At 38.2% G+C, this 62875-nt stretch overlaps 1 protein-coding gene across 9 annotated transcripts; it reads right to left on the reverse strand.

The window, feature by feature from the left end:
• Nucleotides 1-5292: 5292 nt before the first annotated feature.
• Nucleotides 5293-37444, reverse strand: BCLAF1 (BCL2 associated transcription factor 1). 9 transcript variants are annotated; one of them, XM_019029556.4, is made up of 13 exons: nt 36510-37444; nt 29272-29365; nt 26467-26580; nt 24570-25481; nt 22548-23213; nt 22237-22406; nt 19800-19905; nt 18717-18801; nt 16156-16331; nt 14883-15060; nt 13751-13897; nt 7992-8204; nt 5293-7834 (listed from the first exon to the last, which is right to left on the reverse strand). In XM_019029556.4, exons 3-13 carry the CDS (start codon nt 26568-26570, stop codon nt 7829-7831), a joined length of 2763 nt encoding a protein of 920 aa, XP_018885101.1. In that variant the 5' UTR covers nt 26571-26580; nt 29272-29365; nt 36510-37444; the 3' UTR covers nt 5293-7828. The 9 variants fall into 9 exon arrangements, with proteins under 9 accessions (XP_018885101.1, XP_055247735.1, XP_055247732.1 ...); XM_055391760.2 differs by having other exon boundaries at nt 22548-22694; nt 24570-25475; nt 36510-37246; XM_055391757.2 differs by having other exon boundaries at nt 24570-25475; nt 36510-37246.
• Nucleotides 37445-62875: the final 25431 nt, after the last annotated feature.

The following is a 62875-nucleotide window of genomic DNA, read 5'->3' on the forward strand; positions in this document are numbered from 1 at the left end:
CCCCCTTTGTAAACTTAGCCAGAGACAGTAGCTGTGAAATGCTGGATTTGAAGTGCTAGAACATGTTTCACACTAACCTGAAATATGACAGCACCATGAAAACTCTTTATGGCTGTTCCAATGACTTTCAGGGCTTCATCTGAAATCTGTATTGCCTTTCTACTTCCTTTTAAACAATAGGTTATCTTTTATCCTTTGGAATATCTGGAATATTCAAATGGTTTAAAATGGCAAGAGAACTTTGTATAATGGTAAGCTTGGAAATTTTGAATAAAAGTGGTATTTAAAATAATGTGAGGAAAGTTCGACATTGAAAATGAATAATTAGGCCGGGCGCAGTGGCTCACGCCTGTAATCCCAGCACTTAGGAAGGCTGAGGCGGGTGGATCATGAGGTCAAGAGATCAAGACCATCCTAGCCAACATGGTGAAACCCTGTCTCTACTGAAAATGTAAAATTTGCCTGGCGTGGTGGCCAGCGCCTGTAGTCCCAGTTATTTGGGAGGCTGAGGCAGGAGAATCACTTGAACCCGGGAGGTAGAGGTTGCAGTGAGCCAAGATTGTGCCACTGCACTCCAGCCTGGCGACAGAGCAAGACTCTGTCGCGAAAAAAAAAAAAAAAAAAGAAAATAATTAGCACTGAGAGGTTTAGTTTGATCACTTACACTTTTCTCCTACACCTTATCCTACTATACTTAATACCTTATGCCAGAAACTCTATTAGCTCAGGAGATGATCCATTTTTGTCTAAAATCCCTCTTATGTAAGGCAGTCATATTCCTTGATGAGCTTTAAACAATTTAGCACTGGGTTGGCATTATCAGGGGATTCTGAGGTATTACATTTTCTCAGATGGATATTTAACCCTTTAGACAGCTGTCACACCTTAAAGCTTCTTCATCAAAATTTTTATTAAATATAACCACACATTTCCAACTAATCTTTTATGACTTAGGATTAACACTATGTTACTGTGTTGTTCTGTTATGCAGTGATACTCCTAAACATTACTTAGCCAGGTGGGACTTACCTTGACTTTTCAACCCACTATGGTATTTTAACTTTAGTTTTGCTGTCCTTTTCCTTAATGGCGACTGAGACTATCATAGGGCTTCTGCAAACAGTACATTCAAAACAGACTGTTGCTGTTATATATATGAAATTTATTACTGGGCAGTGTTGTTTGAGAACTATTTTTGAAACTTCTCCATAAAGGATCTGCTCCTTACCTTTGTTGTATCAATACATCTCATTTTCAACTTATTCCCTCAGTGTAACACAGTGCAGGACTCACATTTGTCCAGGATACCAAAAAATTATGTTAAAAAAAATGTCAACATACCATGTGTCTAAAATTTTTAGGCTTCCCAATGTTTAGGAAAGAGGCAAGTCTAAATAGATGAACTCTGAATGAGAGACAGAGAACTTGATCCTCAAAAGTATCAAAGAGTTACTACAAGAATCCTGATTTGCATTATTAATACCCCATTACTTGGAGCTAGCTCATTCAAAAACCTATGAATATATTATATAATGCAAGAAAATATTTTCACATATTATAGTGCAAGAATAAAAATGAGAAAAGGACAGAGCCTTATCTTGTTGCTGCTCTAGTGCCTAGCTCATACTTAACTAGTGAAACACAGAACTTTAAAACTGCAAGTTATATCCATGTGAACAGTTGCTTTAAGAATATACATCCTAATCCAATTACTCTGCTAGATATTCCTAATACGTGGAGCACTACCATATTCAGATAAGATGGTTTAGGGCCTCTTATTACTACTGTTACACTCTGGCATCATGCCCTCAGCCACCAGAAAAAAATGTTGCAAGAAACACTCATTTGAAAACCTGTTCCTATTCTAGGAAGACTTATTCTAGGAACAGCAACATCTAAATGAAAACCTAAGGACAAGTATCTCAATATTTGGTAGCAGGAATAGTTATGCTTCCCAGAAGTGGTTTCATTTGACACTGAAAATTGCATACCTTATTTCCCTTTTTCATATAGCTACTATTGGCCAATTCAAGCTCTGAATCTTTCTCCTTTAGTGACAGACTAGCCAAATACTTATTTCCTAAAGTGTTGCCCAAGTTGAGAATACAGAACAAAATCAAGATGTAATATTGTCCTGAGTGGGCTAGACAGCTAAATCTGTACCATAAGAAGCCATATGCTTTTTTTGCCCCAATCCTCTGACCTCCCCACACCTCAACTAGAGCTTTACGTACTAAAAGCTAAGATTCCAGAATCATTTTATATAACTCAGTTCTGTTAACTGAACCTTATCTTTTGTAAAGGACAAATATTCATGTTTATATAAATATGGAAGATTATCTTAAGGTTATATCAAGGGAAAAAAGTATACTTTGAAATCTAGAAAGGACTCCAAAAACAATGTGTTTTAGTTTTCCAGTAAGTCATGAATGGAACTGTTAATTTTTTCCTTTTAAATAAGCAGCCATCGATTTTTCACTCCAAGTTCTATCAAAGACTTTCATGACTTTTACATCCCATTTTCCAATTAAAAGTACAAATTAAGTTTTAAAAGTCATTTCTCCCAGCTGACAAATCCCCTTACTGCAGTATCTGAACACGATTACTCAGAAATCTGATTCCTCAGTTATATGCTGAGGTGGTATTACTCCACAAGTCTGTATCTTCAAGCCATTTGAATAGTATGCTGACATTAATCAGTTAATTACTGTAATCTTTTTTTTTTTGAGACAGAGCCTAGCTCTGTCACCCAGGCTGGAGTGCAGTGGCATTATCTCCGCTCACTGCAGCCTCCACCTCCCAGGTTCAAGTGATTGTGGTGCCTAAACCTCCCGAGTAGCTGGGATTACAGGCAAGCGCCATCAGCCCAGCTAATTTTTGTATTTTTAGTAGAGGCGGGGTTTCGCCATGTTAGCCAGGCTGGTCTCGAACTCCTGACCTCGGGTGATCTGTCCATCTCAGCCTCCCAAAGTGCTGGAATTACAGGCGTGAGCCACCACACACAGGCCTATCTTTTTTTAAAGTACATTTGGTAATGATATTCAACTTCTTCCAAAAACAATTCTGGAGTGGGGAAATCTTTTGGTAAGGTAAAAAAATAAAAAATAAATTAATCCTGCAGGCTGGATATGTGAGAAGTAAATTAAAATTTAAAAATTCTGGCCAGGCACAGTGGCTCACGCCTATCTAATCTCAGCACTTTGGGACGCCGAGAATTAGACTAGCCTGGCCAACATAGTGAAACCCCGTCTCTACTAAAAAAACAAAAATTAGCTGGGTGTGGTGGTGCACACCTGTAATACCAGCTACTCAGTAAGCTGAGGTAGGAGAATCGCTTGCACCTGGGAGGTGGAGGTTGCAGTGAGCCGAGCTCGAGCCACTGCACTCTAGTCTGGGTAAGACTCCATCTCAATAAATAAATAAATAAATAATTCAAAGTGCATTTAACATTCTTTTTCACGGCCACCTTACAGGTATCCTGAGAACTCAACAGAAAGTTTAGTTTTCCCTTCTAGTACAAATGAGACTGAAAAATTATTTTCCATAGTGAAGGACTCACTCATAAGGTAGCAAATAATCCACTATTCTGGAGGGTGAGTGGTATTTTTTATTTATTGTTGCTCTTCGCATTCCATGAAATTTGTAATCACTATGACAGTACCAAGCAAACACAGTTCATGCTGTGATTATAAATCATTTCACACCACCTAAACATACGGTGTAGCTATGATCATGTACTTTTATTAAAGGCAGAGCTCATTATTAATGAAATCTGGAAGCTGGCCAACCCCAAAAGATTAAGAAAAATTCAATGTGTATTCTTGGGGGAAAGGCATTAAAGCCTGCTCACCCAACCTTTTTCTATTTTCAAGAATACTACCTTCTGCACTTTACAAGTGCTATAAATCAGTTCACTGTGGTAAAACACCAAAAATATCCATAGGAAAAATTTTCCTATATACAGATTACAATTAAGACACATTATTTGAATGTTTCTAGTTGTGGTGGAATGCTGTCCTAATAATGCCTGTTCTCTTTAATCAGTGAGATTCATTTTTAAAGGCCAAGGTATAGTCTAGTAACATAAAAAGAACTGGTACCCTTAATTAAATGTACAAGTTTGGTCTCATTACCATCATTGACACGTTAATCATTACTGCATGTTTCTAAAACAATAGGAGTCCAGCTCATAAATCAACACAATCTCTGTGGCTCTCAAGTCAATTAAATACAACTAGATTCCATATATTCCTGAATCCTAAGAAATGTAAAACTTGTTCATTTAAACTTCATTAGGACAGTGTACTAATTTTTAGTATCTACCCCAATAAAATTTGAAACATTTAATAATAGTATCAACTATTTGAGAACTCTAAACATATAACGGATATTACTTTCTCATTTTAAGGCTCAAGAGATTGAGTCTAACCAAATTAATCCCAATGACAATGAAGTTTATTCCTCCATTTGCCTTCCCTCTTCAACTCTGTAAATTGAGAAAGGCCTCTGAACTTCTCTTTCTGGATGTGAAAGTCTATTATTCCACAAGGAAACTTAAGGTACATCCCCACCAAAGGGATTCCAGTTGAAACCCAGAAAAAGAAAAGTAAGAAAAGTTAAACAAATGTTAATAATGCAGCATACTTTTATATAAGAAATTTGTATATAACATTACAATTATCCAGTATAATTAAGCTACCAATGATCTTACACAACACTTTACATGCATATATATGTACACACAGAGTTATTTCTCTCACAGAATTTTTAAGGACTAATTTGCCATTTGTATGAGTCAAAATGTGTCAGTTTGTCTTAGCACACAAATTTCTGTGAAAATGCTTTGTTAAAACTGACAGGATGGCACATGGTAAGTATTATACCACATCTTACTCAAAGTGAATGAAAAGACAATTCTTTTTAGTTATTTACTAGCTACTATGTTTTTAGAAAGAGAAGTAATCACCATATTATTATGGGTGATAAGGTCCCAGATTAACGTAAGAAAACGAGGACTAAACTAGAAATCCAGAATTCCTATATTTCAAAATAATGGCTTAGATTTACCAACTGTAAAATTTCCCATTTTCCTAGGGGAGATGGGAAAAAAAAAAACAAGAACAAAAACAAAACAAAACAAAAAAAAACAGTAAAGAAAGGTTTGAGGGAGTTTATAAAGCATTTATCAAGCCTTACCACACCAGTAATCTTCCTAACAGATGCGCTGATATTCTAAAATAGGCCATAGAAATAAGATGTGTGAAATAGACACAGGTAAACAAACAACAGCAGTTATTATTTGTGACATTTTATTGGCGTATGACAATTTACAAGGGTCCCTGTTGCATCATTATACATCACACTGAGTAAGAATCGTTTAGCCATCTACATTCAATGTTACTGGGTAATATTTTTCTCAAATTATAATTCCCAACACTGATTTTACCTGTGACAAAAGGAACAATAGTAATTCCTTGAAGAAGACTGTAACTGGAAAAAACATTTTGCTTTTAGTATAAAAATTCCTAGGATACTGAAAGGTACACATACACACCTAAAGAGTCATGGCCTTCTTAAACAGCTTTCTTAATCCTTTCTGGAAATATCCTTTGGTTCATTTTTATTGCCCCTCTCTAGGCAAAACAAAGTATGTTAACACAGGTATCAATGAGTTATTTCCTAGCACTTGTAAGCAAATATCCTTACCAAGAGGAACCATTCAATTTTTATAATATCGTAAAGCGTGGAGTTAAGATGTGTTCTAAAAAAATATACAGGCTACTTTTTATATGCTTGGATCTGAAAAGGGTAACATCCACAATGACATTCTATTACAGAGTTCTTACAATCACCCCAGCCTACTACACTCTGGTATAATACTCTTTCCTCAATTTTGTTTAACAGAATAAAAGTAACCAAAGGTTAAAGCAATGCATTTGAACTTAAAATATAACCTGCCCACAGGAATTAAGTAGCTTTATTCCCACTCCCTACTACATAATTTCTCAGATCCCCTTTTACCTATTGTCTTAAGTGGATAAGCACATAGTCATGCACACAGATTTGATGTCTAACCAAGTAACTGTTATGGTATTTATTTGTATACAATAAAAGGGTCATGAAAATTCTGTGTTGGGAATCACATCCATGTTGCTTTCACACGTAAATAAGTATTATTCTGAACAGGAGAATATTAGTTATGTCCTGATTAATGCAATACATACTTCCTTTGGCAGGTATTTCCTCTGCTTTAATAGACAATTTCAGAAAGACATGTTAACGGGGGAAAATCACACAATACTAAGGATCTGAGGGCCATAAACATCACATATGATGAGTTTGCTTTTAGTTTTGTTTCCAACAGTTCTTAACCAATGTTCCTGGCTGTAATCTAGGTGCTAGACGCATTGCAAATCCTCGAAAGTGTTTAAGATGAAAGAGCAATACACTTAAGATCTTCAAAAGTTTACATTAACAGAATAAGCATTAGCTCCTTTTAACACACACACAACTAAATTAACAAATGAAACGTGTCTACTTTTATATATGCCCATAAAGCAGACAGACTTAACATTGAAATTTACTATTTTAGATTTTCACTCCTTTAAGAGCTATCAATATAGACACAAAAGATAATTCACATTTGAAAAATTATCTACCTGAAGAATAGAACTCTTAAGAGGAAAAAGAAAAAGCCATTCTACAAACTGCAACTGAAATGGGGGGGGGGGGGGGGAGTTAGATCAATGCGGCAACAAGCTTCCTGCCAAAACTTTTATTGGTGACATTTGAAAAACAATTTTTTTAAAATACTATTAATGAACAGTATGCTGTGTTTCTCTATTTTACTAATAGTTACACTACAAACTAATGTTCAGCTCAAATAAATATGTAAGATACGAAATCAGGTACTAATGTATCAACTTATTCTGCAGGATAAACCTCCTACATACCAACCCCAGGATTAGTTTTTCTTCTGTTTAAAACTAGGATGTTCAGTAGAAATGGGGTTTCTATTTGCAGTATTGTTACAAACCAGTTTCCTCTCACAAATAGCTAATATCTAAGACCATGACTCAAACTATCAAATAGGAATAGAAAGAGAACACTCAGTTTTGAACGCAAATAGAAAAGGCTCCTAAGAATGTTCTTTATAGGCCACTGCTTGCTTTCAGTAAAAATAACATTTTCTCAAAACTTTTCAATCTGATTTTTAATAGCTTGTACTTTTTAGCTATTGGCAAAGCTTTTTTTTTTTTTTTTAATTCCTTCTTAAGCATTTGCTCAAGTGTTAAACTAGCTTAGTTTACCAAAGTAACAACTTTTTGTCTGTGGTATACTTCAAAAATTAGTCACCCTACAATGTAGTGTGTTCAAATTAAACAGATGTATACAGTTAAAATAATTAGTGTAGTCTCTATAAACAATTTCTGTTCCAGGATTTATATGTAGAGCTAACGTTTACTTCAGAATAAAACATTGACAAACAGGGAAGGAAGAGAATCAGAACTTTCACAGAGCTGTACTTGACCATATCTTATAGACAAAGCAGAATTACAATGCATGTAACAAAAACATTAAAAGTTTTAAAAGTTGATAGTTACAAATATGGTACGTAACAATTTTCTACTTTATTTCAGTACAATTTTCAACATACAGTCCACTATTTCTCAAGATATTTGAAGACTTAAAACAAAATTTCTATAGACTACTTGCAAACAGTAAAATTTAAGTAAAATGCTTACATTCTTATTTGAAAACAAAAATCAGGTAAAAAAAAAAATGGTGGGTGCAAGTTCTGCTCTGTTGTAATCTTACTTCGTATTTATTATTCCTAAAAGAGAGAGAAAAAATTAAAGATTAACAAAAGATGCGGAGAGTGAAAAGGAACCATATTAATAATTGTTCCTAAAAATGAAATAATTAACTAATTCACCCACCAAACCTATATCAAAAAAAATCTGTCAGAATCACAAGTTGAAATTTTATACCTTTTCTTCCTTGCGTCTGTCCTTCTTTTCTTCATTATTTTCCATGGTCTCTTCTTCATCTTCAACAATCCCATCCCCTTGGTATTTGTCATGAGTCCATTTAGGACTGCTACCTGATTTTTTGAAGTTAAAGCGCCCTCTGCCACGTTGAAAAGTACCACGACCTCTTCCTCTTTTGGCCCAATAATCCACACCATCATCTCTGTCGTCATGCTACAGAAAGGTTAAAAACAATTGTCAATGAAATGTTTCTTGTAAAGATGATCATTTCTCCAATCATAAATCACAGTATTAATCTTCTGAAGATTGGGTATATGAGATTGGTAATATTCTAAAACACAATAAAACAAAACCAGTAAAACTGCATTTTTCAACAAAAATATATTCCATCATCAAGAGAATAACCACATCTTACTACTTAGCAACCCAAGCACTGAAGGTTACCCAGACAATCATTTGGAAGATCTCAACTGCTAAATTACCACTGATTTTTAGAATCCTGAGTTTTGTTTTTATATTATGTCAATCCAAGTCCACTTATTATTACACCAAATGCAATGAGATAAAATTAAGTTTTTCCCAAAATTACCTTAGTCATAAAGATGCAGCAGAAAGTCATAAAAATATCATTACAATATTATAACGTTCACTGAAATGAAACTGGTGGTATGAATTTTATACTTTACATATAAAAGTAGATTTTAAATCTACTGAGATTGAAATCTAGATCAATGTATAGTACATATCGATGTTCTGGGCTAGAGAATTTCAATGGTAAATCATGACATGGTCCCTAGAATTAACACCTCACTCAGTTCTTCTTCATCAATCTAAAGTACTGCAGTTATCATATTCCAGCTTTAATCATTAATTGTATTCAAATACAGATGATCCCCAAATTATGAAATTGTTCTATTAAGCAAAACAATCTGCAAAACTGAAAAGTACTTGACTTTGTAGATGAGTAGAGATGGGTATTATATTCATACAAAAGGCCAAGGGAGTCCTGTATGTAATTTAATTAACAGCTAACTTATTAACTTTGTCACCCACAAAAATGGGAAATAAAGCAAAATGCCCCTTTATTAGAAAAGGGGTATAATGCAAACAAAATGTTGTGTAATCTATAGAGTACCAGTAGTGAGCAACCATCCAAAAGCCACTAAAACTTTTTTTCACGTAATGTGGCATATGAGTATTTTTTTTTCCAAAACATAAGACTGTGCCTTTGGATATATTCATTTAACTGATTAACCCCCTTCATGACTTGAAAAGTTCAATTATATGGGTAACTAACAGACCATATGAAAGAGAACTTACCAACTGCTAATAATCTATTTTTACCAAACCACTGAAAGATTACTAGGTAGAGGTGTACATGACTCTATAATGAATGAATTTTGGAACTATCAAAAGTGTAAATTTAAATACAGCAGAGTTTATTACAAACCCAAAATAAACTACTTTAAAATAGTCTGCCAATAAAAATAATGCCCACTCCACCACATAATTTCATGCTCCCTTATCACATTAACATACCCAACTCCAGAGGCTGTGTTTTTTTATGATTTTTACACAATACACCATGGATTCTGGGAAGAGGTTTTGGAGTAGAAGCATGGGTTTAAATCTTATCAGAAACTGTGTGACTTTGGGCAACCTCTCTAGAATTCACTTCATTTTAATAATGTGTGCCTTGAGGGAACACAGATCAGTAGGAAGTGCCTGGCCCAGTGTCTGACAAGCAAGCACTCAATAAACGGTGGCAAAAATGATGTTTCTATAGTGTGTAATATGGATCTGGCCCTGTTCTGAACACTTCACATGTATTTATTCATCTAATCCTCACAACAACCCTCTAAGATACTATTACTGCCCTCATTTTAGAAATAAACTGAGGCACAGAGAAATTAAGTAACTTGCCCAAGGTCACAGAGCTAGCCCTTTCTCTTCTACCCCTTGTGACCATCACCCATAAAACACATTTCCCAGATATCTTGGTGGCAGTATATGATTACCACACCAGGTAGCTAAGAGTTAGCAGAAATAGAAAAGCCAAGAGCAAAGCTAGACACTAGGGTTAAACTAGCCATTGCTTTTAATATACAATCATCTGAAACTTGGTAAACACAACAGCACCTAAACAATTAAACTGTGCCTTTCGTAGGGCATCCTGGCAGCTACTTACTTGAGATTTTTGATGCTAAACATATTCTTAATACTCAAGTTTTATATCGAAGATTTCAATCTCATTATTAAAATGTTTAATTTTTAATTATCTCAGATTAAAAAGGGCCAGAAGTTAGATATTTACACACAGCTAAGAACATGTTAACAAAGGAGTCTGTATTAGAACCAAGACCTTCTGAATCATCTTTTCTCCATACAAGCATCACGTTTCAAAGGAATAATAACCAAAACTCCAATCCTGAACCCCCTTCCCCACCAGCGATTTTCTCTTCCTTTGAAGACAGCAACTCAACACTGAGAACCTGCCTACTTCAGTACTTTCCCACTTGCTCCAACTCTTCACACTCACCCCTCCATAGAATTTCAGGTTCTAACTAAAACTAGTATGTTTCCTGGAATTTTTATTATTGAAAACATTACCACACCTTTGCATTAAACAAAGCTTAGAGATAGGAAAATTCAAAAAGAATGCAACAAAGATTACTATAACTCAGTATTGGACAACAAATAGTACAAGACTTTCAGAACCCTGACTCTGGAGCCCAATGCATAAGTCCTGACTCCATTGCTACTAGCCACATAACTCTGGTTAAGCTGCTCCACCTCTGTACCTCAGTTTTTTCCATCCACAAAAATAGAATGGCCCCAACTCAAAAGGCTTGTTTAAGTATTCATACATACAGAACACTCAGAACAGCACCTAGCATAGTACATGATGCTTAATAAATGTTATCTATTATTACTAAGCTTTTTTGTTTGTTTGAGACAGATTCTCACTCTGTCACACAGGCTGGAGTATAATGGTGCAACCTTGGCTCACTGCAACCTCCACCACTTGGGTTCAAGCGATTCTCCTGCCTCAGCCTCCCGAGTAGCTGGGACTACAGGCACGCACCACCACGCTCAGCTAATTTTCGTATTTTTTGTAGAGACAGGGTTTCAACATGTTGACCAGGCTGTTCTTGAACTCCTGACCTCATGATCCGCCTGTCTTGGCCTCCCAAAGTGCTGGGATTACAGGCATGAGCCACCGTGCCTGGCCTGTTAGTTACTAAGTATTAATGTTTCATCAAAATATGCAAACTCTCTTAAACTGGTCACTTGTTCTGAAAGAACCTAAGGGAATGAATGTCTAGTTCTAGACTTTTCTTCTGAATCGTATTTTTCCTTCTTTTCCCTCAACATTCCTTTACATATAAGATACAAAATCTTTTAAATTTAACTATTCATGTGAAAACCAAAGTTGCCATTTCAATGGCTCATAAGTAAAAACCAAAATAATTAACTTTGGGAACTGATTTATAAGGAAAAAGTGTGTAATTCTGCTTGATATTCTAGTGAGCATCATCAGTCTGTGGCAAATCAATGTTTATGTTTTATACAGAGACCGAGATTTTTAAATATAACCCAGAAAAGCAACATGTAAAAATATTACTGCTACTTGTAAGTGGCTAAATTCTTAAAATAAGACAGTTCTTAATGGAACTACTGCCTAAGTAAACGCCAACCCAAAATGAGCATGTACTTGTTAAGGGTTAGCAGACTCAAGAGAATGCCATAGAAAAACGGCCTAAATTTTATATTTGTAAATTGTTAAAAGTGTTAAACAATTACTATCTACTTGTTCACCTCTCATTCCCTCTTAACCTTCTGACCTATCTATCATACCTGGTCTACTTCTCTGGCATTTTTACTCTCTCTCACTTTTCACCCCACCTTTGAAATGTTGGTCTTTATCTCGTCTCTTCTGTGATCTTAACACAGCTTTAATGGTGACCTATAAAATTAGAGCACTTAGATTTTTTTGTTTCTCTAAATTTGAATTACCAACTATCCACTGGACAGCTCCATTTCTCCCAGGCACTTCAAATTCAGCCTGTTCAGAACAGAACTTAATCTTTTGAAAGGAGCTTCTTTCCTACAGATTTAGATTCCTTCCTCTCACTACCAACTCCCTGAATTCAACTCCCCATAAATGTTACTTTCTCAAATCTAGCACCTTAGTTCAGACACTATATTCTCTCAAATTGCTTAACTTTTAACACCCATGATTTTTGTAAACTCTGCTTAAAACTATTTTCTTAAAAGTATTAAGACCTTTCACACTGACTCCTTGTACTCAATTTTCCCACACTTATACCAACCATCTAGCCATCTGAGTACTAGAGTTATCTATACCATGCTGTTTCACTCCTTCTGCTATGTGCAGTACACTTGCCTACCTCTTAACCTCAAGATTAAGGTCAAGTTCCTCTACAAAAGTCTCTCCTAATCACTGTCTCCTTTGCAAAAATCCACCTATTTCTTCTTTGGGAAAAGTGAAAAGCCACCATATATATTTAGAATGTTTGTTTCTCTACTACTAGTAGTCTCTAAGTCAAAAATTAGAATCACATCCTACTTGTCTTTCCATCCTTAGTACCTAGCATAAACATGAGTCTGTTAATACATAAATTCTTGAACCAAGTAGATGGATCTTTCAAATTTTTCTATACATCAAATGCCTTTTACTTTCCAGAATGTCAATTCAAGACACTCAAGAAGCATAAACTGAGAGAACATTATGCATAACGCACTCTATAACTTGTTTTTTTGGTTCTTGGTCATTAACATGCCAAAAAAGAGGCAAATGGAAATATATTTTTGAAACATATATATTGTTTTTCCAGACAAAATAGAGATCCACTTCAAACTATAGCTATAACCTCTAAGTAGGTATGTCATGGACATTCAGGTTTATTCAAATATACTCATAAAAAGCCAACTGAAAAAGTCAACAATTCCTCAAGTCCAATACAATCTTCCTCCATGGAAGCAACTAGTTTTCAGAACTAGTCTCTGAAGCATAAATTCTCTGAACAGCCATGACAAAAAAATGAATACTTCTGGTAATAGTTTCGGTATATTCTTGTCCACCTCTATAATGCAGGAGGGACCCTTTTCCCCATGCCAAACAGCAGAAAATGCCCATCCTTTTCTAGAGATTCCTTCAGGACCTACCACCTCTAGCTTCATCCTTGAAAAACTATTTCAGAGGGAAAAGCACCTCTACCACAGGAAGCACCAAATTAGTGTATCTAGCAGCAACTTTTCTGTAATGTAATTTTTCATCATCTTTTTTCTCCAATGAAAGTTGACAGCCTCCCTAAAATTCTTAATTACACGTACTTTGAAAAAATTCTTCTCCTTTTCATTTAAACAAATAGCTATGATAATGGAAGGTACATCTTAATGTGAAGTTTCTACAACTGTCACTGTCTTATAGACAGATATAAAACAAACATTAAGCTCAACTATGACATAATGTTTTTCTCTGAATGTGGGTAACAAATCAAGTATATTTTTCGCTTACCCTGATCAGCCTATGTTTAATATCAAGAAAGTATGAACAGGACTAAAGGGACCCACATTTTTCAAAATTTCAAATCATCTGGGTAATTATTTTAAAAAAGGTTTCCCACATAACGGTGAATCTTCTTATAGTAGTGGTTATCTGTACTCAAATTTATTCACCTAGTATGCTTCGAAAATTAATGCAAACCAAATAAACACAGATGTCTAACACCCACCAAGAAGTACTTCTTGCTCTTTGGGGTATATTCTGGATCCCATTCCTCTTCCTTCGGTCTCTTTTGAAAAGTAGTATTTGAGTTGTTTGGACCAGTATTTGTCCCAGCAAAAACTCCTCTGGCTCTTCCTCTGCCTCTAATTCGAAACTGATTAACATTAACAAAGTTGTTTAGTGATGCAATCAAAAGGTATTTAGTTACATGCAAATTCTAATTTTACTGCAGTAACAAAAAACATATGCCCTAATTTCCTATCTAAATCTCATGGCCATTGAGGATGAAAAGGATGGCCATTTTATATCACAGGCAAAAAATTTCTGCCAACTAAAAGTTGAGTAGGTTAAGAAATGATCAACCTAAGTGTTGGAATACTGTACTTTCATCAACTGAACTAATATTTTTAAATAATCAAATTGTTTTTCCTTTTTACTAGTCAAAAGTTGTCTAATTTCTTTGAATTATCATAGAAGCCCCAAGTATTCAGCCATACCTATCACCATATAAGCAAAGCTCTTCTCTTTCCCAAATTATCTAATAAATGAACTCCACCAAAACCCAACTAGATACTCGCTCAAGGTAGGAGTGTGAATCTCGAAATTAAAGAGGCAAGAAGATGCACTACCATGAAGTCATTATATTAATAATTATAACGACTTACGGAAACATGGGGATAATGTATATGCTATGTGAAATATTTATATGATTTCTATGATTGATACCCATATAAGCAAGGATTTGAAGAAAGCAGGCAAAATGAATGTAACTGTAATACAGAGATGAACATACAGGGGTTTTATTAAGGCGTTAAGGTACCTTTTCAAAAACTAAGTGATTAAAGAAATGTTATTACCAATCAGTAACTTTCCTTGACTCTTGGTCTTTAAGGACTAGGTACAGTTATTGATCTCGAAGTCAAGAAAAGTACCTAGTTTATACAGATGCTTCTAGATCCCAAAATGGCATTTCTAAATGAAGACAGCACTTCAAACACCACTTCATGTTTCAATACTACCTCTGACTTTAGGAATAATGACACACATAACAATCTCTAAATCATGTATATGACCTTCCTTATGTACAGTACTCTAAGATAAACTCCTACCAAACAATCAAAGATAATTTTTTCACTTACAAAGGTTCCTCGTGGTCGGCTAACTCCTGCAAAGCCTGAGTATTCTTTCATTTCATGGTGAGTTTTAAATTCTTCTTCTCTTTCCTTCTTACTCTCCTTTTCTTCTCGAGAACTGGGAGAAGAAGGTGATGCTGAAGAGGATGAAGATCGAGAATGATCTTGCTCTCTTTTATGTTTACTGCAAAATAAAGAAAACAAAAAATGTGCTACTTTTAAAAAGATAAAGACCCTGCTGAATCTTACAACAGAAGAGATATTTTTCAAGTCAACAACACTATCCCCTAATAAAATTATGTAAATAAAATAACTGGGTGTTAAACTTTGACACAGTCTGTTTCCATTCTCCTTCAATATGTGTTTTACATCAATAATGAAAAACATGCTAGGGCCTGCCAGTTAGAAAATAGTAGTCTGTAAAGGTCAAGAATAAGGTTCAGTTCTTTAGTATTTTTAAATTAACATATCTTTTATTACTTTAATGAAACGAAGAGAAGAGTAGGAAAAAGTAAGGATGTTCTTAAGGCCAAGTTTCAAAATGACTGCAGTTTGTACACCCTGGGTGAAAATAGTTGATATAGTTTGGGCTATAGTACCATTATAGCAAATAAAAAGCATACGACATTACAAATAACAGCCATAAATTTAATAACACAAACAAAATCCACCATTTACCTAATGAATAGCAAGGAAAAAGATTATCTATAATACTTTGTGTTCCTATTTGACTCTATGATGATCAAATTTACATGATTTAATGCAACACCCGAAAAGGTCATACCTGTGGTTAACTCTTACCACTGCTAACAGTTTCCAAGGAAATATTATTTTGAAAGACTAATACACATTGCTATTTCTAGTCCTTCCTCCCCCCCATCTCTCCCATGTTAAACCACTAGATATCAGTTTAAAATTCTTGTACTCTGGGTGTTATGAGTTGAAAAAGTGCGGAATCAAGCATAACGAACCAAAGTTCTTACACAAACTGTTTCTAGAAATGCACTGCATTGAAGTCCAACCTCCTGATGTAGCCTGGATAATAGGACACATTAATTTGTCATTTTTTTTTTCAGTGTTAGCTTGCTATTCCAAAGTTTTTGTCCTCATCCACCATAAGCCGTGTAAAAGACAAATACATTTTTGCTGTAAAACAAATAATTTTAATTGTTTAAATTTAAACATTCGATTACACAGTCAAAATTGAAAGCAATTAAGCTGACAATTATTAAAGGCTAATTAGAAGCTAAAACCTATCTTAGTCAGTTTGAACAATTACCTGTCATCTTTGTAAGATTTGTATTCCTTGTAATCTTTTGGAGTTTTTTCCTGCTTTCTTGATCCACTGGATTCCCTGGAGCCCTTGGAATCTCCCCGTTCTTTACTTCTTTCTTTTCTACGGCGATCAATGTCATGCCGAAGGTCAGCAGAGTCACACCTTAATTTTTTATCTCCCTATAAAAGACAGATATAAAATACAGATTTCAGGGGAGAAATAGAAAAAATATATATACACATATTATAGAGTTAAATTTTATGCCAGCTTCTAAACTGGCATTTTAGTATCAGAAAATAATGAATCATGTAAGATACTATCACTTAGTTTTTGTTAAAAAATGTACTTGACTATTTTTACTAAACATTTGTGTATACAAAGTGCAGTGGGACTGGGGAAATTATTAAAAGCTAATTATCTTGAGAATTTTGCAGGTTTTTATCCAAAACAATCTATAATAAATTTTTGTACAGTAAATGATGCAAATATTTTTTCCACTCAGCACATCCTTATTATTATCCCTCATCCTTCCAAATGCTGTTTTCAACAGTTGAACAATGACAGATGTTATAATCTGTAGTTGTGATGTAGCCTTCTACCTAAATAAAAGAGATCCTAACATAATGGTTCTCATTACTTAAGCCTCATTATGATCAAGCTCTTCCCAAATAATCTGACCAACCCAATAAAAAAAAACAAAACTTCAAAAGTAAGAATTCTATAATTTCCATAACATGCACGTAAAATATTATTAATGAAACCAATTGGTTGAACAAGGGTAGAAACAAAGCCAGAAAGATATTCGCAATCCTGTACTCAGTATCTTGGGCCATATACTGCCCTTTCTCAATTCAGGTATTGCAACGGACATTAGTTTAACTGGGTCACAATTCACCTCCTTCTTGTTCCATTGCTTTTTCAAATACTATATAATTTAGGAAGATGGAAAGAGGCATCTAGGAATGAAGAGAAATTATACATCAGTAAGATGCTAAGCAATGTGGACATCCTTGCTAGTATTCAACAATAAGTAGTATTTACTCTGGGAAGTCTGGCTATAATATTCATAAGCATTCATAAAACTGAAAGTATGTATCTCCAAATGATATTAACTACTCACCTATTTGCTCCCAGAGTCACAAAGAAAAAAATCTAATCAAGAGCAAAAAAACCTTCCTATTCACCTAGGTATTACCAAGTCCACAAGTAACAAGATAATGTAAGTGAAACTACTTTGTAAATTACAAACGATATATACATAATTACATATTAACATGTTATTCATCCAGACAGGAGGATAAAAACCAATGGCATATCCTCTTGTCTATTCATCAATTATCTCTACTTTTTCTTCTCTGGATCAAAATCTGGTCTATGTAATGAGGAGAGAAGATACTCACTGTCAGAGCACGAGGACAGACTAAACTGTTGGGAAAACTAAATTAATGACTTTGAACCCAAGATATTATTTAAGTTAAAAACCAAAAGAAGTATTCACTTCTCAGAATCTGTTCTTTCAAGATCAATATGCCCCATGCAAAACAAAAACAAAAACAAACAAAAAAAAAAAAACCTTGTTTGTAAGCTCTAGATTCCACATCTAGTAAGTTAATAGCATGCCCTATTAAACTTGTATACTACCACTGTCCATAACAGCTTCTAGTAACAAACGTGCCTATTTTCAAAATAACCCAATTATTCAACAACTCTGCAAAACAGATGCATTCTCATTTTTCTAATTAGAAAAGCAAGGTTCAAGAGGTTATTTTCCAAATATCATGTAGATAGTACTTAGTGACAGCCAGAATGGGAACCAAGCAGTACTTTTCCAAGTCCCTAATCTCTTCAAAACAGTTGCTCCCTTTCTGCCTTTCCCCACATTTCTACTACTAGACATTTTATGGCCTGATATAGATTAGTCTACCTGGCAAAGGTCATTTTGAATTGTCAAGAGTATATTGGAGACCCCTTAACCACTGAATTCCATTCTCACCAAGACCCCTCAATATCTTTCACAGGCTCCTCTCTCATGTTTAAAAGATATTCCCCCAATCCCCAAACATTCCAAGAGTGACAAGTCTTTGTTCCAAACGTTCATTTGTAAACCAGTTCTTAGAATGCTTATTTCTTAATCCACATCAAAAATGCTCAGTAGCATGGGGATTACTTCTTGTTATCTGTGAAGAACCTGGAGATATTAATTTAGACACACAAATCGAGAAATATTTACTCTGGCTAATGAATCTCATCTCAAAATTCTAATTTGTATCTTTGATTTTATAATTTCCCTTTGTCTACCCACTGATTCTTTACACTTTTCTTAGGACTATTTTTTTTCCTTTCATTAGTGTTTTGAAAAAACACTCTTGGTTTAAATTTAAGACACTTAGTATAGTGTCACCTTAATTTCTTCCAGGAAGGAACAGTATGTACACTACCATAATATAGTTATGAATTAAAAGTAGAAGATATCTATAGACATTTTGCCTTGAGAAACTATATTTGGTACAATATCATTAACTAAGCTCAACTTAACATGAAAAAAATTACATTCAAAAACATACCTTTTGATTTTCTTCTTTAAAAACTCTCTCTTCCCCTGCTAAACGGGTATGCTTCCTCAGGGTACTTGGTGAGATGTCAATTCTCCTTAATGTAAAATAAAATATATTTTTAGTCATATTATTAACTTTTTGGTTAAAAACATCCACACGATTATCCATTTTCCTAAGACAGTTATTTCTCTCCCAATCAACTAATTTAGCCTATCAAGACTATTAATTTAGTTTATAATACACAATTAAGGAAAAATATCCATGAAGAATGAATTAAAATGCTCCAACCAGATATTTTTATATAGAAGTGAAGTCTGGCCTTTAAAACATCAAACTTATTTTAGCCATCAAAAATAGAAAAAATGTGTTTCGATTAAACTGGATATGATTTTAAGCATCAACAAACACACATGAATAGGATTATTTGCTCCTGTCTTCAGTATTTTTAGATATTCAGTGCCCCTTTAGTTTTATTCTGTGCCTTTCCTTTCTAAGTTAGTATTGGCTGCAACTACCCAGTGCTTCTTTAGCAGTCATCACCAAAATCACACCAACTGTGTACAAAGTACCGAGTCAGATACTTCATAGCCAATATCACTGTCACTGCCACCCTGCAAAACTGGCATGATTATCCACATTTCGTATATGAAAAAATTGACGTCCAGAGATTAAGTTGTTCATCACAATGCAACGAAGAGACAAAGTCAGGATTTCAACACAACTATCTGACTTCAATGCTCATGCTTTCATTCTCTCTCTCTCACCAAACATTTATGTCACATTTATTTCACTAGAAATTCGAAGGTAACTCTAGGCCTCCACTGCCCCTCCCAAAAACCAAACTAACTGATAACTATTTAATTCCATACTGCAAAGTAATAAGAGTTAATATTTCAAGTTCTAACAACCAGTTCCAACTAAGCTGAAAATCAAGAATTATAGAATTTTCAAGACTTTGAAATATATTTATTTAAAGTATAAATGAGGAATAATACTTGTATCAATGACAAAAACGAACTTCCAATACAATCTTGTTTTAACAGTGTCTTCCTATCAAAACGTTTTTATATGCCAATTCAGCAGGATACATACCTGTGTATTTCAGGGCTCTTTTGCCGAGTACTATGTTCTTCAGTGGCTTTCTGATACGAAGTGAACCGCTCGTTTAGGGTCATTGCAGCTGACTTGAAGTATTGCTCTGTTGATTTAGAAGAAATACTGTCCAATTAGTTAACTTTACTTTAAGAGAGATTTGTTTGTGACAGAAGGGCATGTAGCAGGTGAAAAGAAAATAAAAATAAGAAACCTAGCAAGAGAGAATCAAGTGTTACAAAAGGAACTCCTACCCTTTCAATTTCTTGTACCTCAACAGGAAAGTGTTTCGAAAGTTGCTCACAGGTCCCTGTCAATACTACATCTAATCCAAGAGCAATTAATAGATTAAACCAAGAGTCTCTAATTCCACTTCATTAATACACTACTTCCTCAGAACAAAAAGGAACATAATCTATGGATGCTCTAATACCTTGCCAATATGAACCAATGACATTACTTCAAGTAATCATTTGCAGAAAACAAAAAACAGGAAAATATGGAGTTAACTAAAAAGCTTGTTTGGGTCAACTATTAATATTTCATCAGTGACTATATGCTGCCATATCAACAAAAATGGATTTATAAAAACACTGAATATTATCACTCAAATTGGAAAAATATTTTTAAATCAATTAACATTCAATAATTACTCCAAAAATCTGGCATCTTGGCAAACCCAACAGCAAATTTGATATTGCTGTTTTGTCTCTCTTTAAACAATTTTCAAACTAGTAATATCAATACTGATTATTTTTAAAACCAGTTCAAGATATGTTGTAAATGTAAAATAGAAAGACGTATAAAGTCATGAGCTATGAAATGTCACATTATGAAGCAAGCTATCTGCTTAACAGGTCAACATACATCTGTTGTCAACTTACCGCCCAATATCCAGCACATGTCTCATAACCAATCATTAAAACTTGAAACGGCCACTACAAGGGTAGTGCCTCAATCATAATTCCATGAAACCCAGGAATTTGAGCTAGCAACTCAGTTTTTATGCCATTTTTGCCAGGAAGACAGAAGATTCAACTTTGCCTGTATCTTTCAACAGCTATTTTACTTTGAAACATGGATTTTGCCATTTCAAAACATATTCCAGGACCTAGTTACAATGAAAAAGAAAACATCACTGGGCATTTTCAGCTCTATATAAAGTAAGAGCTGTTCAGATCGGTTGCACAATACCAATTATGAAACATCACTACAGTTCTTTAAAAAAAAAAAGAAAAAAGGAAAAAATTTATCAAAACCTGATCTCAAAATTCAGTAATAAATTGTAAAATGTGGAGCTAGGCCAAAAAAGATTAAAAAATTAAAAAAAAGAATGTTTCATATTTTATGTACCACAGTAATATGGTCATAAACTGGTTCACAAACCTACTCAGAGCCAAATAGCAAAACTGTCTTGTTACCGTGTTTAAATGATTACAGCCCAAAAGAAATTCATCTAACTATTCACTGTTCTGATGTATCAACTGCATAAAGAACTGCTAGAGACAAGTTTCATCTATTACAGTGAGCTGTTCTCATGTCAAACGACAGATTTTTTAAAAGCGGGGAGGGGATTAATTTTAAAGGCCAACAGTCTTTGAAGTTCCTGAGAAAGAACATGTCTCATAGTAAGTTGCTTTTTAAACACAGAAACAAAACAACAAAAACAAAACTTAACCTAACTGCCCAAAAGACATACTTGAAAATCTTTGAAAATTATTAGTAACTTTGCAACTATAATTACATACTGGTAAAAATTAAAAACAAAAAATCATTACTTTAGTTGAAATAAACAACCTTATCTTTAGGACCTAAAGAAATGTCATCATTATCCTAATTAGTCACTATTCACGTAATCAGTATTTATATAATATACTTCCAAATTCCTTGAACTTTTTTCGTTTAAAAATCCTGATAAATTTTCTTGTTTTATCAAGATTTTTATGTATAAAAAATTAAGCGCAAAAAAAGTGTTTTTCCACCATTTCAGATTTCTTTAAAAGTTGAAAAGAAATTCTTAGTAATATTCAATAACAATACTGTCGGACTTTGTTATAAATCTATGCCAAGATTATCACAAGCCATAGGCATGCAATGAAAGACTATCTGTAAGCCTTCTGCACTTCAAGTACATTACAATGACATACTTAAAAAACACTTTTAGCATTCAACAAATCTACATCATGTTCTACCATGATACAGATTTTTAGCATATGGTTTCTCCAGCATTTCAATTACTTTTTATTAACTATCTTCATAAGTTTCAATGCTAGCAAGACTAGGGACTCTCTTCTATGAAACTACTTTTCCAAGTTTTAATAATATTGGATGTATATTTGCTAGCCCTGGGGTACATGAATTATTAAGCATAATTACACATTTTTTTATTTGCATGCAAGAGAAATTTAATTCACGATACTAAACATACTAAGCATACCTTTAACATGATGAACCAAGGACACAATGTGTTGAATAAATGACTCTGAAGTGCTTTTGCTGGCCTGTGGCAACTTAATGTGGTCAAAGATGGATCGGAATTCTTGCTCCTTCTTGACAGAATGGACAAGTGTACTAGCAAGCAGCCTGTCTTTAGTCAAGGAAGCAGGTCTGGAACATATTGATAACACACACACACACAAAATATACCATTGGTTTAAATATAAAAATGGTATGTTCAGAAAGTTTAAGATAATTAACTGGAATACTGACTGCCCACAGATTATTTACTGGGCATCAATATGGAATTACCTGTTAGAATCATCAAGAGGAACGGGTGCCATTTTGAGTTTGACTTCAGGACGGTGAGAATCACTCGCTATCATTTTGATCCTAAGTGGGCTTTCCTCTCTGAAGGTAGACTTTTCTCGTGCATCCAGATTCTTGTGTAGAGGGGGACTGTAATCAAAGAGGTCTTTGAGCTTTTCAGACTTTACCTGCTCAGGTGACTGAGTTTCTTTCTTTACTGTTATTCTTTCAGAATTTTTGTCTTCTTCTTTGTGCTTATCTTTTGTAGTGCTAGGCCTTTCCACTACATATCCAGTCTCTTTAAGTTTATAATTTTTTTCTTCTCTAAATCCATCACTTTCTCTATTGCCTTTCAGTGAAACTTTGGACTTGTACTTGAGTCCTTCCTCCTCAGTATTCCGGTGAGATGCAGTAGCAAAACTTTTACCCTGATCTGCGAGGACTGACTTCCTGAACTGTCTATAATCCTCTGTCTCCTCTGTGTCATCCCCTTCTGAATCATTAAACTTTTGTTTTCCAGACTCTTTATCACTGAAGTAATCTAGAGCTTCCTGATCTTCCCATTCTCCCTCTGCCCTCCCTTTCTCTGATCCTTTCTCTTTTGAAGCCTCTTTATCCCTGGTATTACCCCTATCAAGCAGGAATACTCTAGACTCTTCATCTGTGAACCTGCGAATAAGCAAAGAAGAGGATAGTAACTCTGGATTGCATTCACTGTAGATCGCTTCCATATTTAAATGTGCTGCCCAATCCCTCAGGACCAGCAAGAGAGAAAATAACCCTATTGAAAAGTGCTTTTTCAGATTCCACTTTTAAAAATCATTGAAAGCATCCATATAGAACTTATGTACTAACTTTTAAAATAAATTTACATTTGACTTGTGAAGTTTAAAACACAAAGCCAACCACAAAAACCTGTCCTATTTAGTCACAATCCACAATTCTGTACTAACACGAACTTCTAGAGATTGCCTAAATTTAATTTTTGAAGCTAAGAACCACTAATAGATAATACATTGTTAGAATTCTATTGATAATTATCCCCAAAATTCCAGATAATATTATCTATTAATATAAACAAAAGTTCACACAAACGGATTTAAATACCACTGCAGTAATTTAATACTTTATGAAAATCACAGAACAGTTCATATAAACTTGCTCTAGAAAAACAATGATTTCTGGCACTATTTCATAGAAACTAATGATCAGTTCAATCATAAATTCTAGATTGTGCAGTGCTATTCCACAAACAGCATGTTTCCTCTATTTTCTCACTTTTAAGTCAAATCACAATACATGAAGCAACCAATTTTCATTGTTAGCAACTTTCAGCAATACTTGAAATCAGAATTTAAACAATGTATCTGTTTCAAATGTCATTAGTCAGTGAGAAATACCATTACCTTTTGTATAGTCAGGCTGAAATCATTAAATATTGACAGCCAGACTGTTTATGCCACCTAAGAACATGCAATATAGCTGCATTATTTATGTAGGTCACATTCTAATAGTGAAAAGAACAAAATAAGCCTTCAATGCTTTTAAGAAATTTCTAAAAGGTTTACAGTTATTAGCAACATATATCATTTAGTTATGCTCTAAGCTACTCAACTTCTCCTCATCTGTATTTTTAATTCTGGACCGAAAATGGTAAAATTAAGAGGAGGAACAGAAATTAGGTTTTTTTTTATTCTTTTTAAAGAGACAGGGTCTTGCTCTATCGCCCAGGCTGGAGTGCAGTAGGCGCAATCATAGCTCACCACAGCCTTGAACTCCTGGGCTCAAGAGATCCTCCCGCCTCAGCCTCCTGAGTAGCTGGATAAATTAATTTTTATTAAAACACTTAGCTTCCAAAGTTCACCAGATAAGAGTAAAAACAATTTGGAATTATCTTAAAATGAAGGAAGTCAAGAGTTAAAACCACTAGTTAAATACATATCACAATTTTACGTTTATAATTCCAAACAGAATTCAAAGAACAAAAACAATATTATAATCTAGATTCTGTATTTTAGTTTTTACCTTTTTAAGAACTTCCCAGTCTTTGCAGTTTCCTGATCTCCACCATCAGGATAAAATGAGGAACGGCCCCTAGACTCATCTCTTGGAGCATTCTGTGGTGCGATTGTCTTTGCAGGACTTCTTCGTGAAGGGATGTGATGAATTGGACTATTCTGAGAAGGACTGTATCGACTAGATCCATTTCCAACAGAACCAGACCCAGACCTTTCAGGACTATGCTGAATGGAATGTGAATGCTGCGAAGGAGTATTTTTTGCAGAGTGAACTGTACTGAGCATGGGAGCATCAGAGCAAGATGAACTCTGACTAGGTGGTGTAGCAATAGGTGAAGGACTATGGGGTGATCTAGGACTATTATCATAAGCTGAAAGGCCAGGCCAAATATCACCGGATGTGGCTGATGACTTATTAAATTCATCGATAGACTCAGATGGATCATGTTCAAATGTATCTTTCGGTTCCTCCTGTGATTTACTTTTCAACGGACTCTCTTCTTGGGGTTCCCCTTCAGCTTTTTTGGTTTGTTTTTCCTGAGACCCTCGTCTTTTAGAAACAGGAGATTTGCTATATGGGGATGAAGAACGAGAAGAGGATGATCTTGGAGACCTAGAAGATCTATATGACCGGCGAGATCTGCTTCTGGATCTTTGAGAAGAAACGGATCTTCTTTTTGGACTCCTGGAACGTGAACGACCTCGTCTAGGACTCCTAGAGTGCCTTCTATTCCAGACAGGTCTATAACCACCTCGATGATATCTACCTCCTCCTCCTTGATAATACCCTCTACCCCTTCCTCTGTACCCATAAGGTCGTCTCATTCCTCTATTATTTCTGTAATCGCGACGATAATCTCTAGAATACATACGATCTCTACTACGAGACCTTGAATATGTTCTGGAACGAGACCTAGAACTAAAAATGAAATAAATATCAATGCAAGAAAAATAAAGTATTCCATGCTACCATTCTAAATACTCTGGTTGAATATAACATGTAAATAAACGGTAAAGGTAAAAATACACTTTTTTAAAAAACTCATCTGTACAAAAGTTTATGGTTTCCAATCAAAAAGCCTCACTAAGGTAAATACTGAGAGAATACCTTAAAGACCTTACAAATGAAGGCACAAAACACACACACACACACACACACACACACACGTGCGTGTGTTATATATATCACACGCATTAGGACATATTAGCAAATTGTAGTACGTCTAGGCAAGCACTTAAATTGATGTTGTAAAAGAATATTTAATGGCATGGCATAATATATAGTTAAATGGGGGAAAAGATTACAAAAAACTATCAGTGAGATACTATTAATTAAATACATACATAATATAAAGTTAAGCCTGGCGGAGGAAAAAGAATGAGCATCAACTACTATTAATTCTTAATGGTATTATGGTCATTTGTATTTTCAACTTCTGGTTTCTGTTTTCTATGCTAAGTATGTATTACCATTTTAACAAAAATTACCAGAGTTGTTAATTTCTTTAACAAAAAAATTATTTTGTTAGAATTCAAAGATTCACAGTCAGAAATGAGAAACTATAAAACAATATGCAAAGATTGTTTACTGTCAAATTCTTGCATTACCCAATTCATCTCTTAACACTGTGGACAAATACAAAGAAACCTACCATATATTATACAGTAAAATTTGAGACCTGGAGTCAGACTAACTGCATTTCAATCCAAGCTCTGCCATTTACTAGAGCTTGTTACCTGGACATTCTCATTTTCTCGCTTACAATAAGGATAACAATAGATCCATTTCACAGGGTTCTTTGAGAATAAAATACATTTTGGGGTTTAGCACTGTGTTTATGATACTCATTCAACAAGTATTAACTGATATAATTATTTAAAAAATTTAAAGCACATTAAATCACCTGTATCGCTTCTTTCTAGAATGAGATCTTGATCTTGATCGAGAACTAGACTGTGATCTAGACTTTGACCTTGAAGAATGTGATCTAGAATTGGAGCGACCCATTTCTTTTCTCCTAATCAAATGATAGGGCAAAAAAAGGTTAGAATTACAATATGATATTTAAAATTTTACATTATTAGTTACTTATTTTCAGATAAAATTTGATTTTTGCAAGTTTCTCAAAGGCTATTATTCACCATCCTTTTCAAATCAGTATTCAGAAGACAAGTCAATTATCCCTGACTAAAACTGTTTTCACCTGCATGACAGGTACTGTCGATTAAAGACACAACTGAAGATTTTTACAGACTGCCCCACTTATGAGCCTCAATCTGCTGCAGAAGCCAGAAAAAGCAATGAGACTGCAGCAGCATGTTATGTGTTATTCCACGCCCAATACAAATGCCCACCCCTCCTGTAAGAAAGATAAATAATAAAGATACTACAGATAAGGCAACTGAAATAAAATAAAGTGTCACAATACTAACAAAAAATAAACCTACCAGGCTGTTATCATAGTGCTTTATGGCCTTGAAAATGAGACTGAGCTGACCACTCCATATACACAATCCTGTCTGGAGTGGTACTAGATAGTATCCTAGAACAATACAGGACACTAAGTTTCTGAACAGCTGGAGCCATGGCTCTGCTCTCAGTACTCATGACTCCAGAATAAAGTGGACTTATGTGACAATACCTAGTTCACCCTGAAGCTTTCTGTTAAGAAGATTTAAAAAGAATAAAAGATAAAGAATTGGAGGGATTACTTCAAGAAAGATTTATTAGAACTATAAGAAAAAAAACTTGGGCACCAGTAGTTTAACTTTTCTAAACACTACATGGTATCCAATGATATAATTAGACCTCATTGGGTACAGAAATCAGTAACTGTCAGAACTATTTGATTTATAGGATCTACTAATTGAAAAAACATACATATATAGCAAATCACTGCATGCATATCCCAAATGTCACATTTTCAACTTTTCAATGATTGAGATTATATCTTAGCCTCTCAAGCTTGTTTTTGCTGCATAGAACTATTTCCAAATTTACACTAACTTACTCAAAAAGTATTCATTTCAATAAAAATCAACTTACTAAACTTCTAACAGCTTGCAATTCCCATAATACTTAAATAGTATCTCCTACAACCAAGTATTTTGGAAGGCACTTATTTTACCTACCTAGACTTTGTTCGGTATAATAAAATAGTATTTGGAGGTACTAAGATGAGTTCAGTTATAGAAGAAGTAATGGTAATACTTGGATAGTTCCTCATCAAGCAATATAAATAACAAATTCAAGATGTTTGAGATAAATGCTTATTTCAAAATAAAACATAACTATCCTCTAATAGACTACCACCTTTGTCTTCTCTCACTCTTCTTCTCAATCCCAAGTAAGCAAGAAATACATAAAGACAGAAATAAAACATAGGTTCAGGGTTCAAAAAGGCAGAGTAAGAATTCCACAACACATAAGAAATAAACTTAGCATTAACAAAAGGAGATCTGACACCTTGTAGAACACAAATTTGGTTTAGCAACTGTAGTTTTGACAACATAGTGAAATTGGCAAAAACCACATTTACAGCCTGTAAAGGAAGGAATCTCGGCCACTGGGAACTGTGACATTCTCTTGCACCTGATTTCAAAATTCTGTCCCTCCCAAAGTTTTTAAAAGAATATAAATAGGTAATTTACATTCATTCTGATCGAATTTACTTCAAGATATTTATTTTTATCCCACTCTGAGATAATCAGACACACTATAAAAAGAAACCAGAGCTGCAAATGATTTTGGAGATCCAGTCCAGCAATAAGACAACATCCTTTTTCATTGTACTAATCAGTAAATAAAACACTATTTTACTAAGAGCTACAGATGCTGTGTTGTGCTGTATCTCCAGAATCTCTGTTCTTTGTTCTTGAGGCTTTTTGGATGGTAATTTCTGTTAAAGGATTCAAGAATTCTGTAGGCTTTTTCAGTCACCAGGATGTAGTTGGGCTTGTGGCACACGAGCACAACAGGTATTTAATAAATAACTATAAAATGAATGCATTCCCCAGAACCTGGACATTTTTTAAAGCAGCAAGTTCATTTTTAAAGGTTTGCGTTTTGCTTTAAGCTACACCTGAAACTTCAAAAACTAACGGAAAGAGAGCATGCCTATCAAATAATTAGCAGTCCAAAAGAAATGGATTGATATCTTCTGCTCTACTGCAAAAACAGGGAAAAAGCTAAGAACATGGTCTCTGCATTTAAACTACATGAATTCAAATTCCTTAAGCTCTCTGAGCCTGTTCCTCAACTGTAAAACGAAGAAAATAACAGTACCTACTTCACAGACTTGTAGTGGACTTAATGAGTTGATAAACTTAATTCACTTAATACATCTAACACATTAGCAATCAATTTGAATTACCTAAACACTACAGTAGAGAGAAACAAGTTATGAATCTCCTCTTGTTTACATTAGGGAAATGGGTTAAGTAGCAGTCTTTCTATCCTGTATGTCCTGAGTCTTTTAGTAGATGTGTTTATAGAAATAGAAAAAGCAGGAGCACAACCTGGAAGAAGACAGAAAAAGAACCTTTTTCCTAAAACTAACTTAACATCTGACTTACTTCATACAAGCCACCAAAATAAACAAAAAACAAAGCTTCGGACCACATCATTTTTAATCACTCCATCTGAATCATCAATTCAGTAGTGACATTTCCTCAAAAAAGTCAAAAGTGAAAAATGAATGCTCTTTTACCTTGGGTTTATGCAGGATCGTGAAGTCTTTGAGATACTGTAAAAATTCTTCCTGGAGAGAATGCTCTGAGAAATTAAACTCTAAATTCGAATTCCTAACAAAGACAAAAAAAAACCATTATTTTGATTTATGTTAAATTAAATAACCATTATTTACAATGCATATAATGGGCACTGCCATAAACTCTAATAAACGCACTTACAATTTCAGGGAAGGAAAAACTAATTCAGGAAATGGGAAACTTTTAACCGTAAAAGCTTAAAATTCAACTTTTTTGTAAACCACAATGCAGTAGCGTATCATGAAACTGACAGCATCTTTTTAACTACTTGAATTCTAATTTTAGCAATTTGAGCCTTAAAAAACATATGATATGTCGTTCCATCAGAAAATTCCAAGGTAGCTAACATAATGCCATCTTGGTGGCGGGGCAAGGTAGCACAAGCCTGTAGTCCCAGCTACTTGGGAGGCTGATGCAGAAGGATCACTTGAGCCCAGGAGTTTGACGCTGCAATGCACTGTGATCGCACCTGTGACTAGCTACCGCACTCTAGCCTTGGCAACACAGCAAGACCCCGTCTCAAAAAAAAAAAGGTAATCTGTAGTTAATTTTCATAATGCTCTACTTTATAACATCTAAAATATGAGTTTAATGCTGTGCTACTTATTCTCTTTTGGTACTTCCTTTCACACAATTTAGTTTCATGTGAAACTGATTTTTAAATCCACGTTAACAGCCATCATAGTAACTTTAAATTCTGTGCCTAAAAGCATCTTGATACATCTACATTCAAATAAAAGAACAGTCAGCAATAAAACTTTTATCTACTGAAAGTCAATATTCTTCCTAAAATAATTTATCATTAATCTGTAAATAAACTTTGCAGAAAATATTCAAGTTACCAATACTGAAAAATTTAGCTTTATGTATATTCACATCAAGTATGTGCAAAGGATAGTCAAAAGCACCAGGCGAACAGAAACTAAGGAATACAAGATTAATATACGTCAGCACTCAAAGAATTCATGAACAAGTTTAAATGGAAATCTGTAACTCTTACCAAGATCCAATTTTAAAAATAAAACGAGACTGGACATACACAGAAGAAATGGTAACATTAAACTGGTGAATCAAGAATAGCATCTCCTAAAATATCCATGGCCCTCCAACTGGGGAGAGATTTGAGGTTCAGCCTAGGAAGGAGGAATCAGAACCTATTAAGGGAAACACTAAAAAAGTAGCAAAGTCAAAAAGCCAAGCAAGATTGGGTACAAAAACAAAGGATTTCTAAAGGACATATAAGTTTAGTTTTTAAAATATCAAAACCCCAAGTGGCCAGAGAAAAAAATGGCAATCTTCTAAACTGGAGTACTGTTATAAAACTATTCTGACCTGGAAAGTCATTACTACTGATTCACTCCTAGAAGTGGTACAAGGCTCATTTTAGCTAACACTTCCCTAAACAATTCCAAAAGGCTAATTTTTATATATATATATATATATATACACACACACACACACACACATATATATACACATATATACATATACATATATACACATATACACACATATATACATATACATATATACATATACATATATACACATATATACATATACATATATATACATATGCATACATATACATATATATACATATACATATACATATATATCCAGAGAAGACCCAACTGCCAGATCTCTTTACTCCGTCATGGTATTCTGAAGTTCAAAGAAAATAAACACTAGATATAAAAAACTGACAGAACAGGGAACACAGGCTGTTAGACCAGTGGATATACATTCCTGTTCACAATCTATAAATATATTCAAGTATCCACACCAATAACTCAAATAATACACAAAATGTAACACACAATAAATAAGTCAGTATCAAAGACTGATTAGTTCAACTAATTTTTAAAAAATTAAAGTCTATATACAAAGCACAATGCTAATTACTATAGGAAATATATCTATGTAAGTGGTCCCTGCCTTCCAAAAACCAAATCGAGAACAGTTATCAGCAACAAATCATAGTAAACTAAACATCTAAATACCAACCATGTGCCAAGAAGTGTGCTAGGTGACTTAAAGTAAATAAAATAATCTCATATTTGATCCTGATAATCTCATGAGCTACATATTAATCCCATCTTTCAAATATAGAGAACCCTAAACTTTCCGGATAACTTGAGATAAGTGCCTTACATGCCAGGCACTACTATTCTAACGTTGGGAATACAGCATTTTAAGTTAAGACTTAAGCTCCCCACTCTCTTGAAGCTTTCAGAGAGGGGACGACAGAAAACAAGAAAAAAATCAAATAGTGCCAAGTGCCACATTGGGGGGGGGGAGGAAGTACAAGTTAACATGCAGAAGAGGTGGGCAGGGGGACTACTTACTTAGGTGGATCCTTGGGCCCTCTTTAAGGAGGTAACATTTGGGCCTAAAGACAGGGAACACTGCAAAGATTCACAGAGGGAAGAGCATACTAGGCAGAGGACACAAACTTAGCAAATTCAGGACAGAAAGACCAATAAAAAGGTTGAGACAACGTGATCAAGGAGTTGAGGGTACGAAATACGGCGGCAGGAGGAGGAATGGACCAGATGAAATAGCGTCTAGTAGATCATCAAAAGGGGTCAGGATTTTACTTGGTTGAGAAACCCTTGCAGGGTTTTTGCTTGGGTGAGTCACTCATCTGATTTACATTTTAAGATGGCTGCTATATAAAAAATAAACAGCAATTAAAAAAAGAGGCAAATCCAAGATGTGGTTTGTCAAAATGACTTGTTAATGGATTGTTAGGGGTGTGAAGTAGAGAGAGTGAGGAAAAATGAAAAATCACTAGTGCCCTTAAATTCTAGGTTTTAGATTCAAGCATCTGGGAGAAGGACAAGTTTGGGGGAGAAAACAAAAGATGCGTTTGCCGTTTTTCGTGCCCACAGTCGGAGTGTAAATGGTTAATCCAAAATTTGACTGAAATCTCATGACTCCAAATCCGGTGCTCTCTCTTCAATACCCTAAAAGGTGCTTGATGTTTCCAAAACCCAAATACAGAACTGAAAATGCCAAATTAATCTTCCCTTTATTACAACCAAGATCATTTGTTAATAGATTCCCACTTGTATACAGAGATAAGGAATAAATTGCCACATGTATCTTTAGCCAATTGACACACCAACCAATGAGGAACACAGGATAAAATAAAGCAGGTTTTATTTTTAAAAATAAGATTCTTAAATATCTAAACAGAGCCTATCTTTCATGAAATAATACATAATGGCCAGCTAGAACATAAGTGATCAGAAACCCGCTAGAAAACCAATTTATCAGGCCAGGAATGGTGGCTCACGCCTGTAATCCCAGCACTTTGAGAGGCCGAGGTGAGCGGATCCTGTGGTTAGGAGTTCGAGACCAGCCTGGCCAACATGGTGAAACCCCGTCTCTACTAAAAATACAAAAATTAGCCAGGTGTGGTGGTGCACGCCTACAGTCCCAGGTACTCCAGAGGCTGAGGCAGGAGAATCACTTGAACCCAGGAGGCGGAGGTTGCAGTGAGCCAAGATTGCACCACTGCACTCCAGGCTGGGCAACAGAGAGGCTGTCTCAAAAAAAGAAAAAAAAATGATCAGAGCAAAGTAACTGGGTTCAACAAAATACCCAAGACAAAGCCACCCAAAATGAATTCTTTAAGATTACTATTTCAAGCATACTTAATCCCAGTCTTCATTTTAGCAGGCTCAAGGAGTTTGGTCCCCAGATTGTTGTAAACAAAGTAATGCTATTTCCATCTTTTCAAATCCTAAAAATATAGCCCATGACTATTATTCCAGTAGACTAGATTCAATTCCTGGCTCAGCCATTAACTAGCTGCCCAACACTGAACGAGTTACCTTAATCTGTCAGCTTCAAATTCTGCAGGTGTTTTTTTGTTGTTGTTGTTTTAAAGACTACTAATGGCACTTCCTTACAAGTACAGGGTTAAATGAACTAAGTAAGGCATGTAAACAGCTTAGTTTAATGTTTGGCCCGTGGTATACAATCTAGCATTAGCCATCATTATTGGTAACCCTTGTTTAGGCAGCCTTTCTGCAAGCTAACCACGTTTACTTAAAATGATTCTTGCATGTAAGGTTACCTAATATTTTTGATACACCATTAATCAGCATCATTTAGAAGTCTTTCTAGACATACTTAATAAAATGTCTGGGCTGGGCGCGGCGGCTTACACCTGTAATCCCAACACTTTGGGAGGGCGAGGCGGGCGGATCACCCGAGGTCAGGAGTTCGAGACCAGCCTGGCCAACATGGCAAAACCCCGTCTCTACTAAAAATATAAAAATTAGACGGGCGTGGTGGCGGGCGCCTGTAATCCCAGTTACTCTGGAGGCTGAGGCAGGAGAATCGCTTGAACCCATGAGGTGGAGGTTGCAGTGAGCCATGATCATGCCACTGCACTCCAGCCTGGGTGACAGAGCAAGACTCCATCTCAAAAACAGAAAAACTAGCCGGCCTTTGTGGTGTGCACCTGTAATCCCACGTAATCCCAGCTACTGGGGAGGCTGAAGCACAAGAATCACTTCAACCTGGGAGGCAGAGGTTGCAGTCAGCCAAGATCACGCCACTGCACACCAGCCTTGGCGACAGAGCAAGACTGTGTCTCAAGAAAAAAAAAAATTAGCAGGACATGGTGGCGGGCCGGCGCCTGTAGTCCCAGCTACTTGGGAGGCTGAGACACGAGAATCGCTTGAACCAGGGAAGCGGAGGTTGCAGTGAGCCGAGATGGCGCCACTGCACTCCAGCCCGGGCTACAGAGCGAGTCTCTGTCTCAAAAAAATAAATAAATAAAATTAAAGTGTTTGAAAACTCTAAAATATTACACAAATATAATCTAGTATTATCTTCGTGTTAGCATATTCGTTGGTTTTCAGCCTTAGGGACATTCAGATAAAATATTAAATGCTATGACTGAGGTAACACTTATTACCTGAGTGTAAACAATTAACAAATTCATATCAAACAAGTACCCAGAGATTTTAGCTTCTTAATTCCCTCTTCTACTTATTTGGTAAATAACAAATCACTGTAAATTACACAGCTGAATTCAGCTAGTGTGCAACTACTGATTTCCAACGTAGTTTCCAGAAACTCCCAAACCAAGTCCTATGTAGAACTGATAAAACTTTCTCCATTTCTAAGTCTTCTCATCACATAGTTAACCTCGTACAGCTTGCTGCCCACAAAAGTTGTTTAATAAATTCAACCGAGGCCAGGCGCAGGGGCTCATCCCTGTAATCCCAGCACTTTGGGTGGGCCAGGCGAGTGGATCACCTGAGGTCAGGAGTTCGAGACCAATATTGTGAAACCCCGTCTCTACTAAAAATACAAAAATTAGCCCGGTGTGGTGGCGGGCGCCTGTAGTCCCAGCTACTCGGGAGGCTGAGGCAGGAGAATCGCTTGGACCAGGAGACGGAGGTTGCAGTGAGCCGAGATTGGGCCACTGCACTCCTGCCTAGGCGATAGAGCGACATTCCGTCTCAAGAATCAGTCAATCAACCAGACCTGAGCCTACCAGTGAGTAGTACTTTTTACACGTCTGTCACCAAGTCTTATACTACCACTGTTCCTCAAAGTCAAGAAGGGCTCTGGCTAAACAGTTTCCTTTGCCACCATTTTAATTACCTGAATTAAACAAGATATTTCAGTATTCACCACAATGTACTGGTTGAAATATGAAATCACTGAGAAGATGCTCCAAGGTTGTTTACCATGAGCTACCTTTTTTAAGTGACAAGGTCTCGCTCTGTTGCCCCCGCTGGAGTGCAGTGGGACGAGCACAGCTCACAGCAGCCTCAAACTCCCGCCAAGGGGCCACTTTTTCCCTCCCATCAAATTACCTATCCTGAATTGGTCATGATCAAACAAAAATACAAAGGCCTTGTAGCAGTTTTTCCTACGTAAAGGTTATTTACTGCCTGAACAGTATCCTAACCATTCCAACTAGAGTCGAACTGAAATGAGAATTCACAAGAGGAACAAGAAATTTTGTTTTGCTTTGTAACACCAAAAAATTTAAAAGAGGCTGTTGCAATGAGGTACAAGTCTGAAGTAGCTCATCTTTTTCGTCAGTGTTAGCCACACTTGCTTTCAACTTGTCTTAATTTTTTTCCAATTCTAAAATGCTTTTTAAAAAAGTCTGAGGTAGCAAAGTAGCTGCTGGTACTTCAGCTCGATTCTGAAGAAATAAATCTTAAAGGCGAATCAAGCCAACTCATGAATTTAAAATGAAGGCAAAGTCCAATTCGCCACTCCCACCCATTTCTCACACCAGCTGTCCACCAATCGTGGCTGCAACATTTCTGACACGACTAAATGGGCTGAATCACTTGAAAAGACTCGGCTTCGCTAGTACTCATGAAGAACCGCACTTTCAGCCGGATGGGGCAGGGCCACACTCAGAACCACCAGCTAAGACCCAATCCTCTCGCTAGGGAACTGTAACTAGGGAACCAGCACCAGTCAACAGCGCGCGCTCGCTTCAAAACAGCAGGTTGCCGGGGGTACCGAAATTAACTCCAGAGAACCAGGCTCAGCAGCGAGAGGCAGAACAGAGCCCTAAAACCTAGTAGCATCACAAAAACGAGGCATTAACTGACGGGTGGTCTGAAGCCGGAGGGCAGTTTTAAAGACCACGCGAAAAGGGGTAGACCTACTCAACGCACTTTGCTGCGGGTCACAGTTATTTTCTCAAAACCCCACAGGCCACGAAGAAAGGTGGCAGTCCCAGCCAATGAGAGGCGGACACAAGTTGCACCTCCAGCGGCCGTCGGCGCCATAAGCGGGGGAGAGAAAAATGAACGAGCGCGCGTGCGCGGAGCGTTCAGTCGGGCGCGCGCAGAGGTACGGGCTGAAGAAATGGGGGAAGGGTGGAAGAGGAAGATATGCGCACGCGCACGGGAGGCCGCGCGGGCTGTGGGTCTCGAGGCAGGTTCGCAAACACGCGCGCGCCCGCCGTTAGCACTGCTCAGCGCCCCCGCCCGGCCTTTTAGGCCCGTAGTGCCTCGAAAACCTGAGGGAAGCTAACGAAAAAACGCATAAATAACGGCGCAACGCCTCCTTGGTTCTCCTTTCGCCGCCAACCCGACACCACCCACAAAAGAGTCAAAAATATGGCCTGTCCTCGGTCTTCACTGCCCCTTGAGTAACTTCAATATAGCGCGAGGCCTACCTGACACGCCGAATCGCGGTTCCGGGGATTTATCTCCGTTGTAACCACACAGCGGCCATTTCCCGACTCAAGAACGCGAGGAAAACCATACAGCCACCTTCGACGCGCTAGCTCGTCTCCGTCACTTCCGATCTGGGGCGTGGCCTCGGGTGCCCCTAAATATGCGGGCAAGCCCCGCCCACCCTTCCGCTCCGGTCCGGCTTCCTGGCTGCTATTAAGATGTTGCCTGCGGCCTTCTGGGAAGTCGCGTGGCTGGTCTCGCGCGAAGATGTGGCGGCTCCGCCCTCTGGCCCGTAGCGACAGCCTTGGCCGGAGAGGCGGTAGAGTGGGGTGGGTGTTTTGTCAGTCCTGAGTTAGCTTGGCCATACGGCGCTTTTCGCTGGTGTCTGCCTCGTTCTGAGTAGACCCCCTAGACCTCACCGCCGCACCTGCTTTTTACCTCAGTAAGCTCGTCTGGTCTGTTCTTTCTGTGGGGCCGGCTCAGACCAGGCAAAAAACAAAAAGACAATCCCACACTGAGGAAAAGACCAGGAGGCAAGACGTGGCTGTAATTGCAGACACGCTGCTCCCTCAGCCAGCAAGCGCCACTTTTCTTCCTCTTAGACGCCTAACTGGAGGTTAGAAAATGTGGCTTTTGGTTTGCTATTAAATTCGGCAGACGCACTTAGTTGAAAAATGGCCACGATCTAAATCCCTTTCGTGGCGTCTGATCAAATCGGAGCTCAAGCCGCAGCAGCCGGAAGCCTCTTAGGCTGCTCGCGCCAAAGAAGGCCGCCCTTCTGGCGGCGTGATGACAGCTTTACCACATCGGCAACGTTGGCATAGGCATGAAAAAATAAAGAGCACGAAGCAGTTGAGCTTTCAGCCTGTGACGATGATTTGTGGCAGCCGAGGAACACAGCCCAACGTAGCTTGGTTGTCCAGAATTATAAGTCAGGTTATAAATAGGCAAGCCACATTCGATTTGAATAGAATTTAAATAACAGCCTTAGCACATTTTGCATTAATACTTCTCCGGGCTGCACTTTCTTAGGGCCTAAAACCGCTATCGCTTTGATGTTTAGAGATGTTAACTACCTTGATGGATTTCAGACTTGTAATTAGCAACCAGGGTGTCAGTGAGTGAATCGAAACTAGTATTGGGCCCTGGTTGTGAATTTAACACTGTGCTTAGAGCATTCTTTCTTCACAGTCCAGTTTACCAGCTGAACTAGAAAAACGACAACATTTTCATGGAGTGAATCGTAGGTTTTTTATTGTACAGTCTGTCCCTCACCCCATTACCACCTCAGGATGTGGACACAGAAATCTTTGGCCTTTTTGTTGTGCCCTGATGTCCCAAGCATTCGCAGGTTCTCAGTAAATATTTGTTGAGTGAATGAAGTATATTAAAAAAAAAAAAAAAACTAAGGGCTCAATACACGTCTGCTATTCTGCATGTATTGGGAGTGGGGGCGCTCCCAATACATGCTGTTATTCATTTATTTAAAATACCCCAAATTGCAGGCTAGGATATTATCTTCGACCTCCCTCTTCAATTCTATTGCACATGTGTTGAAAATGAAGTCATCTAGTTGAGGCAATATAACTGATTATGATTTTATTTACATAACATGAGGTAGTAACAAAGGAGATCCTTTGGAACAAAGCCTTTAGTAAGTGGAAGTTATACAGACTTCCCTTGAAATAGATCCATTTGATACGTGATGCTTTCCCAATCTACAAAGTAGGAGGTTCTTGAATTTAGATGTTTTATGCACATTCTTATTTTCAAAACCTGAAATTCCACCATTACAGATTCATTCTTTGTAATAAATTTTTTTTCCTATTAAAATACAAACGCTGAAAAGAGCAGAGGAAAAAAGAGCCCGTTTAACAAATGGGCATTGCAGAAAAATAGAACATTATCTCAAGAAGAAATACAAGTTGTAAACAAATGACCAAACTGCTAAAAAGATACAAAAAGAATGCTGAGATAAATTAGTAAGCTGATTTTATTTTTTTTTTTTTTTAAACAAACAGAGTCTCGCTCTGTCGCCCAGGCTGGAGTGCAGTGGCGCGATCTCGGCTCACTGCAACCTCCGCACCCCCAGGTTCAAGCAAGTCTCCTGCCTCAGCCTCCCAGGTAGCTGGGGTTACAGGCTCCCGCCACCAAGCCTAGCTAATGTTTGTATTTTCAGTAGAGACAGTGTTTCACCATGTTGGCCAGGCTCGTCCCAAAGTCCCGGCCTCAGGTGATGCGCCCGCCTCAGCCTCCCAAAGTGTTGGGATTACAGGCGTGAGCCACCGCGCCCGGCAAGGTAATTTTAATTTATGGTCATGGAGAAGTTATTGTTAATATGATTATAAAACTCTTTCTTGAAAGATATTGCTTCCGTTTTGGTTTTATTTTAATTTAAGATAATTGAAAAAGAGAAATGGGCCAGACGCTGTGGCTCACGCCTGTAGTCCCAGCACTTTGGGAAGCTGATACGGGCGGATCACTTGAGGTCTGGAGTTCGAGACCAGCCTGGCCAATATGGTGAAACTCCGTCTCTTCTAAAAATACAAAAATTAGCCGGGCTTGGTGGTGGGCACTTGTAGTCCCAGCTACTTGGGAGGCTGAGGCAGGAGAATCGCTTGAACCCGGCAGGTGGCGGTTTGCAGTGAGCCGAGATCACACCACTGCACTCCAGCCTAGGCGACGGATCAAGACTGTATTTCAAAAAAAAAAAAAGAAAGAAAGAAAGAAAGAAAATGAAAAAAGAAATGGAGACAAGAAAAGGAAAAAGAGAAATGGAGAAGAATGGATATGTGAAAAGGACAAAGACAAGAAGATAGGAATGAGGATGGGGTTGGAAGTCTAGCACGAAGGCAACCTCCAAGATCTGACTGGTTTTGCTTGGTTTGTTTTGTTTATCTTTTTAGATGGAACATCTGAACTATTTCCGTATTTGGGGAAATTGAAGCTGAAGTGGTATTTGGAGTCTCACTCTTCCCACTCCCTGAAAATACTGGCATTGGGAACCCAACAGTAGTAGTGGGAAGCAGGCAGCAGAGGAAACGTGACCAACAGAGATTCCCTAACTAGAGTGCTCATGGGGCCGGACTTTGGCTGTAGTTCCTGCTGCATGGCCTCCATTTGTGCATATCCCTCTACAGGCTTTGTGCTAATTTCTTTTTTTAATTTTAAGTGATAAAATGTGCATTGATTCTTTGAGCTAGCTGGTATCCTTCCAGTAAATTTCTTTTCCTGATGAGTTAATCAGAGTTGGTTTCTATTTGCTAAGAACCCTGAACTCCATGTCACAGTTTTGAGTAGAAGCAGGTCCTATTTATGAGGTCAGTTTTCCAAATGATCTGGCATTTTTTAAGATCTGTACCAGTGAAATAAATTGTTCCCCTTGTCTAGACTATTTCATTCCTACCGGTGAACAAATCGACTAGGATATTTTCCTTATTTTTCTATCCCCTTTTACATACTAAGAATGTAGAGTTATTTATTTTATTTAAAATATTTTAATTTTATTTTTTCAATTTTAATTATTTTGGTTTAAAATTACCAAAATTATTTAAGAATTATGTATTTACAGTGTTGTTCCTTAATATTCATCTCACCATTTTGAAATAAAAATTGAAATATCAAAATGAGCCAGGTATGGTGGCTCACACCTATAATCCCAGCACTTTGGGAGGCTGAGGTAGGAGGATCACTTGAGCCAAGAATTTGAGACCAACCTAGGCAATATGTGAGACCTTGTCTGTTCGAAAAACTTAAATATTTGGATTTTTTTGTTGTTGTTTTTTGGTTTTGGGGTTTTTTCTTTTTGAGACGGAGCCTTGCTCTGTCGCCCAGGCTGGAGTGCAGTGGCGGGATCTCGGCTCACTACAATCTCCGCCTCCCAGGTTCAAGCAGTTCTCTGCCTCAGCCTCCCAAGTAGCTGGGTTACAGGCGTGCACCACCATGCCCAGCTAATTTTTGTATTTTTAGTAGAGACAGTGTTTTACCATCTTGGCCAGGCTGGTCTTGAACTCCTGACCTCGTGATCCACCTGCCTCGGCCTCCCAAAGTGCTGGGATTACAGGTGTGAGCCACCGCGCCCAGCCGAAAATTTTAAATATTAACCTAGTGTGGTGGTTCCCACTTGTAATCCTAGCTACTTAGGAGGCTGAGTTAGGAGGATTTCTTGAGCCTGGGAGGCGGAGGCCACAGTAAGCCAAGATTGTGCCACTGCACTCCTGCCTGGGCAACAGAGCGAGACTCTGTCTCAAACAAACAAACAGAAAAATATCAAAATGTGACTGTTAACTATTGTTTCTAAGTTCTATCAAGATTAATGCGCATCTTTCTCAGAAAGATGGAAACAACAAGTAGAACATTAAATTCTTTCAAAGTTTTCATAAGAAATCTTTGCCCAGAAATTATGCCAGCTTGCTGTTTAATGTAACTATTGAAGAACAAAGAGGGAACCCCCCTAAAATGGGGCAACAGAATCATGATGAGATTCATACCCAGAAATCATTTCTTCCTTAAGAGAGGTTATAAGAGTTACAGAACAACTCCTTCTTTTAAAGCAGTTATCCAGTTGCCAACAAATATCTCTGTTTGCCCCCTGAAAAGTCTGAAAGCTCAGTTCTACCCAGACAATTTATCTCACAGAAGGCTAAAATCACCTAAGCAAAGGGCTGCAACCAATGATGATATTTAAAAGTAGTGAAATACACAGCATAGAGTATTGGAGGTAGGAGTGAGGTAGGGGAGTCTCTCCAGATGTCTTGGGCTGCTGAAATTTCAGCCTCATTGCTTATTTTAAAAGAACTAAGAATTAAGCCTGGCCTGGAGAGGGAGTCACCGTTGATATTGACAAGCCCTAATGCCGGTTTTCTTAAAGTGTAAAACAAAAGCCAACTCATGAGAATAACCTAGGTTGTTTAAGAGAACTGAGTCTCATTACACATTTATTGAGGCAGAATCTGTGGGGGTAAGGATACACGCTAAAGTTTTAGAACCACTGATTTATTGAACACCTGTCATATTCTAGATATTACAGACCAGACCAAGGGTCTCCAACTCCCGGACCAGTCCACACAGAAGGAGGTGAACATCAGTCCAGTGAAGCTTCATCTATATTTACAGCCACTCCCCATCACTTGCATTACCATCTGAGCTCTGCCTCCTGTCACATCAGTGGTGGCCTTAGACTCATAGGAGTGTGAACCCTATTGTGAACTGCGAGTGCAAGGGATTTAGGTTGCAGGCTGCTTGTGAGAATCTAAGGTCTGATGATCTGTCACTGTCTCCCATCATGCCAACATGTGATCATCTAGTTGCAGGAAAACAAGCTCAGGGCTCCCATTGATTCTACATTATGGTGAGTTGTATAATTATTTCATTATATATTACAACATAATAATACTAGAAATAAAATGCACAATAAATGTAATGCACTTAAATCGTCCAAAAACCATCCTACCGCCCTCAGTCTATGAAAAAATTGTCTTCCACAAAACCGGTCCCTGGTGCCAAAAAGGTTGGAGACCACTGTTACAGACTATAAAGCAGTATGAGACATCGTTGCTGCTTCTCTGTTGTAACTCAAAATCCAGCAGAGAGAGGGTGTAACTCTCACATCAGATCTACATGGGAACAAGTGCCAATGGTGAAAGAGGGAAAGAACTAGCATTTTAAAAATGAGTGGGATTTCACCCGTCATTTATTCATTTGTTTATTTAGTCAGCAAATATGCCTGAAGCATGTGCCATTTGTAGGTACTGAGCCAGGTGCTCAGGATGGAGCAGTGATGAAGCCTAACGCTGACATTGCTCCCAGGTAGACTGCCTCTCTGTGAGGGAGACAGAACACACGTAAGCAGACACAAATTCTGCTATGAATCAGGAAGTGATAGAAAATCAAAGAAGGAGACCTTTTTATCTATTTATTTATTTAACTTTTAAGTTCAGGAGTACGAGTGCAGATTTGTTACGCAGGTAAACTTGCATCCTGGGGGGTTGTTGTAAAGGTTATTTCATCACCAAGGTATTAAGCCTAGTACCCATTAGTTGTTTTTACTCATCCTCTTCCTCCTCCCACCCTCACCTTCCTAAAGGCCCTAGCATGTGTTCTTCCCCTCAACGTGTCAATGTGTTCTCATCATTTAGCTCCCACTTATAAGTGAGAACATGTATTTGGTTTACTGTTCCTGTGTTAGTTTGCTAGGGATAATGGCCTCCAGCTCCATCCCTGTTCCTGTAAAGGACATGATCTCATTATTTTTTTATGGCTGCATAGTATTCTGTGGTGTATATGTACCACATTTTCTTTATCCAGTTCATCACTGATGGACATTTAGGTTGATTCCATGTCTTTGCTACTGTGACTGGTGCTGCAATGAACATATGTGTGCATGTTCTCTTTATAATAGAACGATTTGTATTCATTTGGGTATATACCCAGTAATGGCATTGCTGGGTCAAATATTTCTTTTTTTTTTTTTCTTTTTTTTGTTTGAGATGGAGTCTTGCTCTGTCGCCCAGGCTGGAGTGCGGTGGTGTGATCTCGGCTCACTGCAATCTCTGCCTCCCAGGTTCAAATGATTCTCCTGCCTCAGCCTCCTGAGTAGCTGGGACTACAGGCGCGCACCACCACACCTGGCTAATTTTTGTATTTTTAGTAGAGATGGGGTTTCACCATATTGGTCTTGAACTCCTGACCTCATGATCCACCCACCTCGGCCTCCCAGAGTGCTGGGATTACAGGTGTGAGCCACTGTGCCCTGCCTGGGTCAAATATTTCTGTTTTTAGATCTTTGAGGAATCGCCACACTGCCTTCCACAATGGCTGAACTAATTTACACTCTCACCAACAGTATATCGAATTTCTTTTTCTTCACAACCTCGCCAGCATCTGGTATTTTTTTGACTTTTTAAGAGTAGCCATTCTGACTGGTATGAGATGATATCTCATTGTGGTTTTTATTTGCATTTCTCTAATGATCCGTGATTTTTTTTTCTGTTTTTTTGTTTTTTTGTTTTTTTTGAGACAGAGTCTCCCACTATCGCCAGGCTGGAGTGCAGTGGCACGATCTCAGCTCACTGCAACCTCCGCCTCCCGGGTTCAAGCGATTCTCCTGCCTCAGCCGCCCGAGTAGCTGAGACTACAGGCGCGCACCACCACACCCGGCTAATTTTTGTATTTTTAGTAGAGACTGGGTTTCCCCATGTTAGCCAGGATGGTCTTGACCTCTTGATCCACCCGCCTCGGCCTCCCAAAGTGCTGGGATTACGGGTGTGAGCCACAGCACCCGGCCTGATACCATTATAATAACTGGAAAGATTAGAGAGAATGATAGGGAAGAGAAGAATGGAACAGATTGGGAAAAGGGAAGGAAATCAGGAATTCCATTTTGAATATATTAGGCTTGATATGTGTGTGAAACTTTTAAGTACAGAGGCAAGGTATGAAGTTAAATGTGTGCATCCGTGGTTCAGAGGTGAGTTCTAGCCAAGAGATAAAGCAAAAAGATTATATTTAGAATTATTGGATGAGGCTTGGCGCATTGGCTCACACCTGTAATCCCAACAATTTGGGATGCCAAGGCAGGAGGATGGCTTGAGCCTAGGAGTTCAAGACCAGCCTGGGCAACATAGGGAGACCCCGTCTCTATTAAAAGTTTAAAAATTGGCTGGGTGTGGTGATGCACACCTGTAGTCCCATCTACTTGGAAGGCTGAGACAGGAGGATTTCTTGAGCCCAGGATGTTGAGACTGCAGTGAGCCATGATTGCACCACTGCACTCCAGCATGGGTGACAGAGCGAGACCGTTTCTAAAAAAAAGTAAAATAAAATAAGATAAAGTCACAGGATGAGAAATATAGGGAGACAAGAGAAGACAGCCCAGGACTGAACCCTAAAGAATCCCAACATTTAGAGATTTGTTAAAAGAGGAGGCGGAGCCAATAAAGGAGACTGAGAACAGCCTATGAAGTAGGAAATAAGTGAAATCAAATGTATTGGTTGTCTACTGCTGCATAATGAATGACCCCAAATTTACCAGCTTAATGTTTACTATCTCACAGCTCCTGTGGATCAGAAATCTGAGAGTGATTATTTGGGTGGTTCTGGCTTAGGGTCCCTTGAAGTTGCACTCCAGCTTGGGTGACATAGGGAGACTATCTCTAAAAATAAATAAATAAGTCATTTTAAAAATCTCATTTAAAAATTTATCTATCTGTGTGGAAACAGAAGAATCAACCTCAAAATGATACTGTTCTGTGTATATATTGAATGGCCACATCATTGGCAATTTTTAAAACATTTTCTTCCTTTGCTCTTCTGTATTTTCTAAAATTTCTACAATAAAATTACTTTCATAATATTAATATCAAAAAACTTTTAAAAATGTAGACCATTGAATTTTATTTGAATTGTGTAAGATAATGAAGACCTAAAAACTGAGAGGTTTTGTTTTTGTTTTTTGAGACAGAGTCTCGCCCTGTTGCCCAGGCTGGAGTGCAGTGGCACGATCTCAGCTCACTGTAACCTCCACCTCCCAGGTTCAAGCAATTCTCCTGCCTCTGCCTCCCAAGTGGCTGGAATTACAGGCATGCACCACCACGCCTGGCAAATTTTTGTATTTTTAGTAGAGACGGGGTTTCACCATGTTGGCCGGGCTGGTCTCAAATTCCTGACCTCAGGTGATTTGCCAACCTTGGCCTCCCAAAATGCTGGGATTACAAGCGTGAGCCACCTCGCCCAGCAAGAGTTTGTGTGTGTGTGTGTGTGTGTGTGTGTGTGTGTGTGTGTGTGTGTGTGTGTATGGTTCTTCCAAATCAAGCGTAAAAGCTCTCATTTAATAAACAAGAAGAATAAGGATGGGTATGGTGTCTCATGCCTGTAATCCCATCACTTTAGGAAGCCGAAGAGGGAGGATTACTTACACCCAGAATTTGAACTGTGTGAGCCACTGTACTCCAACCTGGGTGACAGAGAGAGAACCTACCTCTAAAAAATACAAACATACATATATACATATCCATTACTAAATCACAATCTTGATAAGCCTAATTATAAACTGCTGCTAGGAGAATATTTGCTTCCAGAGAGAATCTTTTAGATTTGTTTTTGTGGGATTTTGGGAGTTTCTTTCCTAGAGTGCTCTATAGTCCTCTTTTAGCTGCATGAATCTTCTGTCGAGCAATGAAGGGGAGTACTTGGTTCAACAAGAGAAAAACATATATAAAATTGTTTGCTTCCATTTAAAAGGAACCTTTATACTGAATTCCAACCAACTGTGATAGATAGATAGATCTAAAAATGGCTTAATCCTTTGCAAGACAGTTATTTTTCAAAGTTCTATTTGTCATATTAGGGTCTGGCTAATTATGTTAAAAGCACCACTGGCTGATTTCTTAAGTTCCATTTTAGAGAGTATAGTGAAAGCACAGACCTGACTTTGTGTTTCTAGTATTTGTGCCATTATTTTTTAATCTACATTATTAAGCTTAACTTTGTACTGTAATGAGGTTAATTTCTTCCCACACAAGCCCATCCAGTAGCTTTTCCTAAACACATTCATTCTTTGTTATATATTCCAGGGAGATATTTCTGTCAATGGCATGTGAGATGATCTACTCACCCCATGATGAGATGCTTACTGTTTGAAAACAAATTCATTCACATGCTTAAAAATTGCTCAGGAGCAGGAACTATACAAATATTTATTGTTATTGGCCATTTATAATTTATTCATAGTGATCCAGCTGACAACCATCTGGTGCATAAAACTGAAAATTGGAAGAAAAAAAGAGTAAAAGTCCCTGGAAAAATATAATTTAGTCTCCATATGTCTTTGATACATATTCAATACAATTTATTACTTGCTAGTGGTATGAGATGCTCTATAGCAATAGACACATATATGAAATTTAACGCAAAGAGAAATTGAAATTTTACTCAAAAATGTATGTTGAAGGACAAAGTGAAGACAGAAGTAATAATACAGTAATTAGCAAATGTATATTGGCAAAGATAGTATAAACTAGGCTGTGGTAACAAATAGACTCCAGAATACATAATGACTTACATGCAATAGAAGCTTTTTCTCAAACAGTCCAAGACAGTTGAATTAGGTTGATAAGTATTTTCTCCATGCAGTGATTCAGGGCCCTAAGCCATCTTGTGACTCCATGGATAGAACTCAGGGGTCTACCAATTCCCAAAGAATCCGTGGATAGAATTCAGAGCTGTCACTATAATTTGTTGTTCTTGTTGTTGTTGTTTTTAATTCAATAGTTTTTTGGGTACCGGTGGTTTTTGGTTATATGGATGAATTCTTCAATGGTGAATTCTGAGATTTTAGTGCACCCATCACCCAAGCAGTGTACACTGTACCCAGTATGTAGTCTTGTATCCCTCACACCTCTCCCAACCTCCCAGAGATGTCGCTATATTTGTATGGGAAAAATTACATCCCTGTTGGGGCCGGGCGTGGTGGCTCACGCCTGCAATCCCCGCACTTTGGCAGGACAAGGCGGGCAGATTACCTGAGGTCAGGAATTTGAGACCAGCCTGGTCAACATAGTGAAACTCCGTCTCTACTAAAAATATTTAAAAAATAGCCAGGCATGGTGGCAGGCACCTGTAATCCCAACTACTCGGGAGGCTGAGGCAGGAGAATCACTTGAACCCTGGAGGCAGAGGTTGCAGTGAGCCGAGACCGTGCCACTGCACTCCAGCCTGGGCAACAGAAAGAGACTCTGTCTCAAAAAAAAAAAAAAAAAAATTACATCCTTGTTAACTTCAAACTGAAATTTATCATTTCCCTTAATTATGAATGTAGGCAAAACCACAGAAGTATTACCAGTACTTATGACTTTGTAATAAATAAAAATCACCGATTTTTAAAAAAATCATTACTGTTAGGCCAGGCATGGTGGCTCATGCCTGTAATCCCAGCACTGTGGGAGGCCAAGGCGGGCAGATCACAAGGTGAGGAGTTGGAAACCAGCCTGGCCAATATGGTGAAATCGTGTCTCTAATAAAAATACAAAAATTAGCCAGATGTGGTGGCGCATGCCTGTAGTCCCAGCTACTCAGGAGGCTGAGGCAGAAGAACCACTTGAACCTGGGAGGCAGAGTTTGCAGTGAGCTGAGATGGCACCACCGCACTCCAGCCTGGGCAACAGAGCCACAGCGAGACTCCGTCGCAGGAAAAAAAAAAAATTGTTTTGTAGATCTTTCAAAGAGTCGTTTCTACTTGGAATGCTTTCAAAATTATAGTAGTTGTATACCCGCCTCTAGATCCTCTACTTTAATGTAGCTTTTTAAAAAGCTTATTATCTTAACCTTTACGGTAGCTCCCAGTGATCCTGGTTTCCTGGCATTTGTACCCTTGTGTAATCCCCTTCCAGTAACAGAATATGGCAGAAATGATGGGATGTCATTTCTGAGATTAAGTGTACTGAATCTATGTTCTGTACCCTCTCTTCGAGCACTTGCTACAGGGGAAGTGAACTGCTATGTCCTGAGATAACTGAGAGGTTGTGGAGAGTGACTCCATGAGTCTGTGGAGAGGTCAATATGACAAAGAACTGAAGCTTGCCAATAGTCATTTGAGTGAGCTTGGAAGTGGACCTTTCCCCAGGTAATGCCTCCAGATGACTGCCTACTTAGTTGGCATCTTGATTGTAGCCTTGTGAGATACCCTGAGCCGCAACCACCCAGCTAAGCTGGTCTCAGATTCCTGACCCCCAGGAATGTGAGAGAATAAATGTTTTAAGCTACTGAGGTTGGAGAGAATGTATTATATATCAATAGAGAGCTAGTGTATACATATATCATTGTATCACTAACTTACTTTTTTTTTTTTTTTTTTTTTGAGAGAGTGTGGCTCTTGTTGCCCAGGCTGGAGTGCAATAGTACAATCTTGGCTCACTGCAGCCTTTGCCTCCCAGGTTCAAGTGATTCTCCCTACCTCAGCCTCCTGAGTAGCTAGGATTACAGGCGCCCGCCACCACACCCAGCTAATGTTTTTTGTATTTTTAGTAGGGACGGGGTTTCGCCATGTTGGCCAAGCTGGTCCCAAACTCCTGACCTCAGGTGATCCACCCACCTTGGCCTCCCAATGTGCTGGGATTACAGGCATGAGCCACCGCGCCCAGCGCGTATCACTAACTTTCTAAATGTTTTTATAATTGTATTCATTATAATTTGTTTCCTTTATAAATCTATTATTTTGTTTTATGCATTTTAAAACATTATTTTGCCAGGCATGGTGGCTTGTGCCTCTAATCCCAACCATGCAGGAGGCGGAGGCAGGAGGATTACTTGAGACCAGGAGTTTGAGACCAGCCTGAGAAACATAGTGAGACTCTGTCTGTAAAACAATAAAAATTAAAATGTAAAAAATAATAAATAAAATGTTATTCTGAGAAGGGATGCAGAGCATTCTTCAGTGTGCCAAACAATCCATGCATGGTACAATTAAGATTAACCCTTTCTGGCCAGGTGCGGTGGCTCACGCATATAATCCAGCACTTTGGGAGGCCGAGGTGGGCGGATCACAAGATCAGGAGTTCGAGACCAGCCTGGCCAATATGATGAAACCCCATCTCTACTAAAAATACAAAAGTTAGTCGGGCGTGGTGGCATGCACCTATAGTCCCAGCTACTCGGGAGGCTGAGGCAGAAGAATCACTTGAACTCGGGAGGTGGAGGTTGCAGTGAGCCAAGATCGTACCAGTGCACTCCAGCCTGGGTGACAGAGTGAGATTCCATCTCAAAAAAAAAAAAAAAAAAAGATTAACCCTTCCTGTGGCCTCATTGTTGCCTTGTACTAGCTGGCAAAAGGAGGACAGATCAGGGAGGAGGCATACCTCTTTTTAATATCCTTAACCTAGGAGTAGCAGACATTTCTAATCACATTTATTGCAATAAACATGGACACATCTTGATGCAATAGACACTGGCAAATGGTCCTGGGTAAACTGTCATTTGCTCTATATGGCGCAAGGACCTATTTTTATAGTACCAGAGCAAATGCCCAAAATGTTAATAAAGCAATGAAAATAATATCTGCCAGAATAGAATCTTAGGTTTTTTTGAAAAATAAACACAAGGAATCAAATTAAAGAAACAGATGGTGATGACATAAAAAATTTTGTGAACTTTTATTCCAAATGATATTTGTAGATCTGAAGATGTAAAGAACTGATTTGGATTTAGAATCCAGATCAGAAATATCAGAAATCAAATTATTCTTCAGTCTTCCTTAAGAATGAATAAATTTTGTAAGATTATGAACATAAAGTCTTAATTTTCCTGAAGTCAGAGAACAAAGAATAGGATAGTATCCTTGTTGTTTTATTCAGTAAACATTTGCTGAGGGTCTACTGTGTAACAGGGACTGTACTAAGTACTGGGGGAAAAGAGACTGCCAAAAATATGACAAGACCCCTGCAATGGACTGAATGTTTGTGTTGCCCCCAAAATTCCTATGTTGAGAACCTAATCTCAATGCGATGGTATTTGGAGGCAGGGCCTCTGGGTAGTAATTAGGACATAAGGGTGGGGCACTCATAAATGTATTAGTGCCCTTATAAGAAAAGCCCGGAGAACTACCTAGCTTTTGGTAGAATTATTGAAAATGTACTGTGATGGTTAATGAGTGTCAACTTCATTGGATTAAAGGATGTAAAGTATTGTTCCTGGGTGTGTCTATGAGGGTGTTGCCAAGGGATATTAACATTTGAGTCAGTGGACTGGGAGAGGCAGACCCACCCTCAAACTGCATGGACACCATCTGAGCAGCTGCCAACCAGGCTAGAAAAAGCAGGCAGAAGAAGGTGGAAGGAGACGACTCGCTGAGTCTTCGGGCCTTCATCTTTCTCCCGTGCTGGATGCTTCCTGCCCTCAAACAACATACTACAAGTTCTTCAGCTTTTGGACTCTTGGACTTACACCAGTGGTGTGCCAGGGGCTCTTGGGCTTTCAGCCACAGACTGAAGGCTGTACTGTCAGCTTCCCTGCTTTTAAGGTTTTGGGACTTGGACCAGCTTCCTTGTTCCTCAGCTTGCAGATGGCCATTTGTGGGACTTCCTCTTGTGATCCTGTGAGTCAATTCTCCTTAATAAACTCCCCTTCATATATACATCTATCCTATTAGTTCTGTCCCGCTAGAGAACACTGCAGAAAACACTGCATTTATGAAACCACATAAATGGTGTTGTGTGAAAAAATTAGTTATCTTGATGACTAATGACTCCTGGAGAAAAATCAAGACACAGATAAGTTGGGCTGCCAATAGCTCATCAGATGTCTTTGAGAAGATGAGGCAAAACTACCCTTCCTTGGACTTTCTGCCACTTGAGGATACAAGGAGAAGTTGTCAGCCTGCAACCCAGAAGACCCTCACCAGAACTGGACCATGGTGGCACTCGATGTCAACTTTCCAGCCTCCAGAACAGTGAGAAATTTTTATTTTGTTTGTAAGCCACCCAGCCTATGGCAATTCATTCTATCAACCTGAACTGACAGTCAGCCTGTTTCCAGAGATCTTATATTGAGGGAAATGGCTCAGCAAAGTAAATCCGTGCAGTAATCTTTACTAAGTTCTGTGACATACATAAACAGAATGCTAAAAGCAATGTGCTAACAGCAAAATCATTCACAGTTTTTTAATTTCAACATAATTGGACTAAAAATATTAAATTAAATTGGAATGTCAGGCTTCAGTTGTTAAATAGGGTAGGATTCCTATGGGGATAATTTTTTATGCCTTCCCAGGACCCTGAATCTACAAAGTAAAGCTGTCCCCCAATGTTTACAGAAAGTTTTCAGAAAAGATCTTAGGCCTCTGCTCATGGGGAATGACAAGAAAGACTTGAAAATCCACAGTGTGGTTCCATAAATGCAATGTCATGTGAAAAAACTAGTTATCCTCTGCTCCTTCCAATGTTCACAGGCTGACTCATGACTGATGACTCCAGGGAAAAATCAAGACACAGGTAAGTTGAGCTGCCAATAGCTCATCAGATGTCTTTGAGAAGATGAGACAAACTTACGCTTTCCTCAGGCTGAGGCATCCCCACACTTAGGCTTGTGGCTCGAAGAGCAGGCGAGCAGAGTGCAGGCTGGAGCTCGGCCCTATTTGAGTCTTTGGCTATACATTCTGGCACAATAGAGGCCCTGCCAGAAGCTCCTTGGCAAAGTAACACCTCTCTCCCCACTGCGCCCTTCCTTCTGAACACCTATTACTTTGTTATTCAGCCCTCAACAACTTGGGGTTCCTGGGACTATGTCATTCTTCCTGCTTAGTTGACAGTGTTATACAAGATTATATTCATTTTCATAATGTTGAATATTCATTCTTCAATCAACAAATATTTATTGAAGAATAAATGAGGTATTTGAAGAAATGAAGTATTATACACTTATGACAGATAAATAATAGAAAATTATCTCGTTGAAACCCAGGCTCACATCAAGCAACCGGTATAATCTGTATTTCATTGAAACATCACTCTTTGTCATTGCATATTTCAGGAAAAATAAGGGACTAAGCAAATGAATTTCCCAGTTCTATTTAAGGAAATATTTGATTCTCAAGAGGTGGTCTTCAAAAAGATCTGATTGCCTCTCAGGAAAGATACTAATGCTGGCATTCTGCCCAAGTGATTGTATTTGCCTCTGTGATATATGTGTATATATGTATATTTGATAATGTATATCCTCCCTTCACTAAACGGTTTATAACAGTGGTAACTCAAGCCTGTTGTTTTAACATACTGATGAGTTGTACAGCATTTTCAAAGTGACTTACTACCAAGAGGCTGAACTGAGATAGTCCTTCTTCCTTCTTCCAGGAGAGGAAGGGTATTCCCGTTCATCCCAGTAATGCTAATCGAGGAAATGGTCCTCGAGGAAATGACGCTGCAGCAACAGCATCACCTGGGGACTTGTTAGCAACAGAAGTTCTCAGACTCTGCCATAGAACTACTGAATCAGAAATTCTGGAATAAGGCCCAGCATTCCATGTTCTAACAAACCTTCCAGGTGACTAATGTACATTCAAGTTTAAGAACCACTGTAATAGACCCATTTCTTGGTTGATTAAATGGCTCTTATATTGTAAATAAGCAGAATAGTCAAATGTTCCTTCACACAATAGGCTAGGGCTGTTGTTTGACAGGATCATGGTTGTTTTAACAGGAGGAATATGATGAATCTGAAAAATGGAAACAATATTTGCAATGGCAGTTGTGTGTCCCCATGCAACATGAGGTGGGGAGGCCTTGAGGATTCCACTGATGGAAAGAATTGAGCTGAAATCTGAGCACCTGCCATCCTCTTCCTCCTCTCCCCTCCCAACATCTGCATGGAACCACAGCCCTCCCCTTTTTCCTTTGGAGCCAGTGAAGCATGGAAAGGGGAAAGTCATTCCCAGCATCCACCAAGGTTTAGAGGTAGTGTCATAAGCAAACATCTGTACCAGCAAGTTCTCCAGTAAGGAGGGGCAGAGGCAGCGTGTGGGCCACACACTGAGTTTGAAAAGTAGCAGAGTTTGAAAAGGATTTAAGGAGTTATGGGCAAGAGATTAGGTGGCCAGTGGGAGGAGATTGAGAATAAAGCAAACCAGAAACCCTCAAAGACCTGAGGCATGTGGCTTGAAGAGCAGGTGAGAAGTTTTTGCCTGCCCATGCAGTTAAATATCGCAAATCCCAGTTCATTCTAATTGATGCAGCTTTAGGAATGATTTTACAGTAAAAACCCACTGCTTAGAATGTCATTTTAGCTCATTCTGGGAAGACAGGTGAAGTGCCACTCCATCCTGGAAAGACAGCTCCGCTTTCTGATCAGGTAGGACTTTCTCACTCTCTCTCACACTTCAAGTTGAAAATTCAACAGCCAACTAAACCAAACAGCCCGCAGACAGTTGCCTCTGACTGACCATTGTCAACAGCAATGTCTCTTTGTTCTCTGTGAAGTAAGTGGAATAAATGGAGCACTGCCTTAATGCCCTTGCCAACTGAGTACTCAATAGTTCTGTTGTTTAAGGGCTCAACCCCTCCCACTACCCAGAGAGTAATGTGCTCTGAAATCTAGTGACAACCCAAGGTAGACTGGGCACTCTGGAAAGGAGGCATGACCTGCTTGTTATAATGCTTGTGATATCAGACATTTTTAGGACTAGAATGAAGTGAAGGATATTGAAAATTCCAAAAAAGGCAAGGCACAGTGGCTCATACCTGTAATCCCAGCACTTTGAGAGGCCAAGGAGGGCAGATCACCAGAGGTCAGGAGTTCCAGACCAGTCTGGCCAGCATGATGAAACCCCATCTTTACTAAAAATACAAAAATTATCTGGGTATGGTGGTGCATGCCCGTAATCCCAGCTACTTGGGAGGCTGAGGCAAGAGACTCGCTTGAACCTGGGAGGCAGAGGTTGCAGTAAGCCAAGATCATGCCGCTGTACTCCATCCTGGGCAACAGAGCAAGACTCCATCTCAAAAAGGAAACAAAAAATTAGCAGTGCATGGTGGTGCATGTCTGTAATCCTAGCTACTCGGGAGGCTGAGGCAGGAAAATTGCTTGAACCCAGGAGGTGGAGGTTGCAGTGAGCCGAGATCGTGCCACTGCACTCCAGCCTGGGCGACAAAGCAAGACTCCATCCCCCAAAAAAATAAAATTCCAAAAAAAGTAATATTCACACATAAGGTTAAGTCTAGGCTAAATGTTGCCTTAAACCAGGGGTGGGCAAACTATAGCCCATGAGCCAAATTTAGCCTGCAGCCTGTTTTTGTAAATAAAGTTTTATTGGAACACAGCCAGGCTCATTCATTTAGGTATAGCACATGTCTACTTTTGTCATACAACAGCAGAATTGAATAACTGTAATAGAGAACAGATGGCCTGCAAAAGCCTGAAATATTTACTATCTGGCCTTTTGCAGAAAGAATATGCTGGCCCTGCCTTACACTCAACTGTAACCTTTGGGGCTTGGAAGTCACCACAGGCCCTCCATTTTTAGGGCTGTTTGGTCAATGCAAGGACCTTAGTTATGTGAGCTACTGTTACCCACTAGTAAATGCCCTAATTTTTATCAGAATGAAGTAGAATATCTACCTCTCCTTGCCTATTTTGCTTTTTCTTTACTTCAAAACTACGTTTAACATTCACTTTCCCAAAATGATGAGAAATTTTGATTATCCCAGTTCTATTTAAAGAAACATTTGATTTTTAAGGTGCCTCTTTGCCTTTTTTCAACAATGGCCCCGCCTTCTGCTTGGCACCTTCAGTTGACGGTTTCTTACTACTTCATACTAGGTGCTCATTTGTCATCCATCTCCGAGTGACTTTCCCATTTTCCTCATCCTCAGCCACTGACAGTCAACATATTTTTAAAAGCAGTGGCCTGTGGCACTAACGAGCCACAGTAAAGATCTGCAAGTCCCCTCTGCCCCCACTCCCCGCTTTGAAATCAAGTCTGGTAGGTCAGCCCACTTCTTACATTTCACATACACAGATGCAGGACTTCATACACAGGTACCCTTACAAACACACATTGACACATAGTCTTTGAGACTAAACTTTCATTCAATATGAAGTCTGTTTTACTGCTCCATATATCTTAGGGCTTGAATTCTTCCTAAGTGGAAAATGCTAGGAGCTCCAAAAACTTGGCATATTCTGAAAAGGTGTATTGCAGCCATTTGTTTTCTACTATTATGGTGGATTTGTGGGCTGGCAGCATAAGTAGGTAGGCTTCACATTAGTTTTCGATGTTAAAACTATGTAGATAGATATTCAAAATACTTGATAAATAATTTTTAAGAGTGCAGACCAGCTGGGCACGGTGGTTCATGCCTGTAATCCCAGTGCTTTGGGAGGCTGAGGTGGGAGGATCACTGAGGCCAGGAGTTCAAGACAACCCTGGGCAACATAGCAAGACCCCATCTCTACAAAACATTTTAAAAATTAGGTGGCACACACCTGTAGTCCTAGCTACTTGGGAGGCTGAGGTGGGAGGATTGCTTAAGCCCAAGAGTTGGAGGTTACTGTCAGCTATGATTGTGCCACTGCACTCTAGCCTGGGCAACAGAGCAAGACCCTGTCTCTTAAAAGGACAGAGAGAGAGAGCATACCTTTTAAGACTGACCATTTTTATAAGCAACATAGAAAAATGTTGATGTAGAAGATTCCAGATCATTGCCTTCCTAGAGAATTTCAAATCTAGAACTGTTTCTATACTTTCTTTTGTTTTTGCAGTAAGCCCATAGCCCTCCACTGAATATGTAAAATACTTTAAATTCTGCTAAAGTTTAATGTAATAGAGGTTCTCTGCAGAGGCCACTTTTGCCCCTAGTGAAATTCTTGCTAAAAGAGTCATTATGAAATGGCAGATTAATTTATCTTTTCTACATCAAAATCTATAGTGAAGAGGGATATAGCTTCTCACCACCCCAGGCAAGGCACAGGACCAATGGCAGAGGACCAGGTGAGTTGGACATTCCTGACCATGAATAAAAAAGGAAGATGAAAAGGAGGTGGAAGAAGAGGAGGAGGAGAAGTAGGAAAAGAAACAGAAGTGACATGTTTAAGGACTGTTGTTGTATCTTTTTTTTGGATCTCCTGGTCTCAAGCAATCCTCCTACCTCAGCACCCCCACCGAGTAGCTGGGACTACAGGCATGCACCACGATGCCTGGCTAATTTTTGTAATTTTTGTAGAGATGGAACTTCACCATGTTGCCCAAGTTGTTCTTGAACTCCTGGACTCAAGCAATCTGTCCACCTTGCCAACCCAAAATGTTGGGATTACAGGCGTGAGCCAACACTCCCAACCTGTTGTTGTATCTTTCCTTTAATGGATTGTCTCTTCATATTTTTTATGTCTTTTTCTCTCACTTCTAGAAAAGTTTTTAATATATTAGGCATATTGGACCTTTATGATATATATTGCAAATATTTTCTCCCAGTTTATCAGCCTGACTTTGCTTACAGAATTTTTGCCATGCAAATGGCTTCTTTTTTTTATTTTTTATTTTTTGTAGAGACGAGGTTTCACCATATTGCCCAGGCTGGTCTTGAACTCCTGGGATCAAGCGATCTGCCCACCTTGGCCTCCCAAAGTGTTGGGATTACAGATGTGAGCCACTGCACCCAACCCTTTCTTTTTTTCCTCTCTTTCTCTCTCCCTCCCTCCCTTCCTCTCTTTCTTTCTTTTCATTCTTTCTCTCATTCTCTCTCTCTTTCTATTCTTTCTCTCTCTCTCTTCTTTCTTTCTCTATTTCTTCTTTCTCTTTCTTTCTTTCTTTTCTTTCTTTCTTTTTCTTTTTTCTTTTCTTTCTGTCTTTCTTTTTTCTGAAAGGTTCTCACTCTGTCACCCATGCTGGAGTGCAGGGTAGCAAAAGTGATCCTCCTGCCTCAGCTTCCCAAAGTGCTGGGATCACAGGCCTGAGTCATGGCACCTGGCCAGTTTTTATTTTTATGTAATCAAGTTTGTCTGTTTTTCTTTCACTGCATCTGGACTTTCAGTCACAGTGAGAAAGTCTTTCCCAACACCAACGGTAAAGATAACACCCATGAAATGAAAAATCTTTTCATTTTTTACATTTAGATCTCTGATCCATTTGGAGTTTATTCTTATATATGTGAAATATAAATTAATTTTATCTTTTTCCAAATGGTTAACCAGTTTGTTTGTTTGTTTGTTTTGAGACAGAGTTTTGCTCTTGTTGCCCAGGCTGGAGAGCAATGGCGCAATCTTGGCTCACGGCAACCTCCACCTCCCAGTTCAAGCGCTTCTCCTGCCTCAGCCTCCTGAGAAGCTGGGATTACAGGCATGCACCACCACACCTGGCTAATTTTTTTTTTTTTTTTTTTTTTTGAGACAGAGTTTTGCTCTTGTCGCCCAGGCTGGAGTGCAGTGGCGCCATCTCGGCTCACTGCAGCCTCCACCTCCCAGGTTCAAGAGATTCTCCTGCTTCAGCCTCCTGAGTAACTGGGGTTACAGGCATGTGCCACCATGCCTGGCTAATTTTTTGTATTTTTAGTAGAGATGGCGGTTTCTCCCTATTGGTCAGGCTGGTCTCAAACTCCTGACCTGAGGTGATCCATCCACCTCGGCCTCCCAAAGTGCTGGGATTACAGGTGTGAGCCACCGCACCCGGCCTAACCAGTTGTTTTAACACCATTTATTAAAATTCCTTCTTGGTCCCAGTGACTTGAAATGGTGCCTTTATCATTTACAGTACTAAAGTTTCATATAAGCTTGGGTATTCTTCTAGACTATCTATTTTACTCCACTGGTGTCCCTGCATATTCACGTGCCAGTACCATATAGTTTTAATTATAAAGGTTTTATAGTGTGTTTTCAGTCTGGGAGGGCTAGTGGGCTCATCCCTTCTCATAGATTTTCTTTTTTAGTGTTCTCTGTTTTTGTTTTTGGTTTTTTGTTTTTGTTTTTTTGTTTTTTGTTTTTTTGAGACAGAGTCTCACTCTGTCGCCCAGGCTGGAGTGCAGTGGCACGATCTTGGCTCACTGCAACCTCCACTTCCCTGGTTCAAGCAATTCCCCTGCCTCAGCCTCCCGAGTAGCTGGGATTACAGGTGCATGCCACCATGCCCGGCTAAATTTTTTTGTATTTTTAGTAGAGATGGGGTTTCATCATGTTGGCCAGACTGTTATCGAACTCCTGACCTCAGACAATCTGCCCACCTCGGCCTCCCAAAGTGCTGGGATTACAGGCATGAGCCACAGCTCCCAGCTAGTGTTCTCTGTTATTACATGTTTATTTTTTCATATGAATTTAAGTATCAACTTGTCTAGCTTCATGAAAAAAAGTTAGAATTTGAAGTGGAGGTGGAGACTAAGTTAAATTTATTAATTAATTTAGGGAAAACTGACATCTTTATGATGGTAAGCCATCCTATCAAAATATGAGATATCCTTTCTTTTGTCAAAGTTAATTCTGTCTCTTTTAGCAGAGTTTTAAAGTTTTCCTCATATAGATTTGCACATTTCTTATTAAATGTATCCCTAATATTTTATCTTGTTTGTTGCTGTTATAATGAGGATTTTCTCTGTCATTCTATCTCTAGATGGTTACTGCCTGTGCATGTGAAAGTTACTGATCTCTACATACTGTTCTTATATTCTACTACTCTGTTGAATTGTTTGAATTAATTTTATCATTAATTCTCTAGGGTTTTCCAGGCACACCATCATATCATCCAAAAATAGCTAATACATTTCTCATAGAAATTGTCAAGTTGAATTTGAACACTTACATGAAAATGCAGTGAATCTAGAAGAGCCAAAACAAAAAGAAAAACATACTGCCGCCACCTGATTTCAGATTCCACTGTAAACCACAGTAGTTATGATGGTGTGCTGTTGGTGTGAGGACAGACAGATCAATGAACAGAATAAACAGCCTGGAGATGATACAGTCACCAAGACAATTAAATGGGGAAAAGAACATCTTTTTGAATGAATGGTGCTGAACAACTGGTTACACACATGGAAAGGAAAAAACCTTGATTGATTACTACTACTACCACCTGATCTTTACTGCTCTTTTGTGGTCTTAATTGTATCATCTGTGAAATAATTATGCTGTAGGTCCACAGTTCCTTACCTATGGATCCAAAATCAAAAATTCTCTAAAAACTGCAAGTTTCTTTCTAAGACTTTTTGTGCCAAAACCGAACCATACCTGGATTCATTTGGTCACAGACCTGATCTGAAATGATTTCAGGCTACTTGTAGTCTCTATGTAATTTAGTATAGTCACACATTTCACTGCAGATATACACATTTACTTGATTACAAGTTGTTACCTAGACCCTGCTGATTGAGTTCCATACTATATATTATATGCAATATATTACCTAACTAAAATCCAAAAAGTTCTAAATTCATACATATACATGAATTAAATAATCCATGTAAAACACTTAGTATAGTGTCTGGAACAGAGTAACCCCTCAATATAATATAGGGGTAATACTAGCCTGGCACAATGGCTCACACCTGTAATCCCAGCACTTCGGGAGACTGAGGTGGGCATTCGAGACCAGCCTGGCCAACATGGTAAAACCCCATCTCTTCTAAAAATACAAAAATTAGCCGGGCACGGTGGCAGGCACCTGTAATCCCAGCTACTTGGGAGGCTGAGGCATGAAAAATCGCTTGAACCCAGGAGGCGGAGGTTGCAGTGAGCTGAGACTGCACCACTGCACTCCAGCCTGGGCAACAGAGCAAGACCCTGTCTCAAAATAATAATAATAATAATAATAATAATAATAATAATAATAATATAGGGATAATACTATCACTATTACTAGTACTACTACCTCCACAACTACTATTATCATTACTATTATTATAAATTGTAGGAGTAGCCAATAAAGTGACTAAACACAAATTAAAAGGAATTAATAACAATAGAGGTTTAAAGGACTTGTGCAGTATCTGTAGGTGAGTCAAGCTTCCCTAGAGTCTACAGGGAAGTGGCATTGGTGATTCAACAGAGATACCCAGGAGGAGATGGTGAAACAAAGCTGACTGCCTGTCAGGAAACTTGCCCCTGCCCTCGCTCTTGGGTGGGGATTCTCCTTGCATTGCTCCATTTAGAGAACCTGAAAGGATTCGAAGACGCGGCATGCTTCCCGATAGACCACAGTCAGGAAAAGATTGTTACCATCCAAAAGGCATTTACTTTTCAGGGAAAGTGAGAAAGAAAGAGAGGAGAGGATAAATAAATACATGGAGAAAAAATAGGGAAGGGAAAGAGAGAAGAACCCAAGAGAACAACTGCTTTTCCTCCTCCTTTTTCTTGGGCAGTCAATGCCTGCCTCACACCTGTAGTGACTCCAACTGCTGCTGCAGGAGTAAAATCAGTCCTCAGGAGTAAAATCAGTCGACTGCACAAACTCTGAAGGGGTGGTAGCTGAGGACAACAGGTGGAGAATGACTACCTGGAATAGTCACCTCCCCACACTTTGGGACAAACCCCCAAGGCTGACAGATGGCACTTAGAGAAGGGGCTCTTCCTCCTTTATTCTCTAGTAGAGCATATCACAGACAATGGGACAAGAATCAAATTGATAACAATATTGTCAACATGAACACTGGAAGTAACATATATGTAATATACAAATACATATTTATTGTTGTACTATAAAGGGGAATACATCCCAATCCTTTTTTAAAGGTTAGCATAACTTTGTTACCAAACCAGGAAAAGACATTATCAGAGTAAAAAGCTATAGGCTCATTTTACACGTAAATGTAGATTCAAGAATCCTTAAAAAAAAAAAAAGCAAATTAAGTTCAACAATGCACAGGGAAGGTAATACCCTTGCCCAATTGGGTTTATCTCAGGCATCCATATGTTAGTTTAATATCAGAAAAACTATAGATATAATTCACCATAATAGCAGATTAAGAAAAGAGAAGATTTGTGATGATCTCAAGTTTATGCTGATAAAATCCAATATAAATTCATAATACAAACTTTTAACAAATCAAAAATACAGCCAGTTTCCTTAACCTCATAAAAATGTCTATAAAAAGCTTTTAAGCAAACATCATTCTGTATGGGAAAACACCAGAAATATCTTCTTTAAAGCAAAAATGAAATGAGATGTTCACTCTTACCACTCCTCAATAGCAATAAAAAATTAGAATCATAAAGATAAACCATTTTATTTATAGACAGCATTATTATTTACACAGAACAAATAAAATAATTTATAGGCCAGGTATGGTGGCTCACTCCTGTAACCCTAATACTTCGAGAGTATCACTTGAGACCTGGAGGTGGATCCAGGTGGATCAAGGAGAATCACTTGAGTCCTGGAGTTTGAGGCTACAATGAGCTATGATGGTGCTACTGCACTCCAGCCTGGGCAACAGAGCAAGACTCCATCCTACCCTTACTCCCCTCCCCCACCAAAAAAAAAAAGAATTTACAGGTGATATATTCGAAATAGGAAAGGTTAGCAAATTAGCAAGACAGTTGCATTTCCAAACACCAGCAACAAACAACTAGAGATTGAAATTAGAAAGAAGACCTCATTTGTAATACTTCAGAGACTATTAGGAGCCTAGAAAAAAATTCTAGCAAAACATATATAAAACATATACAGGGAATTTTTTTAATTTATTTTTGAGAGACAGGGTCTCTGTCACCCAGGCTGGAGTGGTGTGGCACTATCACAGCTCACTGCAGTCTTGAATAAAGCAACCAAAATGAATGAAATATAGCAACATGCAACAATATGGATGAATCTTACCAATATGAAGTTAAAAAAGTCTCAGCATATTTACATAAAGCATGCTATCCTTTTCACAAAATGAAAAAGTATGTTTTTTAGAAATTCATATAGTTGAGTGAAGAAACTGCATAGAAAGAAAGCAACAGATTGATGAATGCTGGTCTTTGGATTTTGGTACCTCAGGAAGGCAAGAAAAGAGAAGAGGAAAGAACATAAGTAAATGTAAGATATTGTCAAAGTCTTAGTGTTTATAATGAGAGATGGATTCATGGTTGCTTATTATATAATAATAATACAAGGATGAGGAGAGAGAGAGGGGAAGAAATGGACATTCATAAGCCAATGATAAGAGTGAGTTGGCCGGGTGCAGTGGCTCACGCCTGCAATTCCAGCACTTTGGGAGGCTGAGGTGAGCAGATCAGTTGAGGCCAGGAGTTCGAGACCAGCCTGGCCAACATGGTGAAACCCCTATCTCTACTAAAAATACAAAAATTAGCTGAGGGTGGTGGCACATACCTGTAATCCTAGCTACTTGGGAGGCTGAGGCAGGAGAATCACTTGAACCCAGGAGGCAGCGGTTGCAGTGAAGCTGAGATCACGCCACTGCACTCCAGCCTGGGCCATATAGCGAGACTCCAACTGAAAAAAAAAAAATGAGTCATGACCAAGGATTATAATTAAGTGAGCTTTGATAGCCCGTGAAAAACGAGCCATAACAACAGCTATAAAAGTTATTGACCAAGAAAAACAAGAAAAGTAGGTGGTTTGGATTTTGCAAAGTTTCTGGAATAAGTAAACCCACTTAGCCACAGTGTGATTAAAATTCTACTTTAAAGTGATATCTGAGACTAGGTAGAAGGAAGATTAAGAACTTTTTGTTATAAGGGATAAGAAACTTGATAAAGGAATTCTCCAGGTTCAGGACAGATGGCAGAGGACAGAAAAAGGCTCAGATGCACAGCAGCGAATCAGGGAAGAAAAGAATCCCCACTGGACCAGAAATACATCAATTCTCTTCAGTAGAGCTAAGAGCTTTGCCAGTTCCTTCCTGAGCAACCCACTATACATCTTTGCAGTTAGTTGTTGTTTTATAGACTGAACACTTAT

This window comes from Gorilla gorilla, chromosome 5 (genome assembly GCF_029281585.2).
Source record: "Gorilla gorilla gorilla isolate KB3781 chromosome 5, NHGRI_mGorGor1-v2.1_pri, whole genome shotgun sequence".
NCBI classification, from domain to species: domain Eukaryota; kingdom Metazoa; phylum Chordata; class Mammalia; order Primates; family Hominidae; genus Gorilla; species Gorilla gorilla.

Bases quoted from the DNA above. Each gene is read 5' to 3' on its own strand.
- BCLAF1 (XM_019029556.4), bottom strand. From the start codon at position 26,570: ATGGGTCGCTCCAATTCTAGATCACATTCTTCAAGGTCAAAGTCTAGA. The intron at 18,802-19,799 runs GTATGTATCCTG...TTTTACATTAAG, and splicing joins AAGAGCCCTGAAATACACAG to GAGAATTGACATCTCACCAA. The intron at 8,205-13,750 runs GTGGGTGTTAGA...ACCTTTCTGTAG, and splicing joins AGAGCAAGAAGTACTTCTTG to CATGACGACAGAGATGATGG.